The 69,482-nt window shown below is 33.6% G+C and overlaps 9 protein-coding genes across 16 annotated transcripts in view; 5 read left to right on the top strand and 4 right to left on the bottom strand.

Moving 5' to 3' along the window:
* LOC133701458 (uncharacterized) overlaps nt 1-1,988 on the top strand; it is a 9,784-nt gene extending 7,796 nt beyond the window's left edge. The window contains exons 17-18 of the mRNA XM_062125387.1: nt 91-780; nt 1,411-1,988. Of these exons, the coding sequence (XP_061981371.1) occupies nt 91-780; nt 1,411-1,581 (861 nt within the window). The 3' untranslated portion in view covers nt 1,582-1,988. The remainder of the gene's footprint in view (nt 1-90; nt 781-1,410) is intronic.
* A 1,495-nt stretch (nt 1,989-3,483) lies between these two features.
* Nucleotides 3,484-11,070, bottom strand: LOC133701460 (protein LONG AFTER FAR-RED 3). Of its 2 annotated transcripts, XM_062125388.1 has the most exons (15): nt 10,888-11,070; nt 10,640-10,806; nt 10,374-10,475; nt 10,187-10,259; nt 9,742-9,848; nt 9,527-9,650; nt 8,312-8,506; nt 7,554-7,639; nt 7,362-7,469; nt 5,777-5,872; nt 5,568-5,666; nt 5,354-5,428; nt 4,710-4,841; nt 4,460-4,575; nt 3,484-3,849 (listed from the first exon to the last, which is right to left on the bottom strand). In XM_062125388.1, exons 1-15 carry the CDS (start codon nt 10,961-10,963, stop codon nt 3,678-3,680), a joined length of 1,728 nt encoding a protein of 575 aa, XP_061981372.1. In that variant the 5' UTR covers nt 10,964-11,070; the 3' UTR covers nt 3,484-3,677. The 2 variants fall into 2 exon arrangements, with proteins under 2 accessions (XP_061981372.1, XP_061981373.1); XM_062125389.1 differs by lacking the exon at nt 10,888-11,070 and having other exon boundaries at nt 10,374-10,465; nt 10,640-10,780.
* Nucleotides 11,071-12,808: 1,738 nt separating this feature from the next.
* LOC133701545 (uncharacterized) lies at nt 12,809-16,364 on the top strand. 4 transcript variants are annotated; one of them, XM_062125488.1, is made up of 8 exons: nt 12,809-13,221; nt 13,356-13,637; nt 13,916-13,975; nt 14,080-14,289; nt 14,578-14,696; nt 14,763-14,890; nt 15,282-15,406; nt 15,488-16,364. In XM_062125488.1, the coding sequence occupies exons 1-8, from the start codon at nt 13,006-13,008 to the stop codon at nt 15,647-15,649; spliced, it is 1,302 nt and encodes a 433-aa protein (XP_061981472.1). In that variant the 5' UTR covers nt 12,809-13,005; the 3' UTR covers nt 15,650-16,364. The 4 variants fall into 4 exon arrangements, with proteins under 4 accessions (XP_061981472.1, XP_061981473.1, XP_061981475.1 ...); XM_062125489.1 differs by having other exon boundaries at nt 12,814-13,221; nt 14,763-14,860; XM_062125491.1 differs by having other exon boundaries at nt 13,039-13,221; nt 13,356-13,569.
* Nucleotides 16,365-23,374: 7,010 nt separating this feature from the next.
* Nucleotides 23,375-27,337, top strand: LOC133701104 (protein SHI RELATED SEQUENCE 6-like). Of its 3 annotated transcripts, XM_062124906.1 has the most exons (3): nt 23,386-24,308; nt 24,653-24,943; nt 27,039-27,337. In XM_062124906.1, the coding sequence occupies exons 1-3, from the start codon at nt 23,756-23,758 to the stop codon at nt 27,047-27,049; spliced, it is 855 nt and encodes a 284-aa protein (XP_061980890.1). In that variant the 5' UTR covers nt 23,386-23,755; the 3' UTR covers nt 27,050-27,337. The 3 variants fall into 3 exon arrangements, with proteins under 3 accessions (XP_061980891.1, XP_061980889.1, XP_061980890.1); XM_062124907.1 differs by lacking the exon at nt 27,039-27,337 and having other exon boundaries at nt 23,375-24,203; nt 24,653-25,110; XM_062124905.1 differs by lacking the exon at nt 27,039-27,337 and having other exon boundaries at nt 23,384-24,308; nt 24,653-25,110.
* A 4,211-nt stretch (nt 27,338-31,548) lies between these two features.
* LOC133701086 (phosphatidylinositol 4-phosphate 5-kinase 6-like) lies at nt 31,549-36,667 on the bottom strand. The gene is made up of 8 exons (XM_062124873.1): nt 34,975-36,667; nt 34,382-34,549; nt 33,908-34,073; nt 33,530-33,646; nt 33,246-33,439; nt 32,563-32,756; nt 32,390-32,468; nt 31,549-32,266 (listed from the first exon to the last, which is right to left on the bottom strand). The coding sequence occupies exons 1-8, from the start codon at nt 36,141-36,143 to the stop codon at nt 31,981-31,983; spliced, it is 2,373 nt and encodes a 790-aa protein (XP_061980857.1). The 5' UTR covers nt 36,144-36,667; the 3' UTR covers nt 31,549-31,980.
* A 7,221-nt stretch (nt 36,668-43,888) lies between these two features.
* LOC133700844 (NADPH:quinone oxidoreductase-like) lies at nt 43,889-48,478 on the bottom strand. Its single transcript, XM_062124539.1, has 3 exons — nt 48,230-48,478; nt 45,267-45,467; nt 43,889-44,335 (listed from the first exon to the last, which is right to left on the bottom strand). The coding sequence occupies exons 1-3, from the start codon at nt 48,324-48,326 to the stop codon at nt 43,998-44,000; spliced, it is 636 nt and encodes a 211-aa protein (XP_061980523.1). The 5' UTR covers nt 48,327-48,478; the 3' UTR covers nt 43,889-43,997.
* A 2,476-nt stretch (nt 48,479-50,954) lies between these two features.
* Nucleotides 50,955-52,225, bottom strand: LOC133702326 (NADPH:quinone oxidoreductase-like). The gene is made up of 3 exons (XM_062126651.1): nt 52,004-52,225; nt 51,705-51,896; nt 50,955-51,435 (listed from the first exon to the last, which is right to left on the bottom strand). The coding sequence occupies exons 1-3, from the start codon at nt 52,098-52,100 to the stop codon at nt 51,131-51,133; spliced, it is 594 nt and encodes a 197-aa protein (XP_061982635.1). The 5' UTR covers nt 52,101-52,225; the 3' UTR covers nt 50,955-51,130.
* Nucleotides 52,226-54,553: 2,328 nt separating this feature from the next.
* Nucleotides 54,554-59,384, top strand: LOC133701149 (hydroxyproline O-arabinosyltransferase 3-like). 2 transcript variants are annotated; one of them, XM_062124970.1, is made up of 9 exons: nt 54,554-54,670; nt 55,620-56,211; nt 57,078-57,145; nt 57,231-57,432; nt 57,684-57,781; nt 57,871-57,940; nt 58,079-58,150; nt 58,304-58,417; nt 59,161-59,384. In XM_062124970.1, exons 2-9 carry the CDS (start codon nt 55,810-55,812, stop codon nt 59,221-59,223), a joined length of 1,089 nt encoding a protein of 362 aa, XP_061980954.1. In that variant the 5' UTR covers nt 54,554-54,670; nt 55,620-55,809; the 3' UTR covers nt 59,224-59,384. The 2 variants fall into 2 exon arrangements, with proteins under 2 accessions (XP_061980954.1, XP_061980953.1); XM_062124969.1 differs by lacking the exon at nt 54,554-54,670 and adding an exon at nt 54,684-55,545.
* An 8,643-nt stretch (nt 59,385-68,027) lies between these two features.
* LOC133701819 (aspartyl protease AED3-like) overlaps nt 68,028-69,482 on the top strand; it is a 2,830-nt gene continuing 1,375 nt past the window's right edge. Inside the window, exons 1-2 of the mRNA XM_062125928.1 lie at nt 68,028-68,649; nt 68,943-69,417. Coding sequence (XP_061981912.1) covers nt 68,155-68,649; nt 68,943-69,417 — 970 coding nt within the window. The 5' untranslated portion in view covers nt 68,028-68,154. The remainder of the gene's footprint in view (nt 68,650-68,942; nt 69,418-69,482) is intronic.

The raw sequence follows: 69,482 nt of genomic DNA, 5'->3' as shown, positions 1-69,482 counted from the left end.
CAGAAGTTATATTTCATCATTGACCTTGCGCAGAGACAGGAGTTTTTAGCTTTTAAACAAAACTGAGTTTTAAAGGTGTGGTGATTGTAGGTTGGAGGAGTTCCTGTTATAAAGGAAGGCATAATCCCATGCTTCTGGAGAGCACCTACAGATAATGACAAAGGTGGAGAAAAAGACAGTTATTACTCCCGGTGGAAAGCAGCTGGTATTGATAGCCTTGTATTTCAGACAAAAAGTTGTTCTGTGAAGAGCACAACCGACAATCTTGTGAAAATAGAGGTCATTTATGTTGGTGTCCCAAGTTGTGAGGAACGCTCCTTATCTGAATCTACAAATGCAACAGCTTTAATCACAGTTAATATGATCTACACAATTTATAGTTCTGGGGACTTGATTATTGAATGCAATGCAATTCCAAGTTCTGAGCTTCCACCTTTGCCTCGAGTGGGAGTTGAATTGCACTTGGAAAAATCAGTGGATCAGATTAAATGGTATGGAAGAGGGCCATTTGAATGTTATCCAGATAGAAAAGCAGCAGCCCATGTTGGGGTCTATGAGCAGAATGTGGGTGACATGCATGTTCCTTACATTGTCCCTGGAGAATGTTCTGGTAGAGCAGATGTTAGATGGGTGACATTTCAGAACAAGGATGGAGTAGGCATATTTGCTTCAACTTATGGCAGCTCCCCACCTATGCAAATGAGTGCTAGTTACTACTCCACAGCAGAACTTGACCGAGCGACACACCATGAAGAACTCGTTCAAGGAAATGATATTGAGGTGAATTATACTACTGGGATTTCATTCGTTGAATCTATATCTGATTAAGCTACAAAGCATTCATGTTTTGGACTGGTCAGATGCATGTTGCTAATGCCTTCACCATATCAAGAACAGTGAAAGTAAAGTTAAATTAGATTTTCTATTATGACTTGCCATTCTTTCTTCCTGTCAAATCACTCACATGTCATATCCGTATAGAAAATGCAAGTCACTGAAACAGAAGGCAAAGGAGAGAAAATGGTTTGCTTAAATCTTTCTTATAATGTCTATCCGAGGTATTACTGACCATCTAGAGTGACCATAATACTAAATTTTGTGCTGTCAATTACCTTTTGAATTTGACACTCTATAACTATTCTCTAACCTTGACATGCTTGCATGGCCATGTGCTATTTGTGATACAGTATTATTCTACTCAATCTAGGGCGCTTAAAATGGTCATCAGATTTCTAAGTTAACGTTTCCTCTACAAAATTTATGTTCTGGAGAATGAGTTGTGCTCTAGTTGACATTTGTTGTTGGTGTATTTTCGCTGCTGCTTGGTTACCTTGCTTGTTTTCTTTCTCATGCTGCTATCATGTCATATGTCTTGGATTAAGTATTCAAGTTAATGTGTTTGGATTGCAGGTGCATCTTGACCACAAACATATGGGATTGGGTGGAGATGATAGCTGGTCACCATGTGTCCATGACAAGTATCTAGTTCCTGCTGTGCCGTGCTCCTTTTCTATCAGGTTGTGTCCAATTACTGCAGCTACATCTGGCCTTGAGATATACAAATCCCAGTTTCAGAACTAATCGAGCGCAACTTGTTTTATCACAAGAGACTTGAATCGAGAATAATAATGTAGATGTCCATCTCTAAGAATAAGATGTCATCCATGAGATCACGATTTGTTAGGTTAGACTTGCATCTAATGCAGAGCTGGTTGAGTGGTAAGCTGCACATTAATGTAGTTTCCTCAAGTTATTTTCCCTGTTGTATAGGTCCACCGATCCTTGTTCTAAAGCCATTAGCTTCAATTCCTCCATCCTAGAGTGAGTGGGTTTGATTTCAGATTCAGGACTGAAACAAAGGCAGTTGTCCTTTTTGACAAGGATAGACTCCTGAGACAAGCCATGTTTCCAATTGCATTTGAAGTTCACCTTGTAATTTGTTGTGTTCCAATACCTCAAAGGAACTTATATTTGGTGATTGACGGTAATTAATGACCGAAGAGATGGAGATGAAAGCATATAAGTAAATGTCGGAAATTTTTAGAGTGAATTTAAGACAAAAGGACATGTCTTCATCTTATTATGAGATATCAACCAAACGCTAAATATGATATGAGATTAAGTTCAAACTAAACACCATGTAAAAAGATAAACATGATACCTTCTCCCCCTTCTCCCCGAAGCTGTAACTACTAATTTTTTGTTCTCGCTCTCTTTTGAAGATCCTCTTAAAAGGGTTTTTTCGTTGCCTTTTGCATCACTTCTACCTTTTTCTTCTGCACAGCTTCTTTCTTTGTTATTTGAGAGCTTGAATCGTACTGGCAAGCCAGTTTCAACATCAGCTCCCTCCCAAACTGTTCGGCGTTAAGTATTCCACAGCATCAGCAGGAGTCCTGTTAATTTCTTCTGACAATGCCTTGATCTTATCAAACAAAGCATGTGATTCAATATGCAAACAATTCTTTGCCAAAATCTCGAATCCCTCGAATTTGCATTGTGACAGCTCAATGTGTTGGTCTATTCTACCTCTTCTAATGAAAGCTGGATCAAGTGTCTTTATGATTTTTTGTGCCTTTCGACTTTCGATCTTTGCCCCGTAAGATCGAGCGAGCAATCAATATCCTCAATGAAAACAATAGCCTTACTTGATATATCAGTCAAAAGCTTTCTTCGCAAAGTGTATTGTCCTTAACCGACGTCATGGCTGCAATCATGCTCGATTGCATAGTCCATAGAGAAGAAGATAATTCTTTACCAGTCTTTGCATAATACTCTTTCCCTTCCCTGGATGCGACCAGCTCACTGATGATCCCCTCCTCCTTTGTATCAATTGCAATGGTATCAAAGTTGTTGGATGATAAAAACTACATGGCTCCACAAGTTGCTCCTGTAGCTCCACCAACTATCACTCGGATTATTGTATAAAGCCCGAGTTTTCAATTTCGAGCTTCGATTTCCTCGCCTCTCTCATCACAAACTTCAAGTATTCCCTTTTTTATTTGTTCAATAAGAGGTCGCTGTATCTTGGAGGTAGTCCTTCCTTACTATTCACTGAAACTCGAATCTGTTTCACTGAAGGAAGCTACCGAAAGCGCAATCGCTAAATCGAAGTGTTTTTTAATAAAAATGTATTGTGCTTTCTTTAAAAAAATGAGCGTAGAACTCCCTTGAAGTTGTAGGGTAATAAGATTTGGACTTGGTTAGAGGGGTGATGGATGAAAAGAAAACAACTTGACCTCGACAACCTCGACATCAAACACATGAACCAAAACCTCGTTCTCATCGACGCCGAAGACAAGAGATTGTGATTTCTTACCAGGTGCACCATGGAGATGCGCAGCGTGATCAGTGGACTTGGAACCAAGGCACGATTCGATGGCAACGTAAGCTTCATTACGCCTAAAAAAGATTTGGATCTGGGTATTCATTGGCCTTGCATGGTGTTTCTGTATAGATAGGGAAGCAAGGGGTTGACTTTGGAAATTGAGTCTGAAACAGAGAGGAATACGCATACAAGGAGATTATTAATTACAAACACCTTATATCATCAATCATATGACATTTCTTTGCACCATGGTCTTCATCCCACTTAAAAGATGCTACTGAGCAATGCCCTAATTTACCAGGTCCCGTCTCGATAAGAATGTTCTTTGCCTACGATATGAAGCTATACACTTTCAAGGATATGCCTGTACACCAGCAACATATGTGGCCTCAACTGTCACGGATCCTTCGGCCAAGTCATCCAATGTACTGGTGGACAGAATGACAAAATCTGCCAGTTTTCCAGGAGATAAGGATCCCAATTCACTGTCCAGAAAGCATGCATAGGCAGCTGAAATAGTGTGCCTGCCATGGTGATCGTGTGAGTTCACAGGTGAAATCATAGTAACAAAGTTAGATAAAAGTTGTCAGGGATGGACAAAAGTTTCTGATAGAGCAACGCAACCCGCGCTGATATGACTATAAAATAAACCAGAGTGAAAAACAAACGAAAGCTTAGGACAAATCAGAGCTTTAAGAAGAAAAAGCATGTCTTAGGCCAGCACGTTTGAAGAAAGACACTGAGCATGCTTGCACAAGAAAGCGAGAACTCCAAATACTAAAAAGATAGCAAGACCAAACATGCGCATCCAAACAATAGTTGGCCACTGAATTGAACTGCTAAATTTAACCACCTTGTTCAAGGCATTCAGCAGTGATGATCTTTTTTTACTAAAACAGTTCTAGATATTAATCTGCTACGAAGGGCCATCAAGGATGCGCCTTTGTTAAATATGCTTACTGACTGGGTCATTAGGATCCACATGCATAAAAATTCCAGTTCCAACACACAATATCTAGCAAATCAAAAAAGAAGAAGTAAACTTCCTCTATATACTTAATAAATCAGAACAGACAAGCATAGCACATCAAGAAGGAGATAAGTATTAGGAGATAATATTTCAGTATTGCTTACGCAATTAATGCATCATTCAGTGAAAGGCATTCAGATGATATCCAAGCATTTTTCCAGCCATCGGGTATTCTTTTCATTGCTGTTTTGATGCTTCCTACAGGATTGATGTTTGCAACCTGAAACAACATTAATATTTGTCAGGAATTTTGCCAAGTACACTGCTCAGAACAGATATTGTGATCTTAAGATAACAGTTTAACTGAAGCAAATACACCATTCAGAACAGATACTATAGTTCTATAATACTTACAGGCCAGTCAGAACCCAAAGCCAACCGAGCATTGCTAGCAAGAAGCGAGTGGAAAAGGTAAGATCCCTGCTGGGCCCTATCCACCCCAAGCTTTTTTGCAGCGGAATCAGCATCATCAAGAAGGTGATCTGGCTGTTGATAATTATCATATGATTCATGTCATGAAACAGTAACACTCTCACCAGAAAATTTGAGGATAGAAAGGGGGGGGGGGAATGAACCTTAGCTATTCTAATATAATGGTATAAAGTATGAATGGACTTTTTTAAACTACCACTTAAGTTTATAAGATTATGAACCCAATACCAGTGCTTGAACGAGACAATATTCAAGTAGTTAATTGCAATTGTCACTTCATCTTCTTAAAAAAGCTATTGGTGCTTTTCACAGACCATGGAAAGCAAATGGATAGCATATTTTTCCTGCTTTATTTCTACTAATAAATTAAACTACATCACATCCTTGTTATCTTGGAAATGTGGAACTCCCATTACCATCCACCCTTACCCCTTCAGTTAACTAATTCTCAATTTTCAGCCACAAAACAGCCCCTTTACCCTCAAGCAATACCCTTTCACATCCTAATTCAATCTACAAAACTTAATATAAACAATTGAAAGCTGAAGGATAAATTGATGGAAAACCTGTACTGAAGCAACAACCCCTTGCTCACCAAATCTGGCAGCCATTCCAGGTGCCAGATGCTGGGCATGCTCGATCTGAAATATTTTTGTCCATCGTGAAAAGCAACAATGAGTGAATGTTAAATGGAAATGATATTCTGCTGCCTTAACATTCTAAGGAGAGAACAAGTTAATCCCTAGGTGAACCTTTTTCATTTTGAGCAATGAACTTTACCCTAAATCTTCTATCTCTCATTCCATTTGTTAAAGCAACTGATCTGTACATCTCCAGGACCATCTCATTTGCTCGATCACCTATAGCATGAATTGCCACCTGAAACAAATTTTGAAGTAAACCTTGAAACTTACTGGATAGAAATGAAAGCAGTGAACGTGTATACAGATACAGGCATGTTCAGGTGCTGTGATAGGACAAGGCCACACCTGAAGTCCAAGTTTATCAGATGCTGCTGTCATGTTGAAAAGACTCTCCGGATCAGTCACTTGTAAGCCATAGTTGTGAGGCTCATCAGCATATGGCTAGAAATTGGAAAAACTTGTTACTGGACAATTGATTGAAATGAAAGAAAAAAAATTCGCTCAAATTCAAATACAAACACCCAAGTTTCACGCGCTCCACTAACTAATTACAAAACACATAGGTTACGAACTTATTTTGGGCTCACCAACTTCAACCAGGCCTTTCACGAGAAGAAATAAAGATCTTAGCCACAGGATCTATATTTTAGATTGTTTGGAGAAAAAGTCAACCCCCTTAGCGGCATTCGTGAATAAAGTTCAATCTCTCCATTATAATAAGCAATTGAAATTCGATAATGAGTTGCATTATCAACTTTAAAACCCTTCACCTTTTGAGCATTAACCACTGATACAAACAGGCAAAGGCTTGCTTGAGGCTACATAAAGTACAGAGCAGTTTGGCAAAGGCATTTTCCAAGCTCAAATAACTGCACAGTTCATAGTTTTTCTTTTCTTTTCTTTTTTCCTTTGCTTGCTAAGTTTGTAGATGGCATTTTATATACTGCTTTGGAAAAGGAAAGGTAGCTAGTTTAGAATTCCGTCTATAAGAGTTTTGATAATTGGAAAGAATTCCTTAGCCCTATAAAAGAAAAGTAGAGTCCATAAAATACCGTATCACAGGAAAAATAATAACTTAATCTGAGAAATGGGAAAAAAAACAGAGGGAGATAATATCAAGTATGAACAAAAAAGATCAGGTCATTCACCTTTCTTCTTTTGGCTGGGAACCAAGACAAACATTAGTGAGAAAGGACAAACTAGAAGTGGATAATAAATTTCATGGTAATGGCAGCGGGAAAATCTGGTAAACAAGGGTAAAGCATAAGACAACCAAATGCAGCGATCCTTTTGACATACAATGAAATTCCGAGCTTCAAAATTAACAGCACACTGAACTTCTTTGCCATTCACAGATATTTTGTTTTCCTAACATATGCTAACATGTGTGGATCTTATTCAACAACCAATGTTCTTTTTTATTATTATTATTATTATGTCACTTGTGTAACAACTAGTGAGTTTCTCCCCATCCTCCTGTTTGTGTGCTATACATCACAGGCTAAGAAAAGGCAACTCATACCAATAAGAAACGTGGTTATTAGAAGCCTTCATGCATCATTTCCTAATCCAAAAACTGAGTATTCTCTCAATGTGTTTGCATTAAATCTTAGCACGTCTCTCAATGTGTTTGCATTAAATCTTAGCACAGTCACCCATTCATGCCTTACCCAGCTAGATCAGACAAAGGAAGAATAGGAAGGAAATGATAAATCCATCTTTTCAATATCACACCGTGTCCTTGTATGCAAATCAAACAGGATAAGATTAAGTTATCTGGAAGAATGTCCAAGCTCATCTCATCTTGCTCTACACACTAAAATAGTTGCAGCAGACATCAATGCCATATATTAGGCCAGGGAATTTAAGACCTCAAACCTGACAAAATCAAAATAAAACATGAATGGAAACAAAGTATTTTAATCCTCACCTCAAAGAAAAATGCACTATTAGAACCTAAAGATCCATCAGCAAATGCCTTAACACCACCCAAATAAATCCAATCGCTAAGTGCTCGTCCTGTCTTCTTGATAAGCTCCTGGGAGTAAACAAGACCTTCATGAATAAGGGCAAAAATAGAGAGAACTAGAACACCAGCTGTGGGTAAAAATAGAATCCATACAAGAAGTCGTGACCATGTTTCCATTGGAAAAAATAAGCAAACCCTAATAATCATCTTCCCAGAAGAATCAGCCCATTGATAAACATCTGTTGAAATGACAAAAAGAATCAGGTAAAGGAACAGGAAATTCAAAAGCATTATAATTTTGCTCTAAGAGTTCATACAAAGGAACCAAATGGAAGATTCAGTGTTCTTTGATCCATGTCATTCCTTTTTCTGCAGAGAAATTTTTTTTCTTTTCCGAAACTTGACAACAGAAAAGTTAGGATTAGTTTTTCTGAAAATTTTCAATAAAAAATCGGTACCGAGTAGAATATACAGAGGAACAAACTCTCATATAAACAAGGAAAAGCTCTTTCAGAACCATTCCAGCCTCATTTTCAGAAACAAGTTTTATGAGAAAGAAATTTGAAAATAAATCAACCATGGCGTTCTTGCAAACGAAACGCCAGACTGAGTCCTACTCTTACATAGATGAAAGAAAGGAACAAGACATGTGCAACCAATTAATGGCCCTTTCCATTATATTGTGCACTATTTTTATATCAGTTTTTATTGGATCTCTCATTTTTGTTCCCAATAAGAAAGGTAAAAATCTCCTTTGCAGATCACAATCCAGGTTAGTAAATTGTAGGCACAATAAGGGAACCATTTTTTTCTAAAAACAATGTTCCATGTTCAAGGCATGATCCAGAATAAAATGCAATTATATAATTCAATTCCACAGGCATCCAACACTCCAAAAGTTGTAGCTGAACCTGAAAGATCCTCCCAGGACTGTTCGACGCTTGCTCCAGGAAAATATCGCCCAAAATCAACAACAGTTGTCACACCCCTCGTCAAGGCAAGGTTGCTGGCTCTCAGAAAAGCCTCCCTCCTTTCATCCACTGAGACCTCTGGAATCGAGGGGAGGACAAGTTTCATTGCAGCATCAATCAACAATCCTGTAGGTTCTGCATGATGATAGGGACAAAAATAATTAGCGAGCACATTAGATACTAAATATTTAACATTGCAACAAAATCTACAATAAAGTTCCAATCATAGATTGCATACATTCCAAATTATTACCGGATATATGACACTCATTTCTTTTGCAGTGCATTTCAGTCAAGATGCACCCTACCCTACACTCCCCTCCCCAAAGGGTAAAGAGAGATACCTTGTGCAGTTGCGACTGCATAAACCCTGGTCCTCTGTACATTCACACATGATGTCTATAAACACACATGAATTGCAGAGAGGACTGAGATTTATGTGCAGCTGCACTTAGCACAGAGTAAAGGTAGATAAGAACTAAGTTTGAATCCAAAGGTATCAACAAAAGTTAAATATAACCTCCATAGGTAAATCAGACACAAAGGGGTTGTTCAGAAACAGAGTGATACTCCATTTTTTTTGGAAAACTAGAGTCAAAAATAGAAAACTAGAACTTACTATTCAAATGCAATATTTCTCTATTCAGAAAACTAGGAAAACTAGTTTTTCAAATTTATACAAAGTTTGTAACACATATTTTAGAGGTTCTCCATAATTTTTCTTTACAAGTTTTCCTCCAAATAAAGAAAATACATGAACATTACATTTTTTTTCTTTTATATACAAGCATTTTTTAGCAATGAAAAAAATTATTTTTTTTAATATTTTACAATTAGATTATCACAAATACAAAAAATTAAGATGACTATTATAAATTTTGGTTTTGATTTCTATGAAAAATAGTTGTAATCTTGATTATTTTTTTTCGATGCAAAAATTTGTTTTCGTTTTCTATAAATGAACATGTTTTCCAATTTTCTATTGGAAATGGAAAAGGAGAACTGTTTTCTATTACTAAACACACCCGAAACCTCTCGGCAATATCAGCCAATATGGCACAGACAGTGAAGGGCTCGGCATACAGCTATGAAGTAAATCAAAAGTACTTCATGCATTTCTGAAGCGTCATTACATGGTGACAAAACTAACCATACCTCCATGGGTAGATTTTGCAATGGTTCCACCATTGGGATCAATCGATGAATTATTAATACCAGCCAATTTCAGTGCCAATGAATTAGCCAAGCCCATATGACCATCCATCCTTGTTAACCAAACCTGTAGAACCATATCTTAAGTAAAGAACATGAGATTGTGATTGCTAATATTCATAAAAGTAATAAACCTCTATTAAGTTAGGGCTTCTCACAGGATTATCTGCTGTAAAATCATCAAGCCAAGAAGCCATTGGTAATTCTCCTCCCCACAAATCATTGTTCCATCCACCACCCAACACCCAGGAACCTTGTTTTACATCTGAAACAGTTTGTTTGCACGCAATCACGTCAAAAAGAATTCTAAGATTCAACAAATTAAAAAGTGAATCATCCCAGTCACATAATCTCTAATCCCTCTTACATGGATTCACCTTCTAGACAGCTATCCTTACGTAGAAAAACTGTAATTCATCATTCTACAGGTAACAAGAAATGTACTTTAAAACATGATTATTGATTTAAGATTTCCATTAGACTCACTAATCCTTCTACACGTTAACAAACAAATTGGACAATCCAAAATCAACCATAAATCCAACAAGCTTATTTACAATCCACAGAAATCACAGCATTTTCTTAAGCAAGCATGGAAATTACTTCCTGCAGCTTCTTTAACCCTTCTCACAAACTCTTCCTTCTTATTTACACCCCGCAGCTCCACACGCCCCATCTGTTTTTCATCGATAAAAGATAGTCAAATAATCTAAACAAACAAGACTACTAATCACAAAACTCAACGCATAAATTACGAACATTTTATAATCCAGGAGGTTTAGTACAGTACCTGAAGTCCACCGGGAATTAAGTGGACATGAGAATCAATAAATCCAGGAACCAAAACTTTTCCTTCAACATTCAACTCTTTAGTTCCACCCCCTACCAAATCCTACATTTTGTTAATATATAATTAATTCTCAATTAATTTTTTAAATTCCATAAAAAAAAAAACAAGCAAACAATTATTTTTAAAAATACTTGCACTTCCAGAATTAAATTTTCACACTACTTTGTTCAGTAATTCAAAAAAGGGGAGGGGGGGGGGAGGCTAACCTGTAGAGACGAATAATTGCCAACGCGAAGAATCCTGCCGTTTTGAATAGCCATAGAATCGGCGACAGGCATAGAGGCGTCGCTAGTGAAGATAAAAGCATTCTTCACTATTAGATCGGCCGCTAATTTCTTCGTTGATAATCTTTTCAATCCCAAACTTAACCAATCTTTTCAATAAAACAGTTTCTCAGAAAACAACTTGTAAAAAAAAAAAACAGAGAGAGAGATAGAGAGAGGAGAGTGTTCACCTTGCGGTGGTATGTTCAGAGAGAGGACGGCAATGGCAAGAACGAGAGTGGCGGAGAGGAACGCGTAGCGGTTCATGCCGCTCCTCGCTAGTGCTTGTTCCTTCTTTTTTCTTATCGCTCAGTTCACACTCATACTCAGCAGAGCTAGAGGATAGACAGAGCGTTATTATTAAAATTTATATCATTTTAAAATAGTGTAAAAATAACATATCATCTGTTTTTATTTATTTTATTTCAAAATAATAACTAAATATCATCTCAATACTGTTATTATTAAACATCAAATCAATATCATAATCTGATGTGATGGCATTTAATAGCTAATGAATCGTCGTTGAAATATAAAGAAAGCATGTCATGAGAGTCATTCATTTAACCAGGCGTTGAAAAACTATACATCTTCTTGTTTTTCATGGTGATGGTCCAGGGAAGATTGAAAGCAGGATTGACGGAGAGAAAGGAGACCGACTCTCTTGTTTTTCATGGAGTTGTTAGGATGTGCTCTGCCCCTTCTTCCTTTCCTCTCTTTGCTACCAGGCGTGCCCGTTGACGTGGCAGCCACATATAATACCAATTTAGTTAAGAAAAAAAAAATTTATAAAGGTAGGACCTACTAGAAACAAAAGATGGTGCTGCAGGTTTTGTAGAATCAGCATTTTGTTGCTTCTTACGAGGGAGGGAGGAACAATAATAGAGTCATGCTTCATTGTTGTACTATTCACTAAAATAAATAGCACATTTTAATTTATTGTACCATTCACATGAATAATTTTTTAAAAAAAAAAAATCACTGTTCACATGTAAAGTTTATTTTTTTTTGAAAAACCAGTTTCATTGTTCATGTAAAAAGTTTTTTTAAAAAAAAAAAATCAGTGTAATTAATTGATTTTACTCGTACTATTCACGTGAACCTGAACAGTAATTTTTTTCTATTTTTTTTAAATTAGTTTAAAGTAAATTAAATTTGCTCGTACTGTAATCTCAATTTTATTCATGATAATATTTTACCAAATTTTATTGCACGCTCAAAAAATCATTAAAGCTGTAGTTCTTGTCGAATGAATTTTGTACGTGATGAAATTGTAATTTTTTTAAAAAAAATTGAGTTTTACTCAAAAAAATAATATTTAATATTATTTAATAACACTGCATAAATTAGAATGATATTACATAATGACGTAGTATTTATGAAATTTGATCGCAATTCCAATTATATTTTTGCCGGGTCCAATCCAGTTAAAGAAAATTCAGTTTTTATTTTTATTTTAATTGTGTTTTATTCAAAAAATTAGAAGGAGATCGCTTGATGATGTAACAAAAAATTCAATTTTTGTTGTTGCGCGCTTAAGAAACCATGGAAAATATAGTCTTTGTTGGATAAATTTTGTATGTGATGGCATTGCATATAGTTTAATGGAATAAGAAAAAATATTTGATATCAATATTATTTATTTCATGATGTAATAACAATAGTTAAATTAACAATATTTAAATTAAAAACATTAATCATGTTAATATATATATATATATTAATTATTTTATAATCTTAATTTAAAAAGTATTTTTTTAACCAAATACATTAAACTATTTTATATTTAATTTTAATTTTAATTAAACATATATTTTTCATCATCAACAACAACAACAACACCCTCAGTACCAAACAGACCCCACTGGGTATAAAATGTTTGTCGGTGTGTGGGGGTAAAATGTTTGCTTTTTTGGTGAAGGAAAGGCCACATAAAAAATTAAGAAGAAACAAAGCACCCCACCCCACCGAGATTTTTTTAAAATACGATTGATAATTTTTCTAAGATGATGACACAAAACTCAAATGAAGAAACAATATAAAAGATCAAATCGATTTAAAAAGGAATCAAAGTGAATTTAATGTGAGTCCTCTTGCCTGGAAGTACATGGTGAAGTCAGAATATTCTGCTGGGATTTTCTATAGAAAGTGATGGAAAATTTATGGGAAAGTGAGATAAGAATAAACGTGAATAATTGAAATGGCCCGCTAAGAGAGTATAAACCACTATTTAGTTACCCTAGCAGTTATATCCCTCCCTATAATCTGTCTTATCCCTCTCAAGAAAGGAAGGTAGTTAACCCAAAACCATGGCTTCAGCAGTTGCAATTGTATCATCATACCCATGGCTCAACTCCTCTCCTTCTCCTTCAAAGTATTCAAAATACCAATCCTTCCATCCTCCTCCTTGTCGTGTGGTCTGCCGCGGAGGAGGATCAGAACTTCCTCCACCAGTAACACCTGACTTCAAGTTTGCTTTGCATGATGCCTTGGATTCTTCTGGAGTCGACACCACTCATGCCAGAGTAATCATCATCATCATCATCATCAATCCCTTTTGATTTCATCCTCGATATAACTTTGTTCAAATTTAAGAACCCATTTTTTTTGTTTTTTAATCCAGTGAGAGTTCTGAGATGATCAACTGTTGATTATGTAGGAAGCGAGGCAAAATTTCATGTCACAAATTAAAGGGTTATCACGTATTGAGAGGGAAGTTAGCATTAGCATTAACAGACGTGTTGATTTGGCGAAAACAGCTATTTATATATCAGCTGAGGATTTTGCTCTCATGTCACAGTCTTCACTTCCTCTCCCTGTGGATCCTTTTATTGAAAGACTGTTTGATCTTACCATGGAGTTTTGTAGAAGCGGTAAGGTTTTGAGGGCATCGCCAGAGGCCCTTTTGGATAGTTTGTACAAATTCTTGTATGTCGAAAAGGTAAGGAAAGACAACTAATTTGTTGTAGAACTATTTTATTTCCTTGTGGTCTGATTGAGCCCGATTTCAATCCAAGAGCTGGTGTTACTAGGCGTGGCCAACTACAAGCAGTGGAGGACTAGTTGTTGCTGTCCAAAGGAAGCCATAGAAACCCCACTGCTTGTAACTTAAAGAAAGAATTTTTGGAATAGATTTTGTTGGTTTCATTTTTTAAGTTAATTTCCTGCCCTTTAGTGCTATTGAACTATGGATTTATGCGATGTGGTTCTTCTAATCAGGATTTCCGAAGGAGCAATGTGATTAGTAGATTGGACCCACATCCTTTGTATCTTCATGCTGTACGGGATTTCGCCTTCTAGCTTTTAGTTTCAGATTTGCTGCTAGACAGTGTTATCTACTGGAAAGGGTTTGAACTTTGTTTTAATTTTAATATATTGAGCAGGTTTTGACATATCAATCAGGTTCCGCTTATATGCTTGCACTTGTATACTCTGAAATCCTGAAAGTGCTTCGATTTTGGAGCCTTTTGGACTTTGATTGTGAGATTTTCTTCCCACACGACCGGTATGGTCTTCCAAGGGGCTATCATAAGCAGAAAAGTGCAGAGTCTGATCATCCACACATATTGACAGTGCAAACTCTGTTGGAGGAGGTGAGTTGTGTGATTTTCTGTTGTCACGGGAGAGCATATAATTGAGCCACCGTTGTCATTGCAGAGCCTAATACAATTTCGTACTGTTAATCTTGAATGGGTTTGTTTCCAGCAGTTTCTTTCATATGCTGTTAATTTGAGGTAGGACATGTGATGTGTTTCTGCGCCTTTTATTTTGGTGAATGTCTTGAGTTCATCAGGTTATGTATGAGTCTTCCTGCTTCATTTTATATATATGGCATTCCCAGCTTGATTTTTTATTGTCTTTGGATTATGCCATTTGTGCAGATTTTGAAAAATGTAAAGGAGGCTTTCTGGCCATTTCAACATGATCAGTCTAAGAGTTTATTCTTGAGGGCTGTGCATGCAGTCCTTTGTACTGATAGATCAAACGTTGTTGAAGAAAGGTATTGCCTATAGTGTATGCATGCTTAAGAAAGGTATCCATGATTTGAAATTTCTGTTTATTGTAGTGGCTTTCAGCTTGAATCTGCAAAGTCCAGTCACCGTAGGTTGGACCGTGGCACTTTGACCAGTTTGCATTTGGGGGACTTAAGGCTTGCATTATCTGGTACGCATGTATACGATGGTGTTATTTTTGGTAAATTCTTTTTCCTTTTTACCATCGATGTCCCAGCTAGAAGGGAACTGGGACTTGAGGTGTTTGGCTTGTGCTCATTTTTTGCTTGTTGGGCATGCTTTCACGTGAGTCCTTGTTATTATTTTGCATTGGATTCCGATTGATTCTGGTCCTTGGTATCATTTTATTCAGTAAAGATGAAGGTGAATCCTTACTATGATCTTGCATTGGATTCTCGTTGATTCTGGTGCATGGTAACTGGTGCATGGTATCGTAATAGTTGTTCAATTATCAATCATTTTATTCAGTAAGGATGAAGGTTTTTTTAGGTGGTTCTGATTCATATTTGTGCAATGTTGTCTCACATCATTTTATACCTGTATCCATGAGGAATTTGTTGCTTTTGTTGCAGCATGTGAGCGTCTAATACTCCTGGAATTTGATCCCAAGGAATTAAGAGATTACAGTGTTCTTCTTTACCACTGTGGACTTTATGAGCAATCCCTGCATTATCTCAAGTTGTATCAGGACAGAAAGGTATGATTTCTATGTGGGATACCATCGGATGTTAATCTCTTAAAAAACATACATAATAACCTAATTGAATTGGCATTGCAGGGTTCTTCCTTACAAAAGCAAGCATCCAATGAATTAAGCAGCCTGGAGGACGAGGCTGGGGAGAAATTGATGATGCGCCTTAACCTCATTTCAATGGAGGAAGGTTGGAGCAAGCCCTCGCATTCTGGAACTTTTCTTCGAAATAACTCTGAACCATCCTAGAGGCTACAGCCTCATATCAGACAGCAAGGCAGCAAAGCTTCAAATTCCAGCACACACAGCAAGCAAATATGAGCTAGGAAAACATTGGTTTGTTAGATTTGTTTCTGCATGTCCACAAGGAGAAGGGAATTTAACAAAGGTCTACATTGCTTATTACACGACAAGCACCCTCGGAACCTTAGACAACCGAATTTCTAAGCTGGTGTTTCAACTTTCAACTTGGGCCTCAGTTTCTCTGCTCTGGCTCTCATGAGGGAGGTTTAGCTCACCAATCAAACTGGGAACAGATTACATTTTTGAAGGAGGTAGCTTTCAACTCATCTGAATATTACAAAAGATCTAGCTAGCCACAGTGCCACAAACATGCATTGTATACTGATGAAGAGCACTTGATAGAGAAACCGAGCATGATATTAAATGTATGGTGCCTCTTGTTTGTAGTCCCCGCTTGTAATTTGGCTTCTAGGGCTCTTCTGCACATGCAGATATAATATATAAATTTGACTTGAATTATACGCGTATGGTTACCATGCGCTGTCTCTTTCAAAAGTAGACACTCCTGTAATGTAATGATTGGCAATGGCTAATCATGCATGTTTTTCATGCGATTAGAATCCTTTTCTTCCTCCTTGCAACTTTGTAAATTATAAATTATGTTTTTAAAATCTAAATTATTGGATTTAAATTCAGAAAAAGCCTGATCGGTTGTGTTGCATCCGAACTTGAAACTTATCAGCTGAAATGAATTGTTTGTGGCCTAGTTATACGACCCGCCTAGCATGGTGGATGAACTCGGTGACCCTCTGATTTGGGGTTTGGCCTGCCAGAACAGAGAAAAAACCCGGTTTTTTCTTTCTTTCAAAACAACGACGTACAATCAAAGAAAGTGGAGTAGAGGAGAAGATCCAAAAAGGATTTGACCTAGGTCACGTCAACGCCGAAGGAGATTCCTTCCTCCGTCGTCCATGGTTCCATATGATCTGGGCCATACAATAGCAACCAAGCCACGCGCCCCATTGCTTGCTGTCCGATATCATCTGATCTAGTTGGATTGGATTCTAATCCAATTTAACCCAGAGATAGATAAAACCCAGTTCATTTTGTCGGAGCTGAGTACGGAAATGGGTGAGAAGTTTAATCAATATATTATTACCCGAGCTGATTTTCACTCGATTTTTTAACCTTTATTTTTTATCTCATGGAGTTGAAACTGTAATTTTATTTTTTAATATATATTTTTTAATTTTATCTAATGATTCATGAAGTATTTTTATATTTTTATGCTTGGATTTGAAATTTAAATATCATTTATGGTTTCATTATGCGTGGATGAAGATATATTTTGTTTATGAATTTAAATTTTGTTCTTAAAAAATAAAAATATCATGCCATATTTGTTTTTTAATTTCAAAAATATTTTTGAAAAGATTTAAAAAATTTTTATTTTTTGTGCTGATATTAAAAATAATTTTTAAAAAATAAAAAATATTATTTTAATATATTTCTAAATTAAAAGTAATTATAATTAAACTTTCAAACACTTTTTAATCAGGTATGTAAACAAACTTACTCTTTTATTTTGGAATCTAATATGAATAATAAATTTAAATCCAATACATTATGCTTTTTAAAAGTATTTTTTTGTGTAAATATATTGAAATAATTTTTTATATTTTTTAAATTAATATATTAAAAATATTAAATTAATATTAAATTAATATTTTTTAAAATAAAATGAATTTTGAAAACGAATCTAAAATAGTTTCTAAATCTAATACTGATAATCAACACCCCTAATGATTGCCACCCCTGGAATTGAAGCTCAAATGTTTTTTTTTTTTTCTTTCTTTCTTAAGAATGATTTTCATCTGGAAAAAGAGTCCACAACCACAGAAAAAAACGGGAGCAAAATTCAAAGAATCTCCGATAGACATCCAGTAAAGGAGGAAAGCAGTGAAGGAAGCACTTGAAGATCACAGTAATGATGCAGTGCGCCCCCCAAAGTCCAAAAAATAAAAGTAAACATTCATTCATATCCATCGACATGATACCTACAATGCTATGCTACGTCGTTGCATAGTGCCTCTATAATTAATATATATATATATCTGTGGTGGGGCCGGAAATATAATAGGCTTTTTTAGACTCTAAAATGGCTTCCTAGACTAGGTAGGTTGCTTGGTCCACACCCTCTCCTATAATTGCAGGAGTCTTCTAGACGTTAGGGAAAGTGGGAAACCTCTTCTATAGTGCCTCTATGCCTACCACCTTGGCCTATATTGTTACAGATAATTAAAAAAAAAAAACAACAAAAACCTTATTTTAAAAAAAAATATTTAAAAATATAATAACCATGTTTTTTACATGTTTTTTATTTTTAAAAAAATTAAAGTAATATTTTTATATTTAAAAAATTAATTTTGACATCAGTGTATCAAAATAATTTAAAAATATTAAAAATATATTAATATAAAGAAAAAAATTAAAAAAAATAATTCCTAAAAACAATGCCAAACACTTAATTCAATTATGTGTGTTTTTGCGTTGAAATATTTTGCTATTTAATCAGGATTAATCTCACGTTTAAACAATTTTAAAGATATATATTTTATATTGATTTAAGCTGTTTAGAAGAATTTTTTTCTTCTGTGATTTTCATGCCTTAACTGTAGTTACAAGATACGATTCAAGTATCCATTCACGGGTTTAAAAATTAATTTAAATTTTTAAAAGATATTATAATAACATTATTTTAGTCAAATGTCTTTAGAAAAAACATGAGTTGAGGGGCAGGTTACCTTATCATCGATCAAGGTTTTGTACCAAATCAAGTCAAATAATTCCTTTTTTTTTTTAATTCAAACTATTTTAGACTCTAAGTTAATTTAGTCCTTAAACTGCATGTTTGGATTTTATAACTTAAAAAATCAAGAATAAAATAAATCTTTTTGATCTTCATATTAACTTCTTAAAACTTAAATGATACGATGTTGCATCATAATTTTCAACCATGAAAGGTAAATTTATGAAAAAAAATGTATATTTTAAAATATATATATATATATATATATATATATATATATAAGATTCACTATTTCGGTATTTAATTATGAAAAAATCATAAAACAAAACCATTTTGATTTTTTTATTTCTAAACCCTATTTGTTTAAAGAAAAATATTTTAAAAAAAATTATTTTTCAAACTTTCGTATGTTTATTAACTATTAAAAAAATTAGTCAATGAAAAATAGTTTCCAGTCAAAGAAAAATTTGAATTGATTTCTAAAAGATATTTACATTTTATTCCGGACGAAAAACACTTTTTAAAAGTTGCGAGAAATTCAAAGATATCTTGTTATCTGTTAATTATAACAAGTTTGACCCTTAATTTTTTTATTACTATATATTTTATTCTATTTTTTTTTTCAGTTTCATCCTTTATAATCTGATTTGGTTTGGTTTTTATACCAATTTTGGTCTTCATTCTTTTTATTATTATTTATTTTTCTCTTATTTTTTTATTGAATAAAATTTTTTATCTATTAGATTTGGTCCTCATTATTTTAATTGCTATATATTTTATTTGATATAATTTATAAAATTATTATTTTTTAATTTAATCTCATTTCAATTTTTATATGTCAGATTTAGTCTTTATTATTTTTATTACTATACATTTTATTTGAAATTATTCTTTTTAATTTTATTCTTCTTTAACTTTTTTTACTTGTTTTGTTTGGTCTCAATCCTTTTAATAAATGTACAAAAAATAATAAAGTATTTTTTAATTTTTTTTCTACGAAATAATAAAACATTAAAAAATATTTTTTATATTCACTTTCTATAAAAACCATGTTCCAAAAATAAACTAAGAAACGGGCATTATTTACTGTCAATCTTGGAATGACTACTCGCTATCCTGCAAGGTGCTAGGAATTCCATACAGCATCCCTATTGCCATTATGTGGTGATCACTTCATCATAGCCTCACGTAAGCCTCTGCTAGTATCTATAGTAGGCACGGCCACCATCCCACCATTCCCAAAATGCCACGTGTAAATAATTTAAAGAAGCATCATTACAGATAGGATAAGTATGACTAAACTTTTATGTTCCGTGGTCTTCAAATTAACAGGGAATTATTGTTTCTACAATTCGGTGGATTGGTTAGGACTTGGACGAGTAGGAAATTAAGCTCTCCTATTTTAGTTTCATAAATAATTAAATATATATATATATATATATAAACTAAAATATACCAGTGTTTTAGCATGTATTGTGAACGTGCAATCTACAAGAAAATTACTATTTTATCTTTAGTGGTAAGCTTAGTTTTAGGTATATATGATTTTTTTCATAGTAATTACATTAAAAAAAATATTAATCAGTAATTTCATGTTTTTTTACAATATAATTATTAAATGACCCTTAAAAAAAAATCCCTTTGGTTCAAGAGCTTTTCAGGTTTTTCATATTTTTTTCATGTCAATTACATAAATGTCTCTAAAAAACAATATCTTTTTACAATGTATACAATGTCATTTTAGGTTTTTTATTTTTTTAATTCTCATGTGGTTAGGGATAATAGGTTTTCTGTTTTTTTAATTCTCATGTGGTTAGGGATAATTTGATATTTTAATATATAAATTAATATTGAAATTCAAAAGCGGTTGGCGAGTGCTACAGGCACCCCTATGCCCTTCAGGTGGCATGTGCAATGCCCACATAGCACCGAATATCGCCTTCCAAGACGGCTTTTGATGCGCTTCATCGCCCCGTCAAGATGGTGAGGCGAGTGTTCTTCGACGGCTTGCAGAGGAACTCTGGCAATGAGTTTTTCCCTTCCTCCCTTTTTCCCCTCTCTTGTTTTAGAAAACCATGCCGGCCATTGCAAAAAAAATAAAAATAAAAAAAACAAGAAAGTCTAACTATTTATTTGTTAAGTTAAATTAGGTCATCATTCTTTTAATTGCAAAGTTTTTGGTCTTGAATCATTTATTGAGTTAATTGTTTTTTTCAATTTCATCATTTTATGTTTTATTTGTATATAAGATTTGGTCCTCGTTCTTTTAATTGCAATGTGATTGGTTTTGAATCATTTATTAAGTTAATTGTTTTTTCAATTAAATCCCTTTACACTTTGTTTTTATATTTGATGTGGTCTTCGTTCTTTTAATTGTGATGTGTTTTTTGTTTTGAATCCTTTATTAAATTAACTTTTCTTTTGGATTTTATCCCTTAACATTTTATTTTTATATCAAATATGATCCTCATTCTTTTTATTATTATTTATAGTTTTTCTTATTCTTTTCTTAATTGAAATTGTTTTTCAATTCCATCTCTTATGGTTTGGTTTTGTTTTCTTTTTGTGTCAAATTTGGTTATCTTTCTTTAGAAATCTACATTTTTTAAAAAGTTTATCCCTGATTATTTTGGTTGGTCTAGAATTTTACATTATTATTTTTTCGGGTTTGCCTTTTACACTGCGATCCAGCCTTATGATTTGTATTACAAATTCTAAAGGTTGAATCAGGTTAACTTTGGTCATTTTTAATTATTTTTAAAATTTTTATCTATCATCGCTAAGTTTGTTAGAAATTAGTTTTCTTTGTTTGTGTTTTTTTTTTATTCTTTTGTGAATTTGATTTTTCTTTTTTATTTTTCCCTTCATTTCAATATTTTTTATATATTTAAGGTATGACCCTCAAATTTTAATTTGTTTTCAATTTCATCATTAGATTCATGATCTTGATTTTTTATTTTTTAAAAATTTGGTCCTTATTCTCTTGATTTTTATTTTTTATTTCCAATTCATATGTTAATTTGAATTATTTTTTTTCTAATTCTATCATTCAATTCAAAATTTTAATTTATCCTCTGAATTTTTTTTTCAAATGAAATTCTTATTCTCTTAAATGCTATTTTTTATCATTTGATTTTATTTTATTTTTTTTTATCATCGCTGAGCATCCCTTATGTTAATTTGAGTTTTTCTTATTGTTTCTCGCCCCTCCCAATAGTCAATATGGGACAATTATGGGGTCATAGGTCAAGTGGGTTGGCTCGAGTTAATACGAGTCAACCAATTCATTTTGTTTTATAAAAAAATCAAAATTATATAATTTTTTTAAAATAAAATAGGTAAATAGCAAATGAGTTTCGACTGGTTTTTCCCTAAGTTAACCAAAACATTTGTCAACTTGGGTTTTTTAATGCATTACATTGGATCAATTCTCCCCCAATTTCTTTTGAAACTTTGGTTGATCTAAGCTAATGGTCACCTGGGACACAAGTCAAGCCAAGTTTTTAAATAGTTGTCTTTTAGATGCAGTACTTCCAATTTAGTTACTATCCAAGGTTATGAGTTTGAAAAATTAATACAAGTTGATGTCATTTTCTTTCGCAGTTATATCATTTGAAGTTGTTTGTTGTAAAAAATAAACTTCGTTACTTTTTTCAGTTTTCTTTTCAATTAAGTTATCCATATCTCATTATCCAGGTAAGAGGTTTTTTTGGGTGAGCCAAGTTTTTTTAGAAGTCAATTTTTATTTTTTTTTAATTTTATCCTTCAAAATTCATTTCTTTTGAAAATTAAACTTTGTTTTTTTATATGTTTCCCTTCTATTGGATTATCATGACCACTTGACATTATTTGTGGGTTTTGACAACCTCACTTGGTTTTGCTGATGCTTTGTTTTCTAATACCTTTTTTTTCATCGATTTTCCCCGATTTCATCAGTATACAGTTTAATTCACGAGGTTTAATAATCATTGTTTTTTTAATTTTCCTGAGTCGTTGATTTTTTTTTGTTTTTTAAAATACAATAACAACATTTTAGCATTGTTTTTTACACTGTAAAGAAATTAGTTCGATCTACATCAAAACACCTGCAATGGCCCATATTAAAAACTAATACTTGAAAAGAAAATCATTTATATGATGCTTAATGATGCAAGGGTGTGTTTGAAAATGTGATACAAACCGCGTTCCCTTAAATTTTAATTAATGTTTTTGCTTAAAATAAAAGTTTTTTTCTATTTTTTTATCGTTTGGATGTGATGATATCAAATATAATTTTTTAAAAATAAAAAAATTTTATTTTGATATATTTTTAAGTAAAAAATACTTTAAATTAACATTACTACCACAATCCTAAAAACATCCGGAATGAGACTTTGGCATCTTCATTTCATTTTCTTTTGAAACATAGTTAAACCGGATTTTACTAGTGTCGGTTTGATGATATGTGATAAGAAGCCTTGGTTGAGGTGAGTTTTTTTTTTTTTAATAATTACTGTTGATACTGGTTCAATTAAATTAAAGTGGCCTAGTGATTTAAATGACCGGTTAAATCAGAATTAGACTATGTGGTCAACTTTATTTTTTTTTTAATTTTTATTTAGAATAATATTTTATTATTTAAAAATATCACCAAAACAATATTATTGTATAAATTAATTTAGATTAATCCTGAATAGATGAATGAAGGGTTTTTTTAAGAGTTTTTTAAGAGTTTCATGGGGATTATGTTTTAAAGTGTTTTTTATTTATAAATATATTAAAATAATATTTATTATTATTATTTTAAAATTTATTTTAAACAATTTAAAAATATAAAAATTAAATTTCAAATGAACATCATTTTGAACTCACTGTCAAAATTTCCGAACCCGCGACAGGGATTGTACTGTTGGATCAAATAACCTTGGTTCCAGAGCAATGATTCCTTGCTAAAGAAAGTTATTTACAGTTGGAAATAGAAGAATTTCAGTACACAGTGGCTGACTACGGGTAGTAAAAGCAACTCTGCAACAAATCGCTCTCTCTCTCTCTCTTTCTCACTCTGAGTTGCAATAATTTATCTTCATGTTATCACCATATCAACGTTAGCTAGAGGCCTATCTAGCTAGCTAGCTCAGACCAATCACTTCAGGGCCACTGTAAGTCTTTTCTTTATACTATATACGATCTTTCACTTGCATTCTTGATACAAACCAACAACTGTGGCCAATTCAACTCCTAATACCCTCACCACCACCAAAACATGGCCGCCGCCGCCACCACATGCAGCCACCACCACCACCTTCCCACCTGACCATCCAAACATGTTAGGCCTTCACAATATTCTCTTTATAGCTCCACCACCATCTTCTTGTCACCACCAGCAGCCACCACACGTTCCCTCTACTCACCAAATAACCAATACCAATGACCAATATGGCATTGCAGACAATCAAGAGTCTTGGAACCCTCTAAAGAAATACCCGCAAGAATCAAGTTTTCTTGAAAGGGGAACTTTAAATGCTCTTCAGGATTGTGATACTGCAATAAATATTGGTCCTGCAAGAGCATGTAGGGACTGTGGAAACAGGGCAAAGAAAGAGTGTCAGTACAGGAGGTGCAGGACTTGTTGCAAGAGTAGAGGGTATGAGTGTACCACTCACCTGAAGAGCACATGGGTGCCTGCTGCGAGGAGGCGCGAGAGGCTTGGTTATAGTAGCGGCGGCGGCGGCGGCTCCTCTGCTTCTTCTTCTGGTGGTGGCTGTATTGGTGGTAAGAGACCAAGAGAAAATGTGCCTGCTACATCCAATAGTTTTAGTACTTCTAATAACAATGCTGCTGCTTCTTTTGTTTTGGATACTGGCTCTAGTTTCCAGGGTGAGCACCTATGTTTTCCCCTCTCCCTCTCTCCTTTTGATATATTTGTTCTCTGATTTGTGAATTTTTGCGACCATTAGGACTTCAGTTCTTGAATCCTGCTTTCCAAGATTGAATATCTCTTTATCTGCTCGTCATTTAATTTATTCTTTTGATTGTAGGATGATAAAGTTATTATCTTGCAGATAAATAAGTTGTATTAGTAATGAAATTGACCTGTTTTGTGAACAGAACAGTAGAATTTGAAGCTTAATTCCTTCTGTTTATTGTTATTTGTTTGAGTCAATGTTATGAGGAGTAGATGTGAGGCACTAAGTCGTTTGCCTATTTTTGTCGAATTATAGATGCAACCTTCAAACAGTCCTTACCAGTTCAAGTTCACGCCCCAGCAGTTTTCAGGTGCGTTAGAGTGTCAGCCATTAACAGTGATGAAGCTGAGGTTGCCTATGAAGCTAAGGTGAATATAAGCGGTCATGTTTTCAAGGGCTTTCTTTATGATCAAGGGATGGATGAGAAAAACCTGTTTCCATGTATTTCAAAAATGCATTCCAGTGAAAGAAATAGAGACTCCTCCTCGCCAATCGTTGATCCACCGGATGCTTACGCAGCCTCTGGCAACCAGAGATTGCTTGAAGGTACAAATTGCACCACTTAATAACTCCAGTTTGTTCAAAGGATTAATGTTTGATTGAGGATTAAATTCAAATTGTAATTTTTTGATAAGAACCGCAAGCACAATCAGTGATCAGAACAGTAGAATTCAAGAAACTGTGAGAAATCTGATCATGACATTTTGTGATTCCACGTAGTTGCACAAGCTTCTCTCTCTATCACTCATGTTCTCCACTCTAATTATAGTTATTAGACCTGAAAGATATCTCACAAAAAAAAAGGTTAAAAAACAATTCATGTAGACTATATACTTTATAAATAATAAAGATTGTTACAATTTTTTTTTATTCCATATCGGAAATGTATTATTTTTTTTTAAAATTGAAGTATTTAAATCAAAAAGTTTTTTTATCATTGAAAAAACATAATTTTTTTCTTATAAACATAAAGTATATTTTCTAATAGGCTTTCAATTCTAAATTGAAAAAATTAAACCTTCTTCTAGTATATATACAGTGTTTATATAATGAACTTTGATATGAATTTAATATGAATTAGTAACTAATAAGGAATACCTTTAATTGGTCTCTTGTGCGCGAGACAACACAACGCCTATGTTTTTTGGATCTTTTATCTTTAGTGGTAATTTTTTTTGGCTCTTCAGACCCGGCCAAGGTCCCGGGTTGTCTAGGTCCTGGTAAGCCCGCTGGGCTGGCCCAGATGGCTAGCCCGGGTCTGATATCTGTGCTTACTATTGGTGTGTGAAAGCTTAATTTTCATGGCATTCTTGCATTATTGAAAATTTACTCTTTCACACTAGTTTGTTCCATCTTATGTGCTAATCAACGCAGCTGAAAAACCTAGATTAATTAGGATTGAACAGAAAACCAAGAAGAGGTACCCTAAACGTGGTAGATAATCTCCAATAGGAGAGAAAGATCACAGTCTCTTTATTAATTTTTTTTCAAAATACAGAATTTCTCCGAAAAATGAACTATACAACTCTATTTATACTAGCACTATGACTAAACTTGAATCCTTAAAAAATATAAAAAATCCTAATAAATAATTATTGAATTAAGATATTATAGAACAAACAAAAATAACTAAGAAAAATGTTAATTTTTATTTTAAAAAAGCTCTGCATCAATGAGACTTCACATTATGCTTAAATTTTCCGTCGGAACTTGCTGAAGAAAGAAGAATCTCAATAATGTTTATCAGGTACTTGGTACTACAAAACCAGCTAACTTCAAAGAATTAAAAGTTATTGTTTTCTTTCTCATGATCCATGCTTCATAACCAAGCAAAGGTAATTGTTGCAATGTCATTATCATCTTGGGTTAAAAGGAAAAGGCATGGCATGCGAATTACTCCCTCTCTGCTTTAATGCTTCACCTGTCTCTTCTATGAAAATAACACAAGCATTCCATCCATGATGTCTTTTCTTTTACTTTAAACTGGAAAGGAAGGTTCATTAGAGCTTTTGTGATAACAACTTGTGGCCTACTTTGTATTTTTTTTTCCTGTTCCATCCATCTCCATGTTCTTATACTTTTTCCTCAACATGCTCATCTGACTCTTTCATTTAGTTCATAAGCTTGTGTTTTTTCCAAGTGAGGGAGTTGAAGTGTGTTTTGCTCTGCTTCTTGTGTTCGTCACTTTACAAGTAAAACGTGGTCTGGTTCATGCAGCTGTCAGAATTCTCATCCGTTTAGTCATTGCATCTGACATATTTTGAAGTGCGATTCTCGCTCACGAATATTTTCTATGGATTTTCCAGGTCATGTTAATTACGAAATGAACATGCAATTTAAAGTAAAATTTTAAAGTCTGGTCTCACTCATTTTTGCTAATGGAAAAGTGATTATGAACGTTGAGGCTTGAGAGAGAATGGATGCCTGGTTATGATTTCCTGAAAGAAGCGGCCTCAAACAGGGTGAACTTGAACCTAAAATGCTGAGGGAATGAGTTCTTGATAATTTATTCAATAGGAAACGATGATCATGTGATTTTAAGTCCTGTTAAGTGTTTATGCTCTCCATTTTCTGCAGAATGCAGAATCATTTCATTTTCACTGCCTATTCATGCTAACCAGTTTTTTCTCAAATTCACCAGGTAATGGATGAGATCCAGCCTTGCAGGTTTTGGCTTAAATGCAGAAGGCGTGAACCCCACCTTTTCTCCTAAATTCTACTACCATAAATGGCATGCCATTCTCTACTGTATAGGATAATAGGAATTTCTCAGTTCTCCTAGTTTTGCTTCTGAGGCGAAACTCCTTGGCTGTGTTCTTAATGCCCTTGTTCAGTTTGAAGTGTCCTTTTCTTTAATGGTGGCCAGGAAAAAAATTTCTTGGAAGAACACTGTTCTAAAAGCTCATTTTAACGAAAGAAAACTGGTAAAACAGGGGGAAAGTAGATTCTCTGAGCACAATGTACTGAAAAGAAAGTGCTTATGTCATTATGGAAAATGTACCTGTGCTTATCCATACAAATTAACTTGAAAAACCAGCTATCCAAAACAAAATCTAAATTGGTTTGAGTTTTAATTTAACTGGAAAATACATCGGCTCAGGAAAAATCCAGTTAGCTCGGTGAATGGATTTTAAAAAAAGTAAGTTTGTCATTTTGTTAAAAAGACTAACTAGAATTGATATGTTGATTTGGGCTTTTTAGGTGAACCTGAAATATGAAGCTAGAGATAAATTCTTACTTTTCACGCTAGTGCACCGCTAACATGGAGGCAGGCTCAAAAACAAGAACACTCGTATCCTTGGCAAACAGGTCCGCTTGATACAGTAAGCAAATGGAAACGTGCTACGAGCTCCAAGAGGCTAGAGACTAACTTTGCTAGCTAAACTAGCTGGAAATGCATTGATTGTATCTTGAATGAAACTTCAGAATCTCAGTAGAAGTGTATATAGAAACAAACACCAACCTCGAATACAGTTTGTACAAATCAGCTCTTAACAGAACGTACAAGAGCATGAAATGGTTAGAGGGGGATGGTTATTTGTACTTGCAATAAATAGTATTTGAGAAGTTTTAAGAGTATGTTTGGCAGTGGGGTAGCGATGGTTTTTTAAATAATTTTTCGTGCTGAAATCCATGCCAATGATATTTTTTTATTTTTTAAAAATTATTCTTGATATCAGCACATCAAAATAATCTAAAACATACAAAATATATTAAATTTTAACTAAAAAAAATTAATTTTTTTAGAAACACGATACAAACACGTTGTTTTTTAATCTGCAAAACAGTGTTTATTTGTGATGGGTTAAAAACCGAAGCCACCTAGGCTCTGCCTGAGGCCATCAATTGAAGGGGTGGGCTCAAACCTGAAGCCACTTTGGTGGGTTCGGTTAGGGCTTGCCCAATACTCTCCCTTAAATGGGTGCATAAATGTTCGTATGTCACAATGAAGGATTCATTCTTGTAGAAAAAGCTACTTCTCGAAGAAATTAGAGGTCGTTCAAGAATCTAAAATAAAAATTTGTTTCAATCGAGCAAGTGGTGTGCGCCCTAGGTGGATGTGCCAAAGATTTACTCATGAGCTACTTCTTGTTGAAGAAGCTACCAAAGAGTTTTCGAAAGCTCATTGATAGATTCCATCTTGCAGCTTACTCAGGCCAATCACTTCCTTGTTTTGAGGTCTCGAAATGCACAAAAGCCAGGGGAGAAGAGCACAACGCAATTTAAATCTTAGGTAGTTTTTCCTAGCAGGTGAAAGATTACATATAAAACTAGGAATGCACAAAATTATAAGCAATTGGCACGGGTACTTGGAGAAGTGTTGAGGCTGTTAGGGAATTTTTCGAGATGCATTGGCCTAATAGATATGATGCAGCATTTGTCAATGGATCGCTACACTGGCTTGTGAGGAGTGATCTTGGAAATCCAACCTGTATTTTCAATTTTGAAACCCAGCAATTTGGATCATTTTCATTGCCTCCTCCTGATAATGATGGTCATGACCATCAACTGGAGAACACTGGAGGCATTTAGAGCCTCTATTTGTTGCTGCTATAGATGCCTTCATTCTATGGAGATATAGTTAATGAAAGACTGGTGTTGTGGAATCTTGGATCAAATTCATGCGATGCTAATCAAAGTTGAACTTCTTGAGAAGCCTTGTTGCAAAGTGATAAATGTCTTTGAAAACAGGGATATGACTCGGGGTGCTTGTGATGTGATTTAAGTCTAAGAAGAAGTCCGAAAACAAATATAAATTTTGATCTGACCGTTAAGTTTTTTCAGGGCATTCTATAGGTTATATTTTCTATAGCATCGGTCAAGGTCGGGAACATCCTCAGATTTAGTCCAATTTGGCAGGGATGTTATATGGGGCATGCATCCTTTCTTGCCAGACATCAGAACTTCTTTGACATGCCATGTCTGAAAAACAGGACCTTAGAATTGGTCAAGTTTTGTAGATATAGAACCTTAAAGTCTATGAGCCCTTAATTAGGTTGCATCCCGAAGTCCCTAAAAGTCCATTGTTGGAAATCCGTCGGACTGAACACCACAAACTGAAGTTGGTGGGCCAACTATGTAGTCTACATGCCGTCGAGCTCTGTGTTGCCAGGAGAAACCTGATGTCTTTGTAAACTTGATAGCAATTAGGATCGCAAATTTCAATTAATCTCAAGCGCCTTCCTCTTGAAATAGATAACTGAAACAAAAATCTAAGTAAAATAAATGTTTGCATTAAAAACAATTAAAGTCTTAGCCGTCCAAACCATCGCCATAAATATTATCTAAATAAACTATTAGAAAAAACTAATTATATGAAAGCTACTGCAGTTCTAGCTCCTGCGTCAAAGTCTTTTACCTTCTTATCAGGGCATCTGTTTCCTTTTCTTCTGGTTTTGCCTTTGTTTTCGCCTTTGCATGTGTCTCTGATGTGTGAAGAATGATCTAGCTGCATATTACGGTGTTATTTTATATAATCTATGAATAACCGTTCATATGCTGATCGGATATCTGTCAGAAACTGTATTTCTAAGAAGGAAAGATTATGCTGCCATGGAATCTTGGACCAAAATTCATGCCATCGACATCGTAGTTAATGTAATTTGTTTCATACTAATGTGGGGAATCTCTTTGGAAATGGGAATGTGCTCCTGCTGCCTGCTGAAATTCTGCTTTTCTATCACCCTAGAACTAAAAATTGTAAAAGACTGAGCAAATCAAGGGGTTATTCAATCAATTCAAGATATTGTTCACAAACCAACCTTGGCTTCACTCAAAGATATTGCCAAGGGAGGCTGCTAAAGCAAGATAAAAAACTGAACTGAAAAGGAAAAGTGAGACTTAAGCTACTGTTCCCTGTTGTGCTGGGTAACAGGCAGTTTCTTTCTCATTTTTATGATCTTCTGTTAGATTTTCAATAATCTTAAACTTAACTCTATCGAGAAATAATATATAAAATTTAAACAGGAGTTGAAACCAAAATGGCTAATAAAACTTAATCCAAATAAAATTCTGAAATCTAATTAAAAAGGAAATTTCAAAATAACTAGGAAAATAAAAAAGAAATTCTAAAAAAAACATATTTATTTTGAGCATGATCCCTTTATCAGAAAGCAAGTTTAACTCTTTCAAACTTTTTCTTAGGATTGAATTTTCAATAAACATCCCACATCATAAAGAGATTGCAATGAGTCAATGACCAATTTGGTTGTAGTAGGAATCCTACATGGAGCATTCTGTAAATGTCTCCTTTCTGGCCAGACAGCCGAACTACTTTGGCATGCCATGTCTGAGCCAACAGGATCTTAGAATTGGTCAAGATGTGTTGACACATCACCTTGCATGCTCATGATCCTTGATTAGGTTGTCTCCTCAGAACATTAACCTTTCTTTGAAGTGCGGTCCAACTCCACATTCACGGACATGATGTGTTTCCATGCAACCCTTTGCTGCCGAGGTAAACTCCAGTGTCTTTGGTTAACTTGACTGGAGATGGATAGTTAGCCTTGTTGATGAAGAAAGATTAAAATTTAGAGCTTCTTATACTTTAAAATTATAGCCCTTCAATGGTAGAAAAAACTCTATATGAAAAGTTCTGAATAAATTTCAAATATTTTGATAATTTGTATTTTCTAATTATAAGCTATAGAACTATTTGAAGTGTTGAACACAAGTTAGCTAATTAAAACTGAATTAAATTAAGATTCTGAAACCTAACTAGAGAAATCCAAAATTAACTGGGAAAATAAAAAAATAATCCTGGGACACCATCTTTTGAGCTTAATTTGGGCATGAAAATGTAAGGGAACGTGTGGACAGATTGCATGGCGAATTTCAGTTAGATTGAACCAATGACTACTATGAAGTCTTATGCCAATCCTTTGAAGCAGCGCATTTACACTCAACATGTTCTGATCTTGGCAACCCAACTGCCTTGACACTCCCTACAGTTTCATTTCTTCATTCGTTCTGTTAACGGTGTTTTCAGGGAACATTATTGAATACTTCAACTTCCCAGTTTCTTCTTCAAAACATTCTGGCATCAAGCAGTATTTCCAGGAAATAAATTGTTGGCTCTTGAAAAGGTGGGAATCAAGCACTGATCAATTAAATCTGTGATGATAGAAAGAAAAATTGGATGATGGTCCATCTACGTTAACAGAGAATTTCGTTGAAAGATTGAAGACCCTAAAGTGAGTTCCATTTCACTTTCCTTCTGTACATATTCACTCGCATTCCAGTGGAAAAAATGGGTACAAAAAGAATCAATTTCAATGTAGATACATACTTCACCTGGTTAACTCATTTACACTTGAAAGAAGCTCGAATAGCTCTGGTATATATACCTTTCCTAGGATATATCATATGTAACTAAATTAGCAGATATGATGGTGAGGGGTGAAATGCAATGCGGATTGTAAACATCGATTCCTGGCTGCGACAAATCGTTCCCAGTGGCCAAGTAGATTGTGAGAACAGTAACCTTTAGCCAACATTTAAGTGCTCCCGTCTCTAGCAAAGAATGTGTATGCACATGCATGGCCACGGTTTGCTATAAGAAGATCCTAATCAATCTGTACCCTTCAAGTGTCTTCTGCAAATACTCTGAAGATGAAATCCCGGAACCGTTTTGAGTATTGCTTTGGATCAACTGCAGAGATTGAAGTTGGGTCATACTGCATAGACTTGTATGCGTGCTCGAGCTTTTTGCTAATATCATAGTCTTGTAGTATGTCTATGATACCAAAAAATAGGACGACTTCATGTAACACCCCGGTTGGTTCTCCAATCAGCTGAGCTTCAAAGTCTCCTTTTCTGGTCTTTTCAACCCTTGCTGGCATGTTTATACCTAACTTAATGGAAGCCCGCCTGCACAAAACATTAAAAATGAATGAGAAAAAAAAATGTTGTGGTGTTCGGATTCAAGACTGCAACAAGAGCCGAGAAATTGAATCCCACTTAATCCAACATCCTGAGAAGCCAGTAATTTACCGAGAGGGATCCATGAAAATCTTATCTAAATCCACTCTTGAAAGGCGTGGAGCTCCTGATTCACTTTCATCTCCAATTCCTAAAGATACAGAGAAGAGACAGTATCTTTCATTAGGCAAACATTTATTATGAAACAAGAAATAGCAGTAAATTTAAATGTGACTAGAAATAACCTGTAGGAGTGTGAAGTCTGGTGGGAGTCCGAACTCCAGTAGGAGTGCGAATTCCAGGGGGGGTCTGGACTCCAGACGTACGAGAAGGTGTGAGGGCTTCCCTGCATGAAGCTTCTTGAAAGTGAAGACCAACCAAAAGACTGTAATCCATTATTCTCTCCTGTTCAAGGAAGTCACAATCTCTGTCCACTTGCCTGCATGAAGGGACACTTCAGGATACTGATATAAACAGTATAAAAGAAGCTACATGCAAACAATACTTTTGAAAAACACCAGCATTTATCTTTCAAGTTGATAAAAATGCATTCAATATGCAGGTATGGTTGTGATAGCAAGTCACAAAAGTTGAATAGAGAGCTATGAATTAACTCAACTTCTAACCTAAATCATTTCTAGATACTACCAGTAATGGGGAGTACTTGTTTAATATGAGATTTGATAGAGAAGCACTATAGGTGATAATTCTATATTTCCCACTTGAATGAAAGATTTTGAAGATATTTTCTAGAAAAACATCGGAGCCAGAATTGAATTTAAATTTAGCAGTTGAAATGCAGGTATGGCCCCTATTATTATAGCAGGGACGTAGGATTTTCCCATACTTTCCTGCATTCAAAATGGAAAGGATAAAATAATAGAAGAAAAATGGAATGCAGAACTAAGAAATGAGGCATCATTTTCACCTGCAAAACTCTTGGAACCAAGATTTCTGCAACCGAAATATGTAATTGAGATCAAGGTCCTTGAGGGTGGTTGTTGGATCAATTTCTGACTCAGGTTTAGAAGTTATGCGGCCATGGGAAGAACCTTTCAAGTCAAAGCGCCGATGAATAGAAAACTCAGAACAAAACAGATTCCCCATAATGACAAATCGAACCTGCTCCACATGAAGATTAATTTCCATCAAGGTTCAGGAGTTGAATAAATCTTTCTATCCAAAATTGGAGTTCTATGCCCTTCACATTACCTTCTTCTGATTTGGCCCTGTTAGTTTCACACAATGAAGACCATAAAATTTGGTTACTAGTGTGTTCTTGAATGCCCGAACATGATTATAGTAGGCTGGCAGCATCCTCAAGAGGACCTGTAATTGCATTATCCAGGTAAGGCAATGCATTAGAATCCTTGTGTTAAGGAATTATGCAGAACATGTTAGAAAACAGAGATTTCATTCTGGAATTGCTGACAAAATGGATACTATGATGAACTATTTAATCATGAAGGACAAAACCATTGTCAGCCATAAAGCTGTTGCAAAGATTGTAAACTATCATATAAGAATGGAAGTGGCATTTTATCTCAAATTCAAATAAAGTAAACAAAGTGATAAAATGATGGTACTGACTTTTACTTCTGCCTTCTTTATTGTCTTTATCATGTAGCGATCATCATTTGTCAAGTAAAAAAAGCTTCCACTCTTTCCTGGGGATGAGAGCTCCCTAAGTGCATCGTTCCCACATATCGATAACATGTAATCAGCTGCATCCACATTGAACAATTTCCGGAGAGTCCTGAAAGTAGGATCATTGGGAACTGTCAGCCCTTACTCATATCAACTGTAGAGAGAATGATGATGCTAAGATATGATCATGCAAGGCTCAGATGAATGCACTGCATGAATCACTAAGCACTAACGGCATGTTCTTTATTTTAATTGAGTCTGTCACAAACATAAAATACACGAATGCAGGAGCAAATCGAATCCATTTTCAGTCTAATTATCCCTTGCATTGAACTAGTTTCATTGACATATTACAATTCCTGCTAAATGATGCCTGGCCCGGCCCTTGCGCAAAAAGAACATGTTTCAAGCTCTGACCTGAAAACTACAGGACAGTAATCCTTCCATTTGAACTCGCTAGACTGGTGAGGTGGAGTGTGCTTGGATCCCTCTGGTGGAAATTTAGTCCATACTTTTTCTTTGGGGTCAAACGCCGAAGACTTCAGATCAAGAGATATAGCTGGAGCAGGCCGTCCCACGGAATGTCTGCCCAATCATAGTCATATCAGAAATCAACCACATGCATGACAGATTCTAAATGCTTTATCAGGAGATCGATTGGATGATTCACTGATCGCCACCAACTGGGAGTTGGGAGCATATCTAAAAACCCAAAGTAAAAGATAACACTTGCCATCACACATGAACTGAGAGGCAGAATAGAGTAGGAAAGGAGCATTTATGAACACTGCAGAGGAAAAATTTAGTAAAACACTAAACTAGATGCCAAGCAAGAAATGATATTGAATTTATGACCAACAGATGAAATGCATTGGTTTTGGCATATAGAGAAGAAAACATTTGGACTTTGAATAAGCATCCTACCAAATAGTTAATGGCAAATGATTGATAGACATGAGCAATACGAAGGATCAGAGCAAACAAAGAAGCATTTACCAAATCCCAAATACCTTATTCCCAATTGCAGATTGAGCATTAGTTCATAATTCTTATGCCCTTTTGATATTGTTTCCCCTTGCTTCTTCACAGGCTGTGTTCTCAATTTATATATTTTTGGATCCAATTCTTCAACCTGAAGGTTTCCAAACCCTTCTTCGACATCCCTCAATTCCCCATCACCACAACCACTGGAGACATCACAGCTATCCAATGAAGCCACGCTGTAGTTACTCAGCCTCCCATCCACTGATATCCTCCTGAGCCTTCCTTCATTACCATTCCTTTTCACTGGCTTAGCATTCCCTTGATCAAGAACCCCAGGCCAACTCAACATCTTCTGTGATGGCAAAATTGACATCTTTTCACAAGTAGCAATCTTGCAATCATTCAAATCCAAAAACAACTCTTGAGGATCCCAATCCAAATTCTCTGACACAGACCCAGATGGATAACAAGTCCCATTTTGCTCTTTAGGATCCTTACTCCAAAACCCCACATAAAAACTTCCATCTGGCCATCTAAAACTCCCATTTCCTCTGGGCAATCCATCTTGCCAAAACCCATCATACCTATTCCCATTGCTCCAAATCATAGTTCCACTACCATTCATCAAGCCATTCTTCCATTGACCAATATAATGATTCGAACTCTTCCACTGGTACCTTCCGTGTCCATCTTGTGACCCTCTTCTCCAATCACCATCATAATAATCACCATTAGCATAACTCTGTGTACCATTTCCATGTTTCAAATTCATAACCCAGTAACCTCTAAAAGTATCACCTGAAGAACCTGTATAGGTCCCTCTACCATCCATATAACCCCCCTTGAATTCCCCCTCGTAAGTAGCACCAGAAGGCCAGCTAAATTTGCCTTTTCCCATTGTCTTACCTTTATACCATTCGCCGAGATACATGCAACCATCTGTCCAGAGATATTTTCCATGTCCATGAGGGAGGTTGTCAAGCCATTGGCCTGTGTAGAAATCACCATTAGAAAGGATCTTTTCTGCATGGTTTACAGGTTCTTTACAAGGAGGATCGTCATCATCAACATGAGCTACTGCTGCTGACATCATGGTGAGAAAGACACTGTTGTTTTTGTTCTTCTTCTTTGTTGCTTGTGATTTCCTAACTTTTGCTTCCCAGGCCTTTACAATGCCAATGTTCTCTTTGCTCATTTCTCTCTTTCTACCTACAAAGACTCAACCTTTGTGGCCTCCCTCTCTCCCCTCCCTTATCCCATCTCCCATCTGTCATTGTTTTTGCTTCATGCTAGTTTTCAAGAACAAAAGCTGCATTTTTTGCAGCAAGCCAAGGAAAAAGGGGAGACTTGGGAGGGAACCAACAAAACAAAGACAACGACAACAAGCTGTGTTTTTTTGTTCTGTTTCTTGAGATCGTTTGTGTTGTGTTTTCTGTTTCTTGTTTTGCTAAGATGGTTTTCTGAAATGGGCTGGTTCTTGTTTTTGAGGAAAAAAATATGTAAGAGTCGTTTTAGATTTTGATGAGGAAAGCAAAAGGAGAAGCTGGTAAGCAATGCTGGCCTTTTGCTTCTTTTACTTTCTTTTTTTTTGGAGGAGATTTTCTTTTCCTTTCTTTTTCTTTGTTGGGTACGATTCAGGAAGATGAAGTTTCTATGATTCCCGGATTTGTCTCCTAAAAGAAATAGCATACCAAAAAATTAGAAGAATGGTTGTGAATTCCATTTTTAGTATCTAGAAACTAAGTTTGGTGGTGTAAGTTTCATAATTATCTTGTTTTATCTCACAAATTTCATATATAGTTCTCAGAAGTCAGATCCGATCGGGAAAAAATTACAGGTTATTGAATTCTTATATTAATTTGTAGGTTACTGAGTCAATTATTTTTATTGAGAAAATATTGTTTTTTTTTATCATCTTCGATGTTGATTAAGTTTAGTTTAGATCGAGTTTTGTTGAATTATTATCGGATTAATTAAGTTTTATTAAGTTAGTATTTTTTTAATTTCAAGAACAATAATAAAAAATACAAGTTTTCAGTTAGGAATTTTTTTCAAAACAAGAATATATAAATGCAAATTCCCTTTTCCATGAGAGATCCAATTATCGAAGTAATCATAAACCTAAAAAAGTGAAAGCAAGTCCCCTGAAAGGGGATCTTGAATTCTTGTCTGTGAAATCTCTTGGAGGGTGATAAGGAGTGAAAATGGCCAGTAAATTACAAGGGCATTTAGAAATGTGAAATGCTGAGAAAAAACAGGGCATATTTGAAAAATAGGTGTGTAATAATGGAGAAAGATTAGCTGTGTCTTAATGGGCAGCATTAACTATTGAGTTCCGAGTCCGCAGGTCGAAGTCGTGCGGCCTGCTTTCCTTCGGACGAGGTCAAACACAAACCCTAAATCTATGTGGCCATCCTGTTAATGCATTGGTTGGAAGCTAAGGGTGACACTTGTCCTTTCCAAGACAAAAATTACTTCTTAATTACTTCATAATTGTGTCTCCTAAAAAGCTATTTTCACCGGGTAGGAATGCCTTGGATGTTACTTTTTAATTTTTTTTATTTAAAAATATATATATTTATATTTATTATATAATCACATAAAAAATACTAAAAATTATTAGTTTTAAACTTTAAAAAATTCAAAATTTTGGAAAGGTGTGATCCATCCAAACAGCCTTTTATTATTGTTGTAAGGTTTAGAACAAACCAATTAACTGTTTTGGGATTTAATCGATTCAAAATATAACTCGATCTAAATAAAAAAAATAAAAAAACAAATTAGGTTAACTTAATAAAAAAAATTTTAATAAAATCCTTAACCTATAAATTTGTAATTTTTTATTAAAATAATATTATTTTAACTTTTTAGAAAAAAACCAAAAAATTCGATTGATTCTCTAAAACGAGCCTTGCAAGTATAGCATTTACATTCTTGATTCTCCTCTCGTCCATTTCCCAGCTGAAAAAAAGTTCTCCCTTTCCCTTTCCTTTATTAACCATTGGGTTCAGGGCAAGATATTATTAAGTTTTATTTATTTATTTATTTATTTGATTAATATGCATAGCCTTGAAAATATCAATATCTTGAAAACTATACAAGTTCCATGAGTTGTGATTAAAACCATGTTTGGTATTTTGTTTTTCTAGTTTTTATTGATTAAAAAAATTTACATGAACCTTAATTAAATTATTTAGTGATTTTATTTACCAAAAATAATGAAGTAGTGTTCAGATTATTATTTTTTCATGATATTTGTGTGTTCTATAAAGAAATTATTTTTAAACAATTCATTTAGTTTTTTTAAAAGGTCTAATCTATTAAATAAATTGTTTAATTTTAAGTTATATCTTTAATGATAGATTTAACTCGAGTGATTTCACAAATAACATGACACATTATTTCATTATCAAACAGTTTAATCCCGCAATGTAAAGGACAAAGCAGAGGTTGAACAGACTCTGGTCAATCGAATAATCATGAATAAGATACAGAAATTGTGTTGTTTTATGTGCATAAATCATAACGTGGAAAAATATCATAATATAATTTGTTAAATATAAAATAATCAAATCATAATATAAAATATAAAAATGATTGGTTCAGCAATGCAATCTGGAGGTACCCACCAGAATTTTCAGATTCAGCAAGCGATCTTTTTCAAAAACCTAACTCATTCATCTCCCTTGTATTTTCAAGGGTATTTGAAGAGGTGATAATAATTATTTTTTTAAAAAATTAAATTAAATTAAAAAAAAAACAGATTAAATCGCACAACTAAACACACGCTTGGATCTGGACCACCCCAATCATGATTGCATAGGTACTATCAAGTTTTGTTCTTGCCATTCTTTTATTTTTCAAGATAGGGTATGAGGCAGCAATATTCGCTATCCCATAGCTCTAGAGAAGCCACGTCTCTTGCTAGTACATCAATAAATTTCAAAGCCATCTGGAGGGTAGGTATTGCAATCAAGACGAGGGTGTGCTTGCTTGTTGCAAGTTTCTCCGAAGCTTATTCTATGTCCTAGGATTATCAGTTCGAGAAAGCTGTGTTTGAAGGTATGAGTTGTGGTTTTTAAGATTTATGAAAAGGTATACGACCATATGTTATGTTATGTTAAGATATTTTTATATCATGTCTGCGAGTTGCAGTTTTTATTTTCTACATTTTTTTAATCAAAAAAAAATTATGCTATAAATCTATTAAAATTTCATTTTATTATCTTCTATTACTGTTGGTATATCAATTTAAGATCTGAATTAATCCAAATTAAAAAAAAAAAAACTTGATTGACTTAGTCTAAAACTAGGCTAACACGATACTTACTCAATTAAAACTCAACTACCAACTCATTAATTTTTATAAAAAAGTATTAGAATTCACCGAGCATGGTTTAAAACAAAGTTTTTGACTTTTAAAATGTTTTTTTAACCATTTTAAAAATCTCACCAAATATTTTTTCATTGTATTTTTAAGAAAACTCTATAAAAAAAAAAACTAAAAAGGGGAAAAACAATATCAAAAGCCATTGACGAAGACCACCGAATGTGACAAGTATCGGCAGCCAATAGGCATGGAGGGTGGGGAGGGCAAGAGATGTCGGCAATAGTTGTCGATGGAGATCACACAAAGCACACAACTGCCATCGAAATAATGGTGCTCATAAGTTTGAAGTGTACGATGTTAATGGCTGGTCTCCTGCTCACGTAGCAGGTGTCAAGGAGAAATAGCCTCTTGTCTCCCTGCTGACGGGGCACGACTCTCTAGTACATTGCAATAATTTGATCGTGGACTCGTGAACAATAGAGGATGTTGCTACATGCCCATCTTTTCTTGTTCTCCATTGTCGATCAAAAGTAAATATTTCTTATTAGTAAAAGAAATGCATTAAGAGATTGGATAATTTAAAAGATTCATGAAATTATTTTAATACCTAATTAAACACGATGATAAAAGCATTTTTTTTATAATTTAATTTTACATGAGTTGAATGTGAATATATATCAACTTCTCAGATAATAATTTTTATTTTTATTATATCTTTTTATCATAGATGATCATATTTTGCTTTAAATATTAGTTTTTGTTTTTTTGAATGGTAGTTTTATATTGTCCGTCTGATCACTTTAAAATATTTTGTTTTCAGTTATTTTTATTAGCATTCAAATATTTTATTCAGTATAGTTTTTTTAATAATACATCAACTCGTGATAATGAGAAATCTTAAAATCATGTTAATGACAAAAAAAACTCTAAAGAATAAAAAAAATAAAGAATTAAAATGACAAAACAAAAAATTATATTTGAAATCTCCCATTAAAAGAAAAGATAATTTTTTTTTTAATATAAATGTATAAGTTCTTATGTAAGAGATAAGATAACGAAAAAGTTTTGATTATAAATATAAAAGAAGGAAGAGATAGATTTTTTAAAGAAGGAGACGCGAAATTGCTCATGAACTATGAAAAAAAAAAACATTAATTTAAGAAGAGTGAACAAAAAAAAAGAATAAACACTTGAAAAAGCCAAAATAAAATGACCCTACTTCATATTCTTTGCATGTTCAACCTTACAGACCTTATCACATGATAGTAATAGTATTGTAACATTTAGGACTCAACTAGTCATTAATTATAAAATCATTAAATTTAATGGCCCGGTCAAAAATTTAGATTAAAAATTATATAGCTTAGCCCGGATGAATCACAACACAACTATTTTAATTTTTTTTAAAGCCAACCTTTTATAAAACATTTGATTTTAAAATGTATTCTAAAAAACACTTGATAAAAAAATAAAATAAAATTTAAACCATGGTACCAAACAACTTCTTAAAAGTTTAATGGATAAACCTATTCATTTGACTCGGAATCATGTTTATGTCAAAAAATTGTGGTGATGTAATGTAATATAATGTAAATGTATCCTTTCAATGGCATGAAATGCTCTTTCTTGTTGGTTTATGTTTCAAGTAGTAGGATTAGTCGATGATAATCTGCAAGTCAAACCGGCTAAAATTAGAAGCAAATGGATGTCCGACCAAGTTTCTCTGGACACCCAGTTGATGGGATTCTCAATCTCATAGTCCAAGTCCTCGGAACATGACGAATGTATCTTCAGTAATTCTTAGGTCAACATCTAGCCTCCATAAATGGACTCTAAGAACATGAAAAGAGCTTTGCTTGTAAAGCTACGTCACTGTAAGAATATTTGGTTGTCCTAACACATTGCAAATTTGCTATTCACTCAAGAAAGTTGTGTTCGGATCATGTGAAAATTGATGTCTATTGATGCAAGTCGCTGGCCTACTTTTTGCTAGTGAAAATTGGTCGAAATCTCTTCACGGAAATATACATATATAGAAGCTATCTAAAAGTTTTCAAGCTTGGCAAACACCCTTTTCCAATATTCAAAATCATATATTTTTTAGATTTTTTGGATTTTTTCCTAACTTCTGTATGCAATTCGTTAGATCTAAAAAAAAAACCAAAAAGAGCTAGAAAATGTTAGGAGATAGAAGAGAAACCAAACCAGGAAAAAACGCAAAGGAAAAGAAGGGAAATCAAATTTCTTTAATCTGGTTTAAAAAAAACCGAGAGAAATGAAGTTTTATTTGTTTAGAATATACAACTACAGTGAGCAAAAATTATTATTATTTTTATTTATTTTCTTAGCCCTTGGCTTTCGTGGAAAATTTTTGCTGCGTATAAAAAAAATCAGATTTATTTTTCCCTTTACTCCCTTAAATTTTTATTCGTAATTTTAGCATTTAAACAGAGGATTTTCTCTTACATTTCCCTTGTTTTCATTCATTTTCTTCAAAACACAAAAAACTCAAATCATGAAAAAAATCTGATAAGAAAAAAAAAACACTATCCTTTGTGTTAGTTATTTTTTTTTTCATTTTGTTTTTGTAAGGAAAGGCTTGGTCCATCATAAAAACCAGAGATCCGAAACTTGTTAGATCAAAAGCCCATAAATGCTTGTTCTTGATGAAAAGATTATGGTAAACTGGCTCTCCAAGAATACAATACCCAGAAAGGATCTGGTCCTTCCATGAACATAAATTAACAATCTCTCGCTCAATGAATCAAGACACCAGCTCACCAAGAGTGACAATTAGTGAGGCTTTCAATGCCAAACGTAGTGAGAATTCATGACATGTGACATGCAACTGTTTGAGAGTACTGTCGCTTTTTATGTTTCAATTTTATAATTTTGATATACTAATATTAAATAAAAAAATTATTTTGATTATTTTGTTAGATTTATAGTTTTATTTGATTTGATTTTAATTAAATATGTTGGTCTAGCCACTCTTGTGTATTATTTTTCAATAAAATCTTCAGGAATTATTGAGTTTCATAATATACTAGCGTTTACTTAATTAAAACTTGAGAAACATAATTCTATCTTTTTACCACGCTGCGTCAGAAACTCTAGCTCTATTTTTTCTACACTTCCATTATTCGAGGATCAGAAGGAATTGAAAGCACGGTTTCAACTTTCAAGGGGGGGGGGGGGGGGGGGGGAACAGAAGAAGAAGCCATGCCCTGGCCGCCTGACATGTAAAGTTTGATATAGAAACTTTCTCAATACCTCAGAATCTTTATTAATCATTCATTCTACCACCATTATAGAGGAGAAATCCAGGTCTAAAATCCTATCAAATCTACCATCATACTGACTATCGATAGCCCCATTGTTTCAGACTCCAGGCGGCGCGGCAGCTGCAAACTGGATGCAGTCTCATGGACATTGAGTGGAATGGAAGAAAGAAACATGGAAAAAGCCGGATTTTTGGGTGAAAAGAAGCTGAAGGAACTACATAAATGCATGCTGTCGATATTTGGCGGTGAATCTATTATGGTGCAGTGACGCTGTCGCTATCATTTTCATTAATTCTTTCGAGTTTCATTCCATCCAAAGAGACTGGCTGACTGACTGTCTAATACTCACTGCCTTGAAAACTGCAGGTAGATTGTAAGAATTTTATTTCTTTTTACTTTTTTCAGTTTTAGGGATATCATGTCGTCGGATAAATTTATACGTTTCGTACCATCACCAGATGCAAAGTTATTAAACCTTCCTATTTGTTTTATTTTAGGCTATTCATATAATTTAATTTTTTTAATTTTTTAATTTTTCTGATCCCCATTCTTCTTCTAATTCATGTTATTATTTTTATTATTTTCTTAATTAAATTATCTTTTTAATTGCATCACTTGTATATTTATATCATTCTCTAGATTAATTTTTTTTTAATTATATCCTCTTAATATTTTAGTTTATCTTATTTTATGTTAGACTTGATTTTTAATTTTTTAATTATTATTTATTTTATTTTTAATTCATTTTTAGTAGAATATTTTTTATTCCTTTGCATTTTATGATCAAAGTTTTGTTAATCTTCAAGGTTATAAGTTTGAAAAATTTAACCGAGTTGATTTTGATAATTTTTTTAATTAATTTTTTTATTCTATTATTTTATGGAATCATTTTAATTTTATTTGCTTGTAACTAGCTTCGCGGGTTAAACTGATTTTGATTAGAGTAATGTTTTTATTTATTTTATTTGTTGTTCTTATTGTCTAATATTTTTAATTATATTATTAAATTAATCGAGATTTAATTTGATTATTGAATTTTTTATTTTTAAAAAAACATAATTTTTTTTTTTAAAAAAAAGTTTTGTCGAACTCGTGGCACGTTAGAGCCATCAATCTAGTAACCAATAAAGAATTATATTCGGCAAAGCACTGAATTTTTCTCTCTTTCTTTCTTCATAGAAATTGGGCTTCAGCATCCATGACTGTTTCATAGTTTGTAAAACATGGGCATGATAAGAAAAGACATGGGCTTTAACACTCACCGATTTCATTCTCTAATAGACATTTCCATGGGCTCAAGGTAGGGCAAAAGGAACGGCATCTCAACATTCAAATGCAAAACGAGGCATTACAACACAGGAAATAATACAGCAAAAATACAGGGAAAAAGAAGTATGTTACGGATGGAAAAATTCCAAAGCACAAAAGACCATTATCAAGAAGAGCCCGACTCGGCGAATGTCAAGCATTTGTTGCCGTTTTTGAGTCGCCAAGTAAATGCTTGCAACGCTAGAAGGACTTCCTTCAACCTCTCCTTTGTGTTTTCATCAATCAAGTTTCCTTGGCTATCAAACTTTGCAGGTGGCTGAAATACGTTCAAGAAAAACTCGGGCTTGTTAATGAAGTGAAGATCGATAAAGACCCCAATTTGGCGACGATGAAGCTGTCCTCGTGCACCGCCCATTGCTGCTGAAGCACTTATGATTGCAGCAGCTTTATCAGCCCAAACATTTGGGGGTCTAGAGGCCCAGTCGATTGCATTCTTCAAAGGTGCTGGGATATTGTCATCAAGGAGAGAATAAATATGTAGAATTTGGAATTCATGACTGTGGTGGTAGAAGCCTTTGACTTTTATAGTTTCAAACACACATTAAATATTCATTGAATGTAAAATGAAATTTACTGGATCTTGAAATCCATGAAAGTTAAATAGATTTGATCATTGCAAAATTGAAGATTATGATATATTATTCATAAAATGTTCATTCAATATGATTAAAAAATTGAGCTGAGTTATCGTTTGAAGCTTGATGCGTTAATAATGCGGTTCAAACTTGTTTATTAAGTGTATATTTAAGATTGTAATAGAGTTTATTTTTTAAAGTATTTTTTATTTAAAAATATATTAAAACATATTTTATTTTAAATTTATTTTTGACATATCATATAAAAAGATCTAAACACAAAAATAATAATAATTAGAAGCAATAACAAATTTAAATTGTTTAAAAACCATGATTCAATCCCAAAAATAAATACCATCTAAAACATAATAAATTCATGTTATAATATTTTTAAAGATGATTATATAAACAAAACAAGCTTAAGCTTAGCTAAACTTGACTCATTAAAGTTCATGAGCAGACTCAATGAAACTCATGAATTAATCTTATAAATAAGTTCATTTAAAAAGTTTGCAAACAAGCTTATTGATAAACTGAAGTTTAAATTAAGATTAAATTTAAATACTTCAATTTAATATAAAATAGAAATCTCTTAAGATAACTTCTTAAATTATGTTAAATTATATCATTTACAATTACTATAAAAGTATAAATATGTTGGGTGGAGGGTCCGACATCTTACTCGTACAAATTGTCTACGTTAGTAAATGTTTCTCGTAAATTTCCCCACGTACTTGGTGTTCATAGCAATTAACTAAATGATTTTCAAGAAGGAAAAGATTAATGTAAGAGAATGATACCTGAGACAGAATAATTAAACTCGGGGGATGAAAAAAGAATGCAATCAGATTCAAGAATTTTCTGTCGTAAATCTTCAACAGCTGGTGGAAAGCTTCCTTCATGATCTTCTCCTTCAAGATCGATGTTTTGCATCGGCAACTGTGAGATGTCTAGGTGCTCAATTTCCATGCCAACAATCGATTCCTTGCTCAGCTCAATTGCTGCAACGATCAATCATCAAACCCAAGGCACATAAGAATTCATGAACCCTTTACAAATTGGACCAGCTCAACCACACAATCTTAATCTACATGCAGTCATTTTTCGGAAATATAATCCTATGAAATTTAAGGTGCCTGATGTGTGCACAGAACATGAAGAAAATTACCAGCTCGAATGAGGCCATTACTGTAGGAAGCTTTCCGAACGGATCCACCAATAGCTGCAACTTTGATCACAGAATTTTCTAGCCCACTGCGCAAACTGATCTAGTTCCTTTCTCTCTTCTAACTAGCTGGTAATCAATGAAACTCAGAGATTGCTCTGGCTTGCTATGTTTGTAGAACGTAAACATATGTACAAGTTATATATAGGCCGAGGCAGGTAGAATTCATGAAATAAAAAATCTCCTTTGCATGCATAATTGGATGGAATCAAAGTCAAAATCCGCTGTCAATATTATAACGATTTTGAATATATTAATTTTGTTACGTGGACATTTAGCATAGTGTAAGTTTTTGTTTTTTAAAATATTTTTAAATTGTTTTTTATATAAAAAATATTAAATTAATATTTTTTAAAGTATTTTTAATAATTTTAATATGCAGATATGAAAAATAAAAAAACTCTAAAAAAATAATTTTAATATATTACTAATTAAAAATATTTTTAAAAATCATCTGACAACAACACGTTATAATACGCCAACAAAATCATCTAATTTGACCAGTAGGCTGTAAAAATCATCTGTCTCAAATTTGAATAGTTCGATGGGGACGTACACAATGTTTTTTTCTTCCTTTTATTCGAATTCTACGTGCGTGATGACGATTCAAGCACCACAAAAGGAAAAGGGTTAAAAGAACAGAGGAATCAACCTGACGTCGTACGACGTGCACGTCATGCCATTACTAAAATGTTTATGGCGAATGTAGTTGTGATTTTTTTAAAAAAATATATTAAAAAAATATTTTTTATTTTTAAAAATTATTTTTATTATCCGCATATATAATTTAAAAATATTAATTTAAAATAAAAAAATAAAAAAATTTAAATTTTTTAAAATACGAAACAAACATAGCCTTTACAGTAACCGGCACAGGTGATTTGCCTTCTCTCGAACAAAGTTATTCAACCTGGGCTTCCTCAAAACTTGGGTCGAGTAAAATATTTTAGATTAATTTAAAATAATATTATTTTAATATTTAATTTTTTAAAAAAAGATGGTGATAATATCATTTTAATTTTTTTTATAAAAAATAAATTAAATTTTAATTAAGTGAAAAAATTATGGATTCACCTGCTAAATTAACTGAATTTAATCAAATAAATTTTAATTTAATTTAAAACTCAGTTAAATTCAGAAAATTATTAAATTAATATGTCGGGTTTAATATCGACAAAAGCATCATGGATTCATGGACGACAATCTAGGCTTCTAGGGAAATTTTGAGTACAAAAACATACAACATGGTTCGTGGTTTACCCATTTTCTAATAATCATATATAATTTGTCTAAGCTTTTTCTACAGAATAAAATAATACAAAGAATAATAACATAATAACATCCAGGAACATAATGAAACATTACGCAAAAAACAAAATAATAAATAAAGGAAAATTTTTCCAGGCGACCATGACAATTCTTTTGAAATCCCACTTGGCACTAAAAAATTTCAGGATTGGTTGCCATTAAACATGAAACTTTCACTAATGGTGTAGTGAATCACTGGCACTGCTCTAAAACATATAAAAGGGCAGTTTTATGTGATAATTGCGGCCATTAATTGATGAAAATGTTAGTATAACTCATGGAAATTAAGAATTACTCGTATATGCTTAGTACTTCATGGAAAGAAACAGTATCAAAGACTGGATAATTATGCTCGGGAGAGGCAACAAGGGTGCTATCAGCTTCAAGAATTTCCTGCCGAAAAGCTTCAGCTGCTGGGGGGAAAACTCCGGGCGCCTGTAAGAAGTTTTTGCAGGTAAGTTTCAACATCTATTGGAAGATTTTCCATGCCAGTTATGCATGACACCTTGGTCTGCTCGGTTGCTGCCATAATCAATCATCTTTTATCATCCATTTATTAAAACTAAAATATGTTTTAGGATGTTTTAAGAGATTAGACATGAACGAGATTTTAAGGTGTTTATTTCTGGTCATTTGTTCATGAAATTAGAAAAAAATCACTCGATTATGAGTCATGAGATTTTACAATAGGAATTCTTATTTAATGGATGGAGCCCTGCATGGAGCTCCAGTACCATTAAGAATGCTTAGACCAAAGAAATGGGGACGAACAACAAAGCCGAAAAGGGAAGCAATTAAGGCAAGCCCAGTACAGTGCAAATGGGGCTTGGCCCATACAATATAATAATAGCACAATTCGGCATCCATTTTATATCCATCTTTCATTGTTTTATTCACAATTTTTTCTTAAATTCTTTTAGCTATTTGGTTAAGAAAATCTTCTTATAGATGATGGAATAACTATTAATATTTATTCTTGGAATCATATAATTTTTTTTCTCAACAGTGGTTTTTATAATGTTCTTGAACAATACGACAAATTTCCTACATTTTTCAAACCAGAATTTCGTATGTTACTACCATTTGTCGAAAATCCCGAGTCGCGATTCTAAAGCATGGCTGGATACTGTATGGAATGCTATCATGCATGACAGCAGAAAGTACAAATGCATGGCTTCCACGACGCCGAATGATAATCCTAACGTGCATGTGTATAGGAGAAAAACGTACCAGCTCGAACGATGAGGCCTTCATCATAGGAAGCTTTGCGAAGGGATCCACTGAGAGCCGCAACTTTGATCACAGAATCTTCTGCCACTGTCGCCATTTTTTCCTGCTCAAAATCTGTCTTTCTTTGTTAACTTGCCAGTAATGAGAACGAAGAATGTAAACGTGCATGGTTTTTTTAGTAAACTTTGCCACTTCTTGGTATGGTTATGGATTGCCTCTTCGGTCAATATATAGTTCAATTACCTATATGATTCCCTCAAAAAAAAAAAAAAAAACACTAAATTTAGCCTGCAAAATAAAAGGTTAGAATTTCAAAACTTGACCTAATTTAGCCGCTGCATTTACCTATGTTAAGGTAATAAACTTGGCACAATCACTATTCAACTCTAGTAAAAGCTCTACTTAAAAATTAGAAAAAGATTAGCTTGAGGCCTATAGCGTTAAAATATCAATTTTATCACTAGTTGAAGCGTCAATAAATTCAATTTTATGACCATCGCACTCCCAAATTACAGAAATTTTATATTTTAGTCCTAACCTTTTGAAAAAAGTTTAATTATATCCTTTAAATTAAGACAGAACATTTTATAGGAAACACATATACATTTCGCACTCCCATAAATTACGTTAATTTCAAATCCTAATTATATGATTTTTTTATGTTAATTTATTTAAAATTTACGTTCATTTTTCTTCTGTTATTCTATTTTTATGTGTAAAAATACAGTTTACATTAACCCTAAATCTATAAGGTAATAGAAATACACGACTCAACTTCTATATATTAAGGTGATAGCACTCATTACTCGGAGACTAAGGGCACAACTAGCTAGGAGTTCTACTCCCTTTCTTTTGCTTAGAGAAAAGATTAATCTTCTTTGGGGGAAAACAGCACGAAGAAATGGGGCTTAATTAGGATGGCAAAATGAATTTTGATTTATTGTGGCACGAACACTTGTAGAGAAATAAAATAAACGTTCCCTTCTTAAATATACTAAGATTAAAATGTCAATATAGTTTTTTGCCTTTGTCATGTAAATCCCAAGAAAATCAGTCAACTCAGAATCCCAAAAGGAAAATCAAGCATACCTAGAGAGTATTGAAGAATATTTAGGCATGCTGGTTGACTCGGGTTAACTTGTCATAAAACTATGATAATCCTAATAAAAAATAAATCAAAATAAATTATATATTCTAATTTTCAATCAATCTAATATTGAAAAATAAAATTGAAAATAATTCAGGTTAATCCACCAAACCTGTGATCCAAGTTAGAAGATCAAAATAACCTTATAGAAAATAAACTAAAAAATAACATGAATCAATTTAGGTTAACTTGTCAAATCTGTGACATGAGTCATGAGATTAGGATAACCTCATAGGAAATGAATCAAAATAAATTATAAAGCCTAATTAATTTATAATCAATAAAATATTGAATGATAAAATTGAAAAAAAAATCAATTAAAAAAAATTCAAGGCAAACGAGTTAATTCTGCTAAACTCGTGATCCAAGTTATGAGACTGAAATAACTCTATAAAAAACAAATAAAAAATATAAATAAAAATAAGAAGATAATAATAAGAAAATAGTAAGGGAACAGAGTGCGAAAGAACTAATAGTGAGGGACCAAATGCATCAATGTCCCCATTTTTCATATAACCTCATTATACGTGTAAGAAAACCTGACTTGTCGTTCATATAATAACTACACAACACGAATTAGTCGGGTTATATTCAGAATGGTGGATAGCACCGAGTATCGATCAAGTTAGTGGCATAGCTCCGAGTATCGATCATATTACAAGGAAGATGCCATTATGAATGCCTTTCGGTGGGGAAGAAAGCATCTCTCAAGAGTACTCACCACCTCTTCTTGATTTCAGCTTGCATCATGTCTCTCTTCTTAATTGTATTCAGAATGGTGCTCTTACGGTTGCAAGCTTGCATCAAGTTTGATGGTTTCCATTAAATAAGGTGGGCCAAAACGTTCCCAAGAATATAGTCATTTCTGTGGTTCTAGGTGGGCAAGTGAATTAATTCTCCACCAAGAGAATTCCTACCTTCATCCTTCATACAAAGGATCGATGTACTATCGTTGTTGGCATCAAACACAATCAACCACAAAAAAAAAAAAAAAAAAATTATCATCCCCAATTCAATAACAGATCCAAAAAAAAGAGTCATATATATCACTAGGTCAACAATTTTTATTTGAAAGATACCGATTTGTTTTTCTTTTGTTCTTTGTATTGATTCAATTAAATTTGGACTGGTTTAATCAAGTTAATTATATTATTAAAATCTTAATTGAATCAACTGAGTTTTATTATAACAATATTTATTATCACCCAACCTGTTATGCTTCAAATCTTAATTTTTCCAACTCAATTAACCAATTTGAGCAGGTTTAACAACCATGCAAAAAATAATGATCCGTGGATATATAGCCAATGACATCTCTCACAAAAAGCACAAACAAAAAAATAAAAAAATTCCACAACCTCTTCCTATGATCCCTTTTTGGAACATTTGTTTTTCAGATTTGGCGCAAGAATTTCTCCAGTAATATTTTCGTCAGGATCGGCATCACAAGTAGGCATTATTCTTCTTGTCTGTAGTGCACATTATGCTTATTATTCGTTATTTATATACCCATGAAAGCTTCTACATTTGAATTAGAAGAGCCACGAGAGCTTAAGAGTGAAGGGCCATATGCTACTCTTAGACCAAAGAAATGAATACATAAGATAGTGCAGAAAACTGAGAAACTGAGAATACCTTGAATGTTATATTAGCACATGGTTGGAGAGTCTGTGTCCCAAATGCAACATTACACACAGAATAAAAGACCGGACAGGTGAAAAACCAACATGACAAAACTCTAATGGCAGATTACTTTAGCTGTTACCTTTGAGTCGCAAAGTGAATGCAAGCAAGCTTAAAAGAACTTCCTTCAGTCTGTCCTTAGACTGTGGATCAATCAAGTTTCCATTGCTGTCAAATTTTGCTGGAGGTGCAAATGCATTCAAGTGAAACTCGGGTTTGTTGATGAAATGAAGGTCAAGATAAATTCCAATTTGGCGAAGATGGTACTGTGCTAGCCCACCACCAAAACTTCCTCCGGTACTTACAATGGCAGCAGCTTTGTCAGCCCAGCAGTTTGGTGGTCTAGATGCCCAGTCAATTGCATTCTTCAAAGGTGCTAGCAAATGGGAGGAAAAAGTAACAGTAGATCAAAATCCTAATCGTTGAGTAAGATGAAATCATTCAATTCAACTTTCCTAGTCTGAAATAAAGCACTTTATGGCCAGTCCCGATGAGTAAAAATCCAAGCTCAACAGATTCCTTTGAGCTCATTTGCAGGTAAATGCTAGTCCCAAAAATTGTCGATACCATCTCATACATGTAGCGCACTGTGTGTGTTCATGTACATGTACTAGTACAAAAAATAGAGAGAGAAGGGTACCGTACCGGTGACGGAATAATTGTACTCAGGCGAGGCAAAGAGGACACTATCAGCTTGAAGAATCTTCTGCCGGAAAGCTTCAACAACAGGTGGGAAATTACCATCAACTTCAAGATCAGTGTTTAGCATTGGCAGTGGTGAAATATCCATGTACTCAATCTCCATGCCATTCACCGAATCCTGACTTATCTGAATTGCTGCAAAAATATCAAAACCCTTCTCAAAAATCAAACCAAGACTCCAAATTTGTACATGTAGAATGACAGACATGCAATGAGAAAAAAGCTGGGGCTGTTTTAATTACCTGAACGAAGGAGGCCACGGTTGAAGGAGCCTTTACGTAGAGACCCGCAAAGGGCTACGACTTTGATCACTGGTTTAGATGCCAGTACTGCTTCCATCTCTCTCTCTCGGTGTCTTTGCTTGGAAAGAGGGGAGAGGAGGTACAGATGATAAGATGCTGCTCTTGGATTGGATGCTACTTCACCTAGGAGATGTCAAGTCATGCCGCTAGCAAGATTTTGGCATCAATACTAGTTGTATATATTTAATTATGTGATGGTAAATGGAGTGGTCTTCTAGAGATGTAAAACTAAAAATTAGGAAACTCAAATTATCAAAAACTTATTAAGAAAACAAATCTATATTTTGAATTGAAATTCATTCAATACAATCACCAATTATAGAAAAGATTAAATACCACATGAAAGAATAAAATTAAGAATTTCAAAGAATTAAAATTTGTAATTTATTTCTATAATTGTTTAATTGTATTCTTATATATATATATATATATATATATATACATACATACTTTCTAATTGGTTGATTATAATTACACATCCTATAAATAAAGTTTTTTATTTTATCATTTTGCAAAATTATCAGTTAATTGATTTTTTCTTTTCCTTTAATATATATATATATATATATATATATATATATATAAGTATTTATGGTGATTTTTTTGAATGTTCAATTTTTCACTTTTAAATTATTTCAAAAAGATTACCTATCTTTTTCTTATGTTATCATCACTCTAATTATTGATTGTATTTAAATGAAATTATGATTGCAAAAATAGAGATTATAATTATCTATATTTATAAATATTGTTTAAAAAATAAAATGTTTGATTATCATTAGCATAAGGAGGTGTTTAGGAATCTTCCCTAAGAAGTATAGCAATTAACAGCAAGGAAAATTGTAATTTGACTAAAATTTTAAAAACTGCATATTGATAAATCTTTATATTTTTAAAAAATTAATTAGAAAATTTTTTTAAAAAAATTGTACGTGCAAAAAAGTTACATAATAGTGATGTTGTCGTGGTCATAAACTTTAAGGGGAGTTTTTTTTTTTTTTTTACTAATTAAGGAGGTATGTTCCTTTCTTTTATTTAAAATTCAAGGCTATTAAATTTCCTCGAATGCAGTATATCAATTATAGTGAATTTACAAGAAAATTGCTGTGCTACTAACCAAAATTTTATTTGAATGTAAAAAAATTATGCACGCATTACTATTTACAAGAAAACTTTTAATTTTGAAATAAGAATTTGATATGTACAAAGAAAGTTTTTGTTTTTAAATATCACGATGATAACATTTTTAATTGATTTAAGTCAACTCAAGCCAATCCATCAAATTCGTGACTCAGGTTATAAACATGATTGATTTATTAATATAGTTTTTTTAAAATATATATTTTTAATTATATGATAATAAAAACATATGTTATCAAAATAGCAGCTAGATAAAATTAGCAAAATAAAATAATGAAAAACTTGTTTTTTTCTAAATCCTGATATCTAAAAGTTTATTGAACTTCAATTAATCCGGTCGAGTCTGGTCTGCTAACTAAAGGATAAAATTCTCTCAATGATGATGCACTTCATTTATAAGGTTCAAACTGAAGACCTTATTTAAAGAAAACATGTGTCAATTCACTTGAACCAACTACTATTGGTATACAAAAACTTGTTAATATTATAAATATAATAATCTTATTAAAAAAAATAAGTAAAAATTGAATGATATTTAATTGAAAAATATATCTAAAAAATATTTTTAGTTAATTTAATATATTTTAATTAATTAATTTTAAATAAAATAAATTTAAATTAGATAAAAACAAAAATATGCAGCACGCCTAACAATAGGCCTAGTTAATAGGGCTTTTCAAGCTGGTCCTTGTGCATGACCTTAATTAAAATACCTAGTGTTTGGTTTTTTTTTTTTTAAAAAAAATGAACAATATATCACATGCATAACCACTTATTAACCCCAACATCACTAAAAAAAATATAAATTAATCAAATAAATAAATCTAAATAACACTAATTTATTTTTTCAAGCATGCTTATAAAAAAAACCCCACTATTATATAACTTTTTTTATTGACATGAAAATTAGTCATTTTGGTTGTTGTAATGTTATCAATTAACAATGTGCTTTTTATTTGGAGGAACTTTTTTTTTCATCACTTAAACTAAAAACTGAAAAATGAATAAACATTTAAACCAATAGGAAATTTTAAAAGCGACAAAAACCTTAAAAGAAGAAAAGGAAAATCAGGTGGACTGAAAAGCATTTTTATACAAATTTGGGATTGGCTATGAATTTTTTCTTTATTTTACACTTTAGTTCTTTTTTATTGAATCTTTTTTTTTAATAATTTTTTTTTAAAATGGTCGTTAATTTGGTCATAATTGATAAAAAATAATAATTTATTTTTAAAAAAACTTGGTTGAATTGGTACAAATTATAACTTACCTAGTCGTTTTAATATATGAGCACAAGAGTACTTGGTGTATCTATAAAAGGTGCATGACATTCAGCTTAACGTCTAGATTATACTGCAAAATTATATATATATGTGTATATATATATAACACAACAGAAACTGAAAGCAGAAAGCCTCAATTCTCTTACATCAGCATCGAATCTCTCTGTTAACATCAAGCAGGATCGTACGTTACTCTCTATCTCTGTCTCTATCATTGTCTGGAGACATCAAATCGGGATCCATTCGTGAATTCTTAGATTATTGCTTTGTCTTTTCCATGATAAATATAATAGTGATTGGTTATTAAGTACCCCTGCCTTATTCTTTATTCAGCAACAAGAAACCTTCGTGGGTTCTTTATTTGTTTTTTAATTTTTCTTTAAAGAGCGCATCTTGATATAATAATCCCTGTTTCTGCCTTCTGTTTTTCTTTGTCTGTGATGCATTCTTCTGTTTTTTTCTTTGTTTTTTTGAGTGCCCATTTGGCTTCTCAAGGTGCTATTGAAATACTAAGTTCAGCATTTGTCTAGCTGGATTGAATTTTAGTGATCTTGTTTGTTTGTTTTGGATGGGAATTGGATGACCCTTCAATCTTTCTATTTTTCTAATAAAGGAATTATCGTTGTGAATTGTGTGCCACTTTCAGCAGTTTGGTTATTTTTGTCTCTCTGGGCTTATGTGAATCTTCTGGCTTGATTTGACATGACTGGATTGATTCTACCTCTCTGTACTTATCCACATTGCTTTTGAGAGTTGAGTTTTTGTGGGTTTTTATCTAAATATTTTTGGAAGGTTTTTTTTGTGTGGTGGAAAACAGTGTTAGTTTGCATTGAAGTGTCGCACTGGAGGAGTGTAATGTGTCTATGGAATGAATTCGATGAGATCATCTGCTGTTTTTTGGTCATTTCTTTCTCAACATGGCAATTTCATATTTTTTTTCTGGAATTTTCTTTGATCAATTTGTATTTGATTGTAATTTTGCTCTGAGCTTGGATCCACATCATGTTCTAAACTGGTTGGCTGGAATATTTGTAATTTATAAGCATTTCAAATGTCTCGGTGAGTAGCTGTGATCCTTGTATCCTTGTACTGGTCGTGGTTTAAACTAATTTTTAGTCCTAATTCTTATGCAGGTTAACTGCCAGAGATTAAATAGATTTTCTCATTGTGTTGTGTAATTTAGCTTCAAAATATTTACACTTTCGTGTTATCTACCTGGTAAAATGAAAAAGGTAGGTTCCTAGACTTGGACACTTGATTTGTTTGTGGTTTGGAGAATCTGGGATCCTGGTTTGATCGTCATTGATAACTGGGAGAGAGACGATGGGACAGGCTTCGTCACCAGTTCTGATTCTATTAGCTTTTGGGTTTTTCTTTGCTACATACAACTTAGTCACCATGACAATGCACAATAGATCTATTGGGAAATGGGTATATGACGATTCGGATGGTGAGGCATTTTTCGATCCACTTATTGAAATGCCTGAAGAGGTGAAGAAACCAAAGAATGCCAGGATGCCCTTCCATGTTGCCTTAACAGCAACTGATGCTCCCTACAGCAAATGGCAGTGTCGCATTATGTACTACTGGTATAAGAAGAACAGAGACCTGTATGGGTCGGAGATGGGAGGATTTACACGGATTTTGCACTCTGGAAAGCCTGACAACTTGATGGATGAGATGCCTACAGTTGTGGTTGATCCTCTTCCTGCAGGTCTCGATCGGGTGAGTTTCCCGCGTTTTTTCTTTCTCATTGTGGAGAGAGCCTGCATCCCTTGTTATTGGTTACGTCTCGCTTCTTTTATGGTATATCATCTTGTTGTTGAGAATCTAACATCTTTGCAGTGCATAATCTGAAAAAAAGATGTTTTGCTTTTGACTTTCCCTTGTACATTTTTTATTTGGTGTTTGGGAAAAGGAATGTAAGAGAGCTCATTTGAATGCATGGTTTTCTCTTAATAAGAGTTATTTTGCCTGCATGTTTAAGTAAAGTGCAAGCCATCCTCTTGGAACTGATTCAGATTGTTGGCATTCTGCAATTATTTCACTATTTAATGGAAGGCTGAACCTGAACAAAGTATTTGGCTTTGAGGATTTTGGTGGTTCATAGCATGTAACTGCACGTAGATGTGATTCATTTGTTTCAAGACTCGTACTTCAGTCAGGAAGTTTATTATGAATAGAAGAATACTGTGCACATGGAACTTTAGTTCATCCTACTTTGCTAATGAATTGCATCTCATTTTCCATGTCTTATGAAGGTGTCAAAGGTTGCCTTTTCCATGAATAATTTCTAGCAGTGAAACAGCCAATCATTAATATACAAACAAAATATACTACCTTCTAACCTCTGTGAAGCTCACCGATTTGGCTTCACAAGTCATGGTTTAATATGTCGTCGAATTAAATGATTTGTTTGTTTGTAATGTAATTATCTTGAATCGGACCATTCTGCATCTTACCCCTCTTGAGAATGCTATCTTCTGATTTGATTTTTTTTTCTTTTTGTGTGTTGATTTTGATACTCTGCTCTTTTTACACAAATCTATTTTTTCAATAGTGGTGATATGACTTTCCATTCTGTAAACCAGGGTTACATCGTCCTAAATAGACCATGGGCCTTTGTGCAGTGGCTGGAAAAGACTACCATTGATGAAGAGTGAGCTTTTCAGTTTCCATGATCTTTACTTGACATGCATTTACCTCCATGATATTCTAATGGCGGTAAAATGCAATCTGTGCAGATATATATTAATGGCAGAGCCTGATCATATACCTGTGAATCCCCTTCCAAATCTAGCACGTGGAGGGTTGCCGGCTGCTTTTCCATTTTTCTATATCGAACCTGCTAAATTCGAAAATATCGTAAGGAAGTATTATCCAGAGGAGAAGGGTCCCGTGACAGATATCGATCCAATTGGCAACTCTCCTGTAATTATCAAGAAGGTGTTTACTCTCGAGATACCGTATCTCCTAGTATCAAACTTGCCTTTGATCTGTTTTGTAATATTAGTTTCTGCTATACTTGTTCTGATATTCCATTTTTCTGTTTAAATATAAACAGTATACCAATTTTTGCACTTGCGTGAAAATAAACTTGTATTTCTCATTGTCGTAACCCTCTAAAAATTGCGGTTGTGTTATATTTTTTCTGTTGGATGAAAGATGAGTTATTATCTGAGCCTTATGATTTTCAGGAACTTCTGGAAAAGATAGCTCCTACATGGATGAATGTTTCCTTGAAGATGAAAAATGACGAGGAGACTGATAAAGCTTTTGGATGGGTACTAGAAATGTGAGTGCACAGTAATGGCCATTATTTACTTTGTATTAACTCTCCGATGACAGGTTTTTGACACTCCTGTTTTTGGTCGCTGAACTAAGGTATGCATATGCTGTAGCAGCAGCTTTGAATGACGTGCAGCATGTTCTTCGGAAAGATTTTATGCTGCAGGTCCAGTCAAAACCTTGCGTAGCTCTTTGTGCTCAGTTTATTAGATCTCCAGTTCTAGCAGCTTCAGTTGGACTTTATATGCAATGTTGATTTTGTGTATTAAGCAGTTTGTATGACTCTGAGATGTTCATTCTGCAGCCCCCGTGGGATCTGAGCACTAGGAAATTTTTTATCATTCATTATACTTATGGATGTGACTACAACTTAAAGGTAAAATTAAACAATATCCTATTTAAGAAGAATTGTTATTCTAGTTATGATCTTATGCCTGCAAAATTTTTCGCATTTCGTCTAATTTTGTGAATCCACCATCTTCCATTTCCTTGTCATCCTGTTAGTTATCTGAGGTTACATAATCTTCAGGGTCAGCTAACATATGGAAAAATTGGAGAGTGGAGATTTGACAAGAGATCATATCTACGAGGGCCTCCACCAAAAAACCTCCCCTTGCCCCCTCCAGGGGTTCCAGAAAGTGTGGTACGTTTTGAGCAATATTATAATATTTTTGCAGTGTATTCCCCTCTACTAGGGTTTGGAAAATATACATTACAGAATAACATAGGCTACTGAGTTGCAACTGCCCCAGCTCTGTCAAAATGTATATTCTGGTACTGGCGTCCATGTTTACATTCCCATTTGTAATCTGCTTCGTGAAAGTTTAAGAAGGATTAGAGCAGAGATTTACTGGTGTGCTATGGTTCTTGCTTTAAAATCCTCTCACCTTGCTTCATTGAAAGCTGAAATTTGGCCCCGATTCTAGGGCCTCTAGCATGTGAACTGAGGTCTGTCTAGTTTTCATGATTATCTCCTTTTGACCTGATAATGGTCAGTTTTTTTTTCCTAAATTATAACCTTCAGAATTTTCTGTAAAGCAAAAGGCTGGGACTGATTAGGTACCTTTTCCACAGCAGAGTATGGTCAAGTTAAGATATAATCAGGCCAAAAAACTAGGCTAGAAGCATTGAACTGTTTCCCTGCTGGCCAGTTGTGATCACTGTCTGCTGGTTTCGACGGCTCAGAGTCGTATTCATGTTGCAACATATCGAAGCATGGATATATGTAGCTATCACCCTTACGGATGACATGGAGTTCAACTAACTAGAAGTAATCTGTCAGTAGGAACTCCATTTCATGAACTCTGGAGTGATAACAAAGAATGACCTGTACAGATTACTAATAACTTTCATTTTGATGTGTTCTTTTGCCTGTCCTTTCTGCAGGTTACCCTCGTAAAGATGGTCAATGAAGCTACTGCTAACATTCCTAATTGGGATGCAGAGTAGCCGTCTGTCACGATCCCCATGGGAGGTTTGATCCATGGCCATTTAGAGATATTGATGTCTAGGAACCTCAGGTTAATTATTATTTCTAATAAAGGAATTGAACAACACAAAATGGAAAATTAAGAAGGTTATTTAGTAAGGATTACAGCATATTTAGGAAACCACGATGCTTTTTTTCCCCCTCTTAACACATACTCTCAGATTGAGAGTGAGCTCAAAATCAGCACAACATAGTTTGGTCTGTTGAGCTCGATAGTAGTATTTGGCTGTACACTGCTCATCAGTTAATTCATTTTGTGTCAATAACTTAACGGCTCAAGCCCTCTGGTTCCAAATCAAATCCAATATTTATAACCTTACTCTTATTACGTGATCTCGTGAAAACAAGAAACATAAATTTTCATCTCTTTTCAAAAACTGCTTCCGTGCTAAAAGGAAAAATGGGAGTCGGCAATGCTATCTGAAATCTGAGCATGGTCTGTCATTTTCCACACCAAAGTATATTTGAAGGCACCTCGCGGCAACTAAATCGAGGCCGAAATTCAGAGTACTTTTTCCTGTGGGGGCATAGAAATGCCTGGAACCTGGAGTTTCCTGGTGAGAGGAGCCGAGCCAGTGCAGGCAGCTCGTTTACTTCCTACTATAATCTTGAACCAAGAGAGGCAAATGAAAGGCAACCTAAATCATAATATAATCTTACCAACTATTATAACATAAGTAAACGAGCTGCCTACATTGGCTTGGCTTGGCTTGGCAGTAAAGTGCTCCGCGCACCAGGGTAGCCTACTGTGTCGAAATAAAAAAAAAAAAAAACAATTTGATAGATAGAAGAACATCGTGGCCATGGTGGACACAAATTCATGTCAGAAATGATGGGAGGATATACAAGACGTTACTCCCTTGGTTCAGGATGCCTCGCCTTTCAATCCATACGCCAATCAATTATATTTTTGTCTCTTTTAGACGCAATGCAAAGAAACCTTTTTTTCCATACACGTATCGAACTAAGTCTTTATATCTGAATATGGTTTGCGAAACAGGATTTATATCTTTCTTTCCATTCCATGACCATTAGCATTAGTGGATAGAAAGAGTCTAGTTTTACGTTTTAAAGGTACTTTAAAAAAAATTAAATGTTTGTTTTATTTTATTTTTATTTTAAATGATTTTTTTTATAATTTCAAGTAATTTTGATCCGAAAATAATTTTTTAAAATTAAAAAAATATTATTTTAATATATTTTTAAATAAAAAAAATATTTTAAAACATAATCATACGACTTGTTTTACTTTGCCAAGTCAGTCAAACACTGATAGTTAATGGAAAGAAACTCGACGCCACTATCCTTGTGGACTCCACCACTTAAATGAGTTTGAATTATGAGGCCTAGACCAGGCCCGACAAACGTGGCCCATGAAAGTTCAGTGCACCAAACCACGAGAAACTTCCGTTTATAGTCATGGAGCTTGTGGTCCCGTTAGATATTTCTAGTTAGTGGATTGGTGGGCCAAGGCGAGTCCTAGCCTATTTTCCCAGTCAACACCTTTGCTTCCTTTTTCTAATTTCTAGCTCTTCAAATTATATGACCACAAAACGTTGCCGTTTTGGGGGGTCCTTCTTTTTTCATTCTTTGCCCGTAACAATCCATCCATACAACATTGCTGTGAAATCCCCCACTCGAACTGGTTTGTAGGACCTCTTTCATGGGGCATTCAAAGGCTAAAATGGAATTATCCTGAGAAATAAAGAAAAATGATTAATAAATGATCAATTCTATAGCATAACTCCAACTTTTGTAGCGATCCTTCTCCAAGTAATTATCATTTACACGCAAAAACTAGTCAAGGCCTTTGCTGCATTCGAGGCTCTTATAATATGTAAATCAACACCCTTTTCTCTATATATATATATATTTTTAATTAAGGTAGGTATCTAGATTATCTTGAATGGACCTAGATTAATTTTACGGATCCTGAAATTCTCCATTAAAATCACGGATTCTGAAATTAACGATCATGTAAGTATCTAATGGTCCTAAAGTTTGTAGAATTCAAACTTGTAACTTATAGAAAGCAAACCAAAAACCTAGCGAATTGAACTACACAAAAAATAAAATTATTGCATTAAATAATAAAGTAATAAGTGTTTAATGACTAAAACAAGACTTGCTTTTAATTAGTTAGCATTCCGTAATAAAAGAAACAAATGCAAAAGGGATAAAATTATATTTAATTAGAGAAATATTGATATAAATATAAGATAAATATTTATAAAACAATTTTAGAATGAAAATTTATCAAGAATATATTGACTCTGTCTGTATCCATCAATGCCAGTTCCATAATCAAACATGAATGCACAAAGAGTGCACAAGTGAGCATTGAAAAATTATTATTATTATATTTAAGGGGAAAGCACCCATCTTCTTCTTTTTTTAATTTAATTTTTTTTATAAAACAAGATCAGTCAACATCAAATCCTCTAGATTTACATTAATTTCCAACATCTTGAAGAAGCTCGTGGTGACGTAAGAAGGCATAAACACAGCACATGAAAGCGTTTGAGTTTGTGTCGGCCGAGGAAGAGAGAAGAGAGAAGACCCCTCACCTTCACCACTCAAATGCAATCAGGCTCACGTGACACCACTCCACTCCACTCCACTCCACTCCACTGCAGCATGTGTATCATTATTATCTCCATCAAAAGAATAAAAAAAAAAGAAAAAAAGTAAAGGAAACAACAAACAAGCCTGCAGAAGCCAGAAAGTTCCCTTAATTTATTTGTTTTTGTTTTTTTTTTAAGTTGATAAAGAAAATTTATAATTCTTAACTTCATTTGAACTAGATTTTAAATTGAATTCAATAAAATTTGATTATCTCTGTTAGGTTTTCGATGATTTAATTAACTTATCCGAACCAAATAATTACTTCCTTAACAAGCAACTTTTTTAAAAAAGCAAAAGTTGTTTTAATAAAAATAATAATTAATCCATGTTAATAAGGTGAATACACAAATTCAAACCCTTTTCTTGACTGACATACTTACATCAATTCCCTTTTCATCTCCTTCTCACTTACTTTGCAGTAGATTTTAGATTATAATGGTGCTGTATTTCTAAAAATTTCATTTTTTTTTAAATTATATTTTTAATATTTTCATATTATTTTAATAAATTATAAAAATTATTTTATAAAGTAATTGTTACTACACTTTTAAATATTCACAGAAAGAATAGATTCACTTTTTTCTTTTTCCAATTTTCTTGGAACTTCACCATATGATATGATGGGTTTTTTTTCTTTGATCATTTTCATTATCATGTCTAATATCAAATCTAATTTATTTTTATAACTAAAATAGCTAAACAGAAGGACTTTACTTATTTTACATGACAAGAACAAAAGGAACCAATAACTTTAGTACGACGGCATACATGATTTTTATTTAATTTTTATGTTTACAAACAAATCATATTTTCTCTTTTGTATTGAAATTAAGTTAACCTCGTTATTACAATGAACAAGAAAGATGTAGGCAAATCGCCTTGAAATGAGCCGATCTAGGGCTTCTAGCCAGGTCTCGTGGGCAAGTTGGACAAGGCTCGTATTCCTCCCAAGCCCTGGCTGATTCTACCATGGAGGTCGACAATAAATAATAATTCCCTCTAACACAGCTCAAACCTAGGGCTAGCTGGTTCTTCTCGAGATATTGTTTTGTCACCTCAGTTGAATATCAAGTGGCAAGTAGGCTATTAATGTTGAAAGTAGGGTTCCTTGCTTCCTTTTTACTTCTTTATATTTTGCTTGCATGCATGCTTCATTTCTTTTTCTTTTTTTTAATTGACATTAGAAGAAAAAAAAATTCTTCTTTCAAGTGGGGTTGATAGTTAAAGTTATATATCTCAAGAAGCTAATATTTTGTAGCAAAATTCAGTTCGATTAGTAGCTTGGACTAAGGCAGCATTAATTTGGCTTGTGATTTCAAGGACACTCAGAGTCAAAGAATCATATTAAAATGATTTTCCATTAATTCATTGATGCTTTGCCTCACTTGGCTTCTGCTGCCTCACCATAAACCCGGAGGCTGGAGCCCTGTTTCTAGACTTAGAATCAATTAGTTTACAAGTATCCAAAGCCACAATTCATGCAAAGGATTTCTAATTCTGAAAGTCAATGACTTGATTATAGAACAAGAGATCAGAAATCATCATGGCTAAACAACTAGTCACATTTATGAATCAATGTGTGGATTAATAAATAAATTAGGAGCCTAGCTCATAGAAATCTATAAGGTCAAAACTGTTTCTGTTTTGATATTTTTTTAAAAAAATTAAAACGTTAAAATAAAAATATTAGTAAAATAACACAATTTAAAAATGAATTGGTGAAATAACATAATTTTAGCCTGTCGTAATTTTCAATTGTGGCATTCATGAATGTTGCGGTTAAAAAAATGTGATATTTTACCTTATCACGGAATAAAATCTTCTTTGCCAATGTAGTCTTGGTGGTTCTCGCGGTTCTAAAATGCGTTATTTACTTAATATCGCATTTTTTAATCACATCTTTTTTATATGTCATGTTTGAAACTACAACAAGTACAAACTGTTACCAAGACGCTTGGCATTATTGTTATTTAGTTAATATTTTAAATTTTTTGTGCTAAAACCCATATTAAATGGCTCTATTTTGATAATTAGAATGGCTTGAACTCTAAGGTATTCAATGGTGAATTAATTCAAGCACCTACAGCTCTAATAGAAGTTTTTCAGCACTCAAGATCGATTGCATTTAATTAGAGCATGTAAACTCGTGCATCTCCAACAGGACCACTAAGCATCAAGAAGTTGTCGGTGAGACTGATTTTTGTAAGATTATTTTGGTTAAAATCTTTACCCGTGAAAAGAGGGAAACCAAAAGTTTTCTTCACGAGGAAAGAAAAAAAATTATTCAGCATTCACATGTGCTGTCTCCCTCTAATATTTGATGGTATAAAGTACATTGCTTTATTCGTGATCCATGTTATAACTTTTTCCCATCGAGAATATATTATCTCCAGGATTTGGCTCTGAGATTAATAGCTGTTTTCTCATATATTTCTGTTAATCTTTACGTAGCAACGTCTAGCTTTGTTGGTACACTGAAAAACCTTTAATATTTGAAGGTATAAAGTATATGACTGAGATAAAGCGCACGAATGACTCTGGGCACATGAAACAATGTTTCACTTGGGCCCTTTGGTACAGTGAAAAACGTCCTGAATTGAGTTTTTAGACTCTGTGACCTCTTTGGATCCAAGGAAACCGACATCGTCTTCACTGACACCCTTATTTCCATGCTTTCTCGGGAAGAGATAGGCTCTATGGTTGGCTTCTTCTATCCCGAGTATTTCAAATTCTCTAGGACACAACACGGGAAACCCTAGTTCGTCTTATCATTCACAGCAGGATTAATGACATTGTTGGATCATGTGGAAGGACAAATGCTGAAACCTTCTGTTTCATAACATGTTCCAAGTTCACACCATGTCTCGGAAAACGTTAAATCAACAATTAATATAGAGGGAGATCGTATTTGTTTCTTCTTGTTAAGAATATAAATTTCTTCAAATTACATAAACTGCTATACTAGTAGTTTGAAACGGGGTGATTAAATATGTGAAAGGTTAAACGATTTAAAACCATAAAAATAATTAATCTAAAATAAAAATATTTCAAAAAATTTCAAAAATATTTTTTAAATACTAAAATAAACACATTTTTGATCAACTATAGCTTGCAAACACAAGCAGGAAGTCATTAACATAGTGTCAATGACAGTAATAAGTGCATTATAGCACTCTTATAAAAATTTGTTTTTGTTTTTAGATACTTTTAAAAAGTATGTTTGCTTTAAAAAATTATCAAATTGATTTTTTTTAATATTTTTTAATGATTTTAATATGATAACATCATAAAATAAAAAAATCAATTTAATATATTTTTAAATGAAAAATACATTTCAAAATCATCCTACATTATATAACGATCACGCACTGATCAATTGAGTTCATGTACTATAGTCTCCCATCATTAAATAATTACAAGGATTAAATTCATCTAATATATATGAGCAAAAGAGATACAGTTATCCAATTTTTAAGAGCATAATTTATTTTTGTTTTTTGATTATTTCAATCACAAGCAGTTTTGTGCAATTGTACCTAGCTTGCATAAGAGTCATGTCAATATCCAGTGGACAGAAAAACAGGATATGATTTGACCTAAAACAGAGCTGAGAACGCTGAACCAAGAAATTTCACTGTCAAAAGTTCAGAAGAAAGAAACAAGAACTCCCCTTAAACGAAAAGACATGCCATGCTGAAATCCGTGATCTTAATTAATATAGTTTAATGGATTAGATTTTGAATTTTTTTTTTAAAAGTTATAGTTAAAGTTTTACAAATTTTATAATTATTAGAGGTTTATATGATATATTGTGGCTGGTGATGCATTTGATCATGTGCGAGCATTCTGTATCTCTAGCTTGAAATGTATACGAGCGAGCTCATGGAATTTACATGCATGCATCAATATTTAGGAGTATCTTTAGGATGGAGGTGTAGTAAGGTGTAATTTTCTTTTTATGGGGTCCATACAAAAAATAAATAATAATAAAAAAATTGCTTTAGATGGTAGCTTTTTGTGCGTACAAAAAATAACAATCACATCTCACCACACTTCTGTTTCAAATACCTTTTAATAATAGATTGGACAGTCATGTTAGTTACCATTATATGCTATATATTTTTTTAATTGTTTAAAAATTTAATAATGATTGTTTTTTAAGATAATTTTTTTAAAAAAAATATATTAAAATATATTTTTTATTTTTTAAAATTTATTTTTAACATCTCACCACATTTCTGTTTCAAATACCTTTTAATAATAGATTGGACAGTCATGTTAGTTACCATTATATGCTATATATTTTTTTAATTGTTTAAAAATTTAATAATGATTGTTTTTTAAGATAATTTTTTTAAAAAAAATATATTAAAATATATTTTTAACATCAATATATTAAAAAAATTAAAAAAATTATTTTTTAAATTTTGTCAAACAAAAGTTTATATCGCATTCTTAAACAAGCAGTTTAATTTAATCTAGATCTCACTTCTAATTGAGAAACCATAACCTGAAATAAAATTAACAGCACGAGTTGATGTATAGAACCCCTAGCAATTTTTTTCTACTTAACACTCCATGAATTGCCCCATAACTAACTATTCTTGTAACCATTTCTATTAGACAATGACAGAAAATTACGATGCTTTTCCAGATCAATATTGACGGTCAATCCTCGACTTACAATTATAAAGTGCGATTCTGAAAGAATCAATATTTTATTATTTTGGTTCGATCAAGAAATACCTCTGGATGGCCTCTAATGAACATCTCTCCCAACTTTCCTCCAGTGGAAAGATGGGGGCAAGTTTTTTCTAAACATCTGTACGTAGTCTTTCATAGCATTTCATTACCAATATCATATACTAATCTTAATTTAGACTACAGCTAGAAAGAAAGAAAGAAAGAAAGCATATTCTATCTACCGCTAAAGAATATATCAGTCAGCATTTGCTTCCCTGGCAGAGCCCATCACGTTAAGGCAATGAAAATGACACTGTCCTCATCATTTTCTCGGAGTGGCATGGTGTGGTTAATTGCATATATTACAAAAAGCTGACAAGCCCTGGAAAATTTGCAAGCACGACAAAAACCTGTATGCATGATTGAACATAGCATTTTAAAATTGAATTTATTTTAAAAAAATATTAAATTAATGTTTTTTTAATATTTTTTTAATGATTTAGATGTACTGTTATTAAAAATAAAATGAAAATCTGAAAAAATTATTTTAATATATTTTCAAGTTAAAATATCAATCATGAAATTAGAAATTAGAAAAAGAAGAAAGAAATGAAAAATTAACTTTGCAAATCACTTGGTCATAATGTTGTAATGGCTGTCAATCAAGTGTCTAGTGAAATTGCATGTGACTGATCCGAGAAATGTTGTGTTTTAATACTGTTACGTGTACTATGATTCAACAATCTGATGAAGAATCCATGTGCTAACGAAGTCAAACAAATTTATTAAAGCATTTTCATTTTCTACCGCATCAAATTTTCCTATCAAACAAGAGTAGATTCCTAGATGGGTATTGTAGGCCAGTTGAGCTATTTGTTTCCCTGATTGACGTTCACTCTGTGCAAAACCCTTTTTACACTTCGCAGATGGTGAATCCAATAGTTTTTCTGATGTAAAAACCTTCGAAGAAAACTGGGAAAGATCTAGATCAAACAAAGCTGTAGGTAACTGTGATGTTTTTGAGGGAAGCTACCATGGTGTCTCTTCAAGAGATTTTTGTGGATTAATATAGCAAGGGTACATAAAATATCCCAACATTTTGGCTTTGTTGCTAACATGGCTCCCTCGATCTTGCCTATCCCTCCACCCTCTCTAATCAATCATTAGTGTAGCACGTACATCTTCTACAGGGTGATCATTCTGTTTCATAACAAAAATACAAACAATTAAGAGCTCAAAAGGCTACCTTTCCCTCCCCCCCCCCCCTCATGGGCTCATATGGAGCTGCCTAGGTCCCTTGTTTGTCTCTAAGCTAGCTATTTTTTTCACATCATGGATAATTAACTATATAAAGCGCATCCCGAATCATTCCAAATCTAAGTTCTCAAATAAAATATATAATAATAAAGAAATATTATATATATGTAGCCAGTAGGAAATTGACAAGGGCAGTAGAGGTCCAGCCTACAAGAGGAAATGGAATACAGTCTGTTAGCGTACAACCTCTCACTCTTACATAATTTCTACCCTCTACATGACACCCTGCTTGACATTACCCTCCCCCGTCTATATATACGACACACATGACCTCTCAGTCCCTAAACCCTCGAAGCTCTTTTTCTTTCGCAACCATGAAAGCCTACCTCTTCTCTCTAGCTTTTCTCTTCTGTTCCTTGGCCCAAGGGCTCAGCACCAAAGGCCTAGGCACAACCGTCAAGGTCTTCCATGTCTACAGCTCACAGTCCCCATTTAGGCCCTCAAAGCCAATATCATGGGAAGAGAGTGTGCTCCAAATGATGGCCAAAGATCAAGCTAGGCTTCAATTCTTGTCAAGCTTAGTGGCCAAGAAATCTGTGGTGCCGATTGCTTCAGGCAGGGGGATTATTCAGAGCCCATCTTACATTGTTAAGGCGAAGGTTGGGACCCCACCTCAGACATTGCTCATGGCTTTAGATAATAGCTACGATGCTGCTTGGATTCCTTGCAAAGGCTGTGTTGGGTGTTCCTCTACTGTGTTTAACACTGTGAAGTCCACTACCTTCAAAACCCTTGGTTGTGGAGCTCCTCAATGCAAGCAGGTAATTGTGAATCTTTTCTGCCATCGTAGTAGATAGAATATTGCAAATGTGTCAAGCTCAAGGTCCCATACTGTGACAAAACATGTAAGGGCAAAACGGAGATGACACATTATTTATTTCTTGATCGGAACAAAAGCTTGGAAATGATAACTGACAGGTTCCTCCCTGTCAAAAAGTTCACGGGACAAAGAACACCAAGAAAACTACTTTCCAAATGAGGGATCATTACCATTCATTACCTGATTACACATACATGCATGGATATACTAACTTAAATGCTTGTAAAATTGCAGGTACCAAACCCCATCTGCGGTGGCAGCACATGCACATGGAACACTACCTATGGCAGCTCCACCATTTTATCAAACCTCACACGGGACACAATTGCTCTATCCATGGATCCTGTCCCTAACTACGCCTTCGGTTGCATCCAAAAAGCCACAGGGAGCTCAGTGCCACCTCAGGGACTTTTGGGCTTCGGGAGAGGTCCGTTGTCGTTTTTGTCTCAAACCCAAAACCTATACAAATCCACATTCTCATACTGCTTGCCTAGCTTTAGGACTCTCAACTTTTCTGGGTCATTGAGGCTCGGACCAGTCGGTCAGCCCCCGAGGATCAAGACCACTCCGCTGCTCAAGAACCCAAGGAGATCATCATTATACTATGTGAACTTGAATGGAATTAGGGTTGGTAGAAAGATTGTTGATATTCCTCGTAGTGCTTTGGCATTCAATCCAACAACTGGTGCTGGGACCATCTTTGATTCAGGTAATGCTTCAACCATCACTTACTTTATCCTCTATTCTTATGAAACATTCCTTGTCTTGATGTCC

Source organism: Populus nigra, chromosome 8, assembly GCF_951802175.1.
Source record: "Populus nigra chromosome 8, ddPopNigr1.1, whole genome shotgun sequence".
NCBI lineage: Eukaryota > Viridiplantae > Streptophyta > Magnoliopsida > Malpighiales > Salicaceae > Populus > Populus nigra.
The sequence above is the reverse complement of the archived record's forward strand: the minus strand, read 5'-3'. Positions and strand labels throughout refer to the sequence as shown.

Bases quoted from the DNA above. Each gene is read 5' to 3' on its own strand.
- LOC133701460 (XM_062125388.1), bottom strand. From the start codon at position 10,963: ATGAACCGCTACGCGTTCCTCTCCGCCACTCTCGTTCTTGCCATTGCC. The intron at 5,429-5,567 runs GTAAAGTTCATT...AAAATATTTCAG, and splicing joins TGAGAGATAGAAGATTTAGG to ATCGAGCATGCCCAGCATCT. The intron at 4,842-5,353 runs GTTTTCCATCAA...AATTATCAACAG, and splicing joins GGGTTGTTGCTTCAGTACAG to CCAGATCACCTTCTTGATGA.
- LOC133701545 (XM_062125488.1), top strand. From the start codon at position 13,006: ATGGCTTCAGCAGTTGCAATTGTATCATCATACCCATGGCTCAACTCC. The intron at 14,697-14,762 runs GTATTGCCTATA...TGTTTATTGTAG, and splicing joins TCAAACGTTGTTGAAGAAAG to TGGCTTTCAGCTTGAATCTG. The intron at 15,407-15,487 runs GTATGATTTCTA...TTGGCATTGCAG, and splicing joins AGTTGTATCAGGACAGAAAG to GGTTCTTCCTTACAAAAGCA.
- LOC133701104 (XM_062124905.1), top strand. From the start codon at position 23,756: ATGTTAGGCCTTCACAATATTCTCTTTATAGCTCCACCACCATCTTCT. The intron at 24,309-24,652 runs GTGAGCACCTAT...GTCGAATTATAG, and splicing joins TACTGGCTCTAGTTTCCAGG to ATGCAACCTTCAAACAGTCC.
- LOC133701086 (XM_062124873.1), bottom strand. From the start codon at position 36,143: ATGAGCAAAGAGAACATTGGCATTGTAAAGGCCTGGGAAGCAAAAGTT. The intron at 34,550-34,974 runs GTATTTGGGATT...ATGATTGGGCAG, and splicing joins AATCTGCAATTGGGAATAAG to ACATTCCGTGGGACGGCCTG. The intron at 33,440-33,529 runs GTAATGTGAAGG...CATGTGGAGCAG, and splicing joins CAGGGCCAAATCAGAAGAAG to GTTCGATTTGTCATTATGGG.
- LOC133700844 (XM_062124539.1), bottom strand. From the start codon at position 48,326: ATGGCGACAGTGGCAGAAGATTCTGTGATCAAAGTTGCGGCTCTCAGT. The intron at 45,468-48,229 runs GTACGTTTTTCT...TGATCGTTGCAG, and splicing joins AGGCCTCATCGTTCGAGCTG to CAATTGAGCTGAGCAAGGAA. The intron at 44,336-45,266 runs GTATCATTCTCT...ACAATATCCCAG, and splicing joins GTTTAATTATTCTGTCTCAG to CACCTTTGAAGAATGCAATC.
- LOC133702326 (XM_062126651.1), bottom strand. From the start codon at position 52,100: ATGGAAGCAGTACTGGCATCTAAACCAGTGATCAAAGTCGTAGCCCTT. The intron at 51,897-52,003 runs GTAATTAAAACA...ATATTTTTGCAG, and splicing joins CCGTGGCCTCCTTCGTTCAG to CAATTCAGATAAGTCAGGAT. The intron at 51,436-51,704 runs GTACGGTACCCT...CCCATTTGCTAG, and splicing joins GTACAATTATTCCGTCACCG to CACCTTTGAAGAATGCAATT.
- LOC133701149 (XM_062124970.1), top strand. From the start codon at position 55,810: ATGGGACAGGCTTCGTCACCAGTTCTGATTCTATTAGCTTTTGGGTTT. The intron at 56,212-57,077 runs GTGAGTTTCCCG...TCTGTAAACCAG, and splicing joins TTCCTGCAGGTCTCGATCGG to GGTTACATCGTCCTAAATAG. The intron at 57,146-57,230 runs GTGAGCTTTTCA...CAATCTGTGCAG, and splicing joins AAGACTACCATTGATGAAGA to ATATATATTAATGGCAGAGC.